Genomic DNA, 72,089 nt, shown 5'->3' with positions numbered 1-72,089 from the left:
TGCATTTCCATGCACACATTTGCTCCAGTATATGCATTTATTTTGGTACACTTGGCTACAGAACTACATTAAGAACTTGAGGAACATACATATTTTGAATTATTGCTGTGTTTCAGTTGGTGTATTGCTTCCAAAAGTGAAATTTAAGTAGGTTTGCCTCCAAACACGAGTTGAACCGGATTTCTCTCTACCCCTAGTTGGCAGTGCTTATTTTAACTTCAAAAGCCAGAATGGTGTGTGGGTGTCTAAGATTTCCAGTGAAATAAGGCTTCAGGGGAAGGGAGACTCGTTGCCCTACTTGACTCATTACCCTTCCCCACTGTAAGCAAAACCAGAATGGATGACGGAAAATAAGAGATTTTATGCATTGTGCACCATTTGTATAATTTGTACAGGCTACTGAATTCAATTTTTCTTAGCACAGAATTTAGATTGCTTGTGTGCAAATTTGTTTATTTATATTTGGAGTGGATCCCATGCAGCTAGGCAGAGAATCTTCACAGTTCCCCATTCAAGTGAGCTGAGGTGTGCAAGAGATGTCAAGTATGAAGGCATATCATAGGGTTGCCATAAGTCCAGAATTTCCCGGACATAGCTGACAATTGGCCGTCAGACGCTGTGTCAGGGCAGAAATCACGGAAACATCTGGATGTATGGTGACCCATGTGAGCAGTGTCATTTTTGGTGAATTCCCCCCAAAATAGCTGGAAAATATCATTTATTTATTTTTTGAGATTTTGCAAAAAAAGAGCTCAACAACTTTTCTGTCCGGATTTCCACTTTTTGAAATATGGCAACCCTAGCATGCCAAGGGTTAAATGAACCAAGCCAGTGGATGGGGTGTGCATGCAGTAGTTTCTTCACAATCCCTAGATTCATGAGAACCCTCCTTGTTCCCAGCCCCTTGTAGCAAAATTGCCTTTGTGGTTCAATAGATGGTTAGCATTGCAATATTCAGAGAATAAATTTCCAAGGGTGGCTGTGTGGCTTGGTTCACCTGCTATTTCAAAAAGTGCCTTTAAATGCGGAGTGAATCAAATTTCTCACCCACCTCTGGCTACAACAGCAGGGGTTTATTTTTCTTCATCACCTTTGGAAAGGGAGGGCTTAACCACCTGGCCCAACCTTACCCCTCTCTAGCCCCCTTTCAGAGTCACCAGTGGCCAGTCAAAGTCGATAATACTGGGTTAGAAAGACAAATAGTTCAGACTGTGCTCCTAAGGGCCCCTTAAAACATCTGAAGGCTGTTCCCTGTTGAGGGAAGTTTGTATTGTCTGATGTTTTATTGCATTACAGTGGTGCCTCGCAAGACGAAAAGAATCCGTTCCGCGAGTCTCTTCGTCTAGCGGTTTTTTCGTCTTGCGAAGCAAGCCCATTAGCGGCTTAGCGGATTAGCACTATTAGCGCTATTAGCGGCTTAGCGGCTTTTAGCGGCTTAGCGGCTTAGCGGCTTAGCGGCTTAGAAAAAGGGGGGGAGGGAAAAAAAGTCGGAAAAACTCGCAAGACATTTTCGTCTTGCGAAGCAAGCCCATAGGGAAATTCATCTTGCGAAGCACCTCCAAAACGGAAAACCCTTTCGTCTAGCGGGTTTTCCGTCTTGCGAGGCATTCGTCTTGCAGGGCACCACTGTATCTTCATCATCAATTCTGCTGGGAGCTGCCCAGAGTGGCTGGGGAAACCCAGCCAAATGGCGGGGTATAAATAATAAATTACCGTACTTTTCCATGTATAAGACTTGGTTTTTTCCTTTGAAAATTATGCTAAAGGGGGGGGGTCGTCTTATACATGGATAGTGCATAGGGTGGACGTTTGATTGGTTGCTGCCACGCCAGTCGTTGGCTGTTGGGCATGTTATTGGTTGCTGCGTCAAGGGCTGGTGTTGATTGGCTGACACTGCGGCAATTGGGCGGGCGATATGCAGCTTCTTCCGGTGAGGGGACACATGAGAGGTGGATTTTGCGACATGTGTGGGTGAAAAGCTCCACACCAAGAAAAGCTCAAGAGCCATCTCACCCGATTTTTTAAAATGTGAGTCCCTAAGAACGGGGGCGTCTTATACATGGGGGCATGTTATAGACAGAAAAATACAGTATTATCATTATTATTAGTATGATTAGTATTAGTATTATCCTTTCTATTGTGCATTCACAGTGATTTCTGGTCATTGTGGTGTTCCGGGGAGTTATGTGCAATCCCACAATGCACATCTGCAAAATTTTCAGGCTGGACCTACTGATTCCTTTCCAATCACGGCATGCCCTATAACCTCCTGCTCAAATCCAGTAACGTTTATGCAACAAATGTTCTGGCGGGGCAGGGGGGAGATTGTCCCACTTTTGTTGCACTGTGGTGAGAGAGTGCCCCCCTCCCAAACAGCAAGTATGTGATAACACTGGGATAGCTTTACAGAGCAACCAAGAAAGCAGAACAATGTGTGAATGGTCCGGTATAAATCCACTAAGGCATCAATGACATCTTGCCAAGTACACCAAAAAGAAACCACCTCAACTACGCACCAGTATATGGAGGGGCTCAGAGCTGGATAAAAACCCCACTTAGTTTTGCTTTCTCCTTAATCTTATCTAGGGCTAGCATCATCACTAGAACAAACACAACATTATTCCCGCTTATATCTTGATATCAGTTACACTGGCGGAAATATTATGCCAAATATGTTGGCAATTTGGCAGATTGAAAAGATTGTGTGCTCTATTTCTATTTCTTTTTCGATCAATACCAGTCATCCTGAAAGATGAATGCTTTTAAAAATGGCAGAAAGAGATTTTAAGATTTATCGGGGGGGGGGGCAAAAGGCCAAGGATAAAACATAAAATACTTACAGATGTAAAAGATAGAGGCGGGTTTGCCCTCCCAGACCTTAAATTGTATTACGAATCTGCTTGTTTGGATGGATCAGGGACTGGATGAGATTGGACAAGCAAGAGGCACTAGAACTAGAAGGTCATGACAACAGATTTGGTTGGCATGCATATTTATGGTACTGGAAAGGGAAGATTCATAGAAGCTTTTACAACCATATAATCAGGAAATCATTAATGAGAGTATGGGAGAGATATAAAGACTTATTGGAACAAAAGACTCCGTGGTGGCTTTCACCACATGAAGCATTACTGCTCAAACCACTTGGAAAGAAAGGAAAATGGCTCACATATGCTGATTTATTAAAGGAACATGATGGAAAATGGAAATTAAGAGATTATGATGAGATCAAAGACCACTTTCAGAGTTGGTTGCATTATCGACAACTACATGAAACATATAAAGAAGACTGTAAGAAAGGATTTAGTTATACTAGATCTAGGTTTCAAACAGAAGTGATTGAAGGGAAAATGAAACTACTGAAGGCCGCATATAGCATACTATTAGAATGGGAGACGAAAGATGAAGAGGTAAAATCAGTTATGATTAAATGAGCACAAGATGTAGGTCACAACATCATGATGGAGGATTGGGTTAAATTATGGAAAACTGACTTAAAATTTACAGACTGTTCCCTATTGAAGGAGAATTACATGAAGATGATGTACAGATGGTACACAACACCAGTGCAGTTAGGGAAAATGTACAAAACTAGTTCAAACATATGTTGGAAGTGTAAGGAAAGGAGGGAACATTTTATCATATGTGGTGGGATTGTAATGTAATTAAAAAATTTTGGGAAATGATATACAATGAACTGAAGAAAATGTTCCATCTAACATTTGTTTAAAAACCCAAGGCATTTTTGTTGGGGATCATAGGGAAAGACCTGCCAAAAAAGTTGAAAAACATCTTCATGTATGCGACAACGGCCGCGAGAGTTCTGATAGCACAAGGATGGAAGACTGAAGAAATCCCAACTAAAGAATTATGGCAAGAAAAATTGATGGATTATGCAGAACTGGCAAAATTAACTCATAAGCTACGGGACAAGGATAACTGTGACTTTAAGGATGAATGGGAACCCTTTACAAAGTATTTGAAGACGCAACAAAGCGAACTGGACTTCTTGGCAGGTTTTGAATAAGCATCCACAATTTTTTTTTAATTAGCTAAACAGTTGGAGGATCTATACAACTCTGTAACATGCAGAAAATAGCATTACTGGAGAAACCAAAGACTGGAACTGAGGGAAGTCGGGGGGTGGGGTGGGGGATGGGTTTTGTGGGGGGAGGGGGAGGAAAAATGGGGAGGGAATAAGGATATGTTTTTGGAAAATATGTTTTGTTATAACTTTGAATAAAAAAAATTAAAAAAAAGAAAAGCTTGTGTGCTCAATCCGGCCCTCTGGGTCTTGATTTATTTTCAGTGTGACCCTCCATCCTGAACCAGTTTCTCCTGTTCTAGAGCAAAACTGTTGAGCAGAATGGTTCTAAATCAAAGGAAGATTCATACCTCAGGCACTAGGATATTTTGTGTTATTTTCTTTAAGAGCCTTTATGATCATCAGTCTTTCTGACATAAGTCGGAATGGGATGATTTTGACATCAGCAGCCTCACTGAAAAAAGCTGGCACAGGTTGTGTGTGTGTGTGTGTGTGTGTGTGTGTGTGTGTGTGTGTTGGGAAAGGGGAGAATTGGAGACTTTAGCAAGATTTTCTTGCAACTTGCAACTTCAGGCATCTCAAGATTCTTTGTATTTTCCTTAAATATCTTGAACAACTGAAAAAGCAGGAGGGGCAGCGAAAATCAAAACATATCTTACAGCTCTGAAGGCTGGCACTTTTTAAGAAAAAAAGAAAAGAACTATATTACCAGGAGATGGTTACTGATTTCCTTTTATTTAAAGCTGCTTCGTATGAAGGTTCGTCGTTTTAGCCCAAATGCACATTCTCACATTCCTCTTGGGAAACCTGGAAATTGTGCATTTAGAGATTGAGCCGAAGCAAATTTAGGTGAGGGAAGAAGGTGCAATGGTGCAGATTGTCATTAAACATGGAGAAAATGGAAAGTGTTTTCTCTTTTGTAGACAGCAAAGCTGAGTTCTCTAAGCACTATGCAATAATTTCAATTTTGTTGCCATATTTGTTTCATGGTTCATTTGGAAAAAGCTTGCTCATTCTTTATTTTTCCGAAAAGGAAAGAAATGATTAAATTATTGTTAAACCAACTTTGTTATTGCAAAGCTGTCTTTACACTATAGATGCTTGAGTACTTCAGTCAGTCCACGTTTTAAATTGAACTGACTTTATTCAGACTTCCCAGACTGGACCACGCCTATCTTCCAGTATTTACAATTTTCAAATAACAGTTCTCGGTTCAAAGACATGCAAAAGCATTATATATATATATATTTTTATAAGATATTTATTAAGTTTTCCAATATTACATAAAAAGAGAACACATCAAGAAAAAAACACAAAACAAACAACAAACAAACAAGTATAATTTCAATCTCTTACTTTCATATACCTAACTTCCCCGACCTCCTCATACCTCCCCTTTCTGTATTCGAATTTCTGTATTATCAATTCAACAAATCCTCTCCCCTATTTTCAAAATAATTTTCACTTTTCCTTTCTTTTTTCTTAATCAATACCGCTGAAAACCACTTAATTTTTGGACCCACGTCATTCTAGCACTCATTAATTTTACAATGTTTCCAAAGATAGTCCTTAAATTTCTTCCATTCTTCTTCCGCCGTCTCTTTTCCCTGGTCCCGAATTCTGCCAGTCATCTCTGCTAGTCCCATGTAGTCTATCATCTTCAACTGCCACTCTTCCAAGGTGGGTAGATCTTGTGTCTTCCAATACTTTGCAATGAATATTCTTGCTGCTGTTGTTGCATACATAAAAAAAGTTCTATCCTTCTTTAACACCAATTGGCCGACCATACCCAAGAGGAAAGCTTCTGGTTTCTTCAAGAAGGTATATTTAAATACCTTTTTCAATTCATTATATATCATCTCCCAGAAAGCCTTAATCTTTGGGCACATCCACCAAAGGTGAAAAAATGACATGCAAAAGCATTATAAAAATGCATATTGTAGGTGGAATTACATACAAAAATCAGTACAAAAGGTGCATTTTGTGAAAGCATACAAAAAGAATGCTAATTCTCATGGCTGGTGATTAAGAAATTTTCAGATCAATGCACCTAGTGCACTGTCACTGCTGGTTGGGGAAAGAGTGAAAACACAACACTAGCCACAATGCATTTGATCTAGCCTGTCAATTCTTAATGCATCTTGATACATTTCCCCACAAAACCAGTTTTGATCTGAGCTGAGAAAAAGAACAGCCTAGCTTTGTTTTAAGGCAGTAATCTGTAGACAGATTATCCCTCCTTTCTTTGAACTGCAAATTTAGTTTAAGGCTATGCCCATTTTAACCCCCCCCCCCAAAAAAATACAGTGGTACTTTGGGTTAAGAACTTAATTCGTTCTGGAGGTCCGTTCTTAACCTGAAACTGTTCTTAACCTGAGGTACCACTTTAGCTAATGGGGCCTCCTGCTGCCGCTGCGCTGCCGGAGCACGATTTCTGTTCTCATCCTGAAGCAAAGTTCTTAACCCGAGGTAGTATTTCTGGGTTAGTGGAGTCTGTAACCTGAAGTGTATGTAACCCGAGGTACCACTGTACTGGGAATTTTAATTTGACACGGGTGAAATTTTACCTATAACATATCTTCACTCACCCTTAGATAACTACAGTTCCCAGGCAGTCTGGGCAGAGGGGACGACCATTAAATCATCTTAAAGTCAGGTCCTGTTAAGAAGGGGCATCCTACATGTAGCCTCCCACCCCATGGGTTGTGCTCAGCTAACTTTTTATCCAGAGAAGACCCATAAGAATTATTGGGCCTGGTGGGTTCTACTCTGAGTAAAAGTGTGTTGAATACAGCCCCATGTTGTGATGGCCCCATCAGACAACTGAAAGAAGAAGGCTGTGTGGAAGCAGCTGTTCACGTGTAAACAGCTGGGGTTCCTGCCGGTAAGGTAAAGGTAAAGGACCCCTGGACGGTTAAGTCCCGTCAAAGGAGACTATGGGCTTGCGGCGCTTATCTCGCTTTCAGGCCGAGGGAGCCAGCGTTTCTCCACCGACAGCTTTCCGGGTCATGTGCCCAACAGGACTAAACTGCTTCTGGCACAACGGGACGTCATGCTAGAAGCCACAGCGCACGGAAATGCCGTTTACCTTCCCGCCGCAGTGGTACCTATTTATCTACTTGCACTGGTGTGCTTTCAAACAGCTAGGTTGGCAGGAGCTGGGACAGAGCAACGGGAACTCACCCCGTCGCAGGAATTTGAACTGCCGATCTTCTGATCAGCAAGCCCAAGAGACTCAGTGGTTTAGACCACAGTGCCACCCTGCATAATCAGCAGGTGGGTAGGCTACCACTTTTGAATGTCCCGTTTGCAATTAATGCACAACGTTTGGGGCCGGCAGGGCTGGTGTCGCATTTCATAAGAGATGAGCAATGCTGCTACTGCCCTGAGCATATTTAGTGGCTACGTCTGAATAGGTTTTCTCTGGTGTGTACAAATACTGCCCAAATCGATTGCCTTCATATTGCATTTGTAACTGGGCTGTTTTAATTGTTACCATTTTTAAGGGATCGTTTTTGGGGTTTTTACATGCATGACGTAGTGTGTGTGTGTGCGCGCGCACATGCGCACGTGTGTGCACATTTATTATTTGTTACTTTATTATTTATTACTTATTTGTTTCTAATGTGATATTCCCTTGTTTTGTATGCAGCACTTAATTATATACATTTTAAATCTCAGGAACAAAAAAGGCCTTCTTGCTGAAATCTACATTTGTGTCTGCTCTTGTGTGACAGATTCCAGAGCATGTGTATCCAGAGGCAAGTTGGGTCATCATTTTCTCTCTGTGACCCTTCCTAACCTGTACCAACCAGAAGGCTAGCACTAATGTCAGTCTTGTTTACTTGGATAAGACTGATAGCATCCAGGTGGAATTTCCAGACCTTTTCGTGCCTTCTTTTTCTGCAAAGCGGTGGAATTCATAAACCCTGCCCAGAAACCTCCTGCAGCCAAGTAGATGGGCTTTGTATATTGTCATTCTTTGGATTTCAGCTCTTTACTCCAGGCCTTAAGAAGTTAAATCGCTGCACGGAAATGTGTGTGTCTGTGTACCTGTGCATCTGTGTACCTGTGTATGAACATAAACAGTAAGGTAGCACATTATTATTATTATTATTATTATTATTATTATTACTGATTTCATTTCTATACCGCTTTATATTTTTAAGAAAAATCTCAAAGCGGTTTACAGCATATTAAAGCATCAATCAAACAATCCAGACTCAAACATTTCTGAAGAAAGTCAAATATAGAGTATATAGTCAAAGCAACATAATTAACAGAAAACTAAACTATTATCTTAAAAGATTTCAAAATAAAACATTACAAAGGAGGTCAACTACAGAATACATATTTAAAACAAAGTTAACCAAAAAAACCCCAAAACATTTCAAAAAGGGGAAAAATGAAGCTAAATGAAGTCAAATATAAAATACACATTTAAAACAGCATAGTTAACAAAAGAATAAAATTTTATCATAAGCATGGCACGGCTGTTTGGCAGCACAAAAAGATGGGGCAAAAGAATCTAATAGTTAGGGTTTGTTGTCAGGCATAGCGATGTCCCTCTGGTCTCAACCAGGATTCTCTTTAGTAGAGATAGTAAGTGTGGGCCCCTCCCCCTAGGCCAGGTGGAAAGGGCCTTGCAGGGAGCGGCCTTCAAGACTCACAGCCGGGACATGAGCAGATTGCATGCCATTTAAGACTGCAAAAAAGAGTCGTGTTGGATGAGACCAAAGTCCATTTGGACCACCATTTTGTTCTCTGCATAGCCAGCCAGTTGCCTGTAGGAAACCTGCAGGCGGGAAATGAGCACAATCGCCTCCCTGGCTCATAATCTCAAACAACTGGTGTTGAGAATGAGTTGCTTAGCACTGCATTAGATACAGTGGTACCTCGGGTTAAGAACTTAATTCGTTCTGGAGGGCCGTTCTTAACCTGAAACTGTTCTTAACCTGAGATACCACTTTAGCTAATGGGGCCTCCCGCTGCCATTGTGCCAGCGCCGCGCGATTTCTGTTCTCATCCTGAAGCAAAGTTCTTAACCTGAGGTACTATTTCTGGGTTAGCGGAGTCTGTAACCTGAAGCGTATGTAACCTGAAGCGTCTGTAACCCGAGATACCACTGTACAAGCTTGGGTGCTGTGTGGAGGGGGTGACCTTTCTGGAGATTTGAAGTGGGGAGGGAAGGTTTGCCAAAAACACCTTTGTCAAACATAATTGCTGGCGGGGGAAGGAGTGAGGTGTTTATGTGGCTGCAGGAGCATGGGGGGGGTGCCAGGGGGCCGTGGCCCCAGATGCACCATTTTTGAGGTGGCACGAACCAGGCGACTCCATGCAGGCAACCACAGTCTGGTGCAGCCCGGTGCTCCTTTCCGCCCTCCAAGGGCCACATTGACTGGCTGGGCTCCCCCCTCCCCCCGGTGGGGCAAGCAGGTGGCTCAGCACAGCCCTACTTTGCTCTGGTGTGGGTGGCGTCACTCCAGTGTCAGCGGCAAGGGTTGGCGCTGCCCCACCCCACCCGGCACAAATGCCCGCTTGCCCTGTGCGCCAGCAACTCACACCACAGCACTGTGGGGCTGTGATGCATCCTTGGTGCTCATAACAGTTTCTCCAGTTTGTAAATGTTTCCATGACCCCACCAAAAGTTTACTGCCTCCTGCTTTCTTCAGGCACCAGATGAATATGACTTTATTTTCTCCTCAGGCTTTTAAACCTCTTTGAATGATCTATACACTGTTGTATCTCGGTTCCTGAACACCTTGCGAGTCGAATGTTTTGGCTCCTGAAAGCCGCAAACCCAGAAGTGAGTGTTCCGGTTTGCAAACGTTCTTTGGAACCCAAATGTCCAATGCAGGAGCTTCCTGCAGCCAATCAGAAGCTGTGCCTTGGTTTCCGAACATTTTTCTGGAACGGATTCCGTTCAACTTCCGAGGTGCTGCTGTACATCTGTTGACATTATTGGAGTTTAGTAAACTTTTAATACTGCTATGAGTTTGTTAGATTGGTCTTCTCTTTGCTGCCGATTTGTTTTTTGTTGGGTTTTTTGTTTGATGTTGGGCTTTTTCTTACCAGATGGCATACAGTTCTCATCACTAGAGAAACTGTGAATTCGACAAGCTCCAAATGGCTGCACCTCCAAATGATTTGCTCACATAGCTTCCAATACAGTGGTACCTCGTGTTAAGTACTTAATTCGTTCTGGAGGTCCATTCTTAACCTGAAACTGTTCTTAACCTGAAGCACCACTTTAGCTAATGGGGTCTCCTGCTGCCACCGAGCTGCCGGAGCACGATTTCTGTTCTCATCCTGAAGCAAAGTTCTTAACCTGAGGTAATATTTCTGGGTTAGCGGAGTCTGTAACCTGAAGCGTATGTAACCTGAAGCGTAGGTAACCCAAGGTACCACTGTACTCTGGTTCCTGTTGCCTATTTAGGAAGCATAAAAGTTTTCAAAACTACATTTTGTAGTTGCCGGGCTTTAACGATTTCACTTTGATAAGCATCTTCTGTCCCCTCTATATTTGCTGATGGCTACGGAAAGTGGACCTTGCTTGTGTTCCTTATGCCCTCTCTCTCAGCACATACTTGTCCAGACAGGACTAGCCACAGTCTGGTCCTAAATTATTGAGTGCCATGCCTTGAAAGAGTTCTGTCATTCAGTAAAAATATGTTGCACTAGCAGAGAAGCCTCTTTCTATGACTTAAAAGTTGTGTTTTGCAACACTGCAGTTAAAGTACATATCTCCTCCTTTGCTTTTTTAATGGTAGTTTTATGCAATTTCACCTGCTCTTTTTTTGATGATCGTTTAACGGCAGTAAGAAAGCAGCAGCAATGTGCCATACTGATTTTGGGGAAGGGGGAAGGATTCTGTAGATTTGGCTCTGGTCTATTTCTTCCTTTCCAAACAGATCCCTTCTTACACCAAAGTGTCAACTGGGTCCCAAGCAATTCACACATCAGAAATGCATGGATGTTCAGCCAGGCCATGCAATCTGTAGAATGTATTGGGTGTAAATCATGGTGTAAAAGACACACAGGCATACCAGGATTAACTGCAAGGCTGGATTGAACTGTTGCAAAAAAAAGGGGGGTGGTTTTTCACATTTGGGAAATGCAAGTGTTTCTCAGCCTAGACCACAAAGCTAGTCATTCGAATTTCAGGATAAAATAATAGAATCATAGAACTGGAGGATTGGAAGGGACCCTGAGGGTCATCTAATCCAACCCCCTGCAGTGTAGGAATATTGTTGTTCCATATGGGGATCAAACCTGCAACCTTGGTGTAATCAGCACTACGCTCTACCCAACTGAGCTGTCCAAGTCTAAAAAAAACTAAAGTTAGGCCTTTTTCTGTTTTAGTGGAATGAAGTTAATAGCATTGCATGCTACCTCAATCTCTGAGGGGTGTGAGATTCAAGAGCTTCCAGGGTTAGATTCCTTGGAACGAAGAACAGCAGAGACTGTGTGTCTTTATGATATATAGTTTATTTACACATATGTACATCCTGAGCTCATGATGGAGGGGCTCACAGCATTAACACCCCAGAACATCTTGCTTCTTCCATAGCACAGTCTTGGGCTCCAACGCATCAAATCAAGCATGGCTCTCACTCTCTGGCTGTCTTTCTTACTACCAGCCAGGTGAGGAAGGGGTCCCACCCATTTGCACTTACTTTGTTATACAGTGGTACCTTGGGTTAAGAACTTAATTCGTTCTGGAGGTCTGTTCTTAACCTGAAACTATTCTTAACCTGAAGCACCACTTTAGCTAATGGGGCCTCCTGCTGCCACTGTGCCGCTGCCGCGCAATTTCTGTTCTCATCCTGAAGCAAAGTTCTTAACCCGAGGTAATATTTCTGGCTTAGCGGAGTCTATAACCTGAAGCGTATGTAACCCGAGGTACCACTGTACTAAGGACCACACTTAGGCCCATTAACTCACCAAAAGGTTGGCATGGCTACTTCAACAACTGAGTCCTCTGTTAGATTTTAACCCTTGCTGGATCCAGGACTCCAGGAATTAGAAGGGACTCAGGCATCATGCAGATTAACCTCCCACCCCAAACTCACAACAATATACAGTGGTGCCCCACAAGACGAACGCCTCGCAAGACGGAAAACCCGCTAGACGAAAGGGTTTTCCGTTTTGGAGGCGCTTCGCTAAACGAATTTCTCTATGGGGTTGCTTCGCAAGACGAAAAAATCTTGCGAGTTCCCGCGGGTTTTTTTCCGCTTTCCCCCCCCTTTCCTAAGCCGCTAAGCCGCTTATCAGCTGTTCCGCTGATAAGCCGCCTCTCAGCTGATCGCTAAAAGCCGCTAGACCGCTAATAGCGCTAATCCGCTAAGCCGTCAATGGGCTTGCTTCGCAAGAGGAAAAAACCGCTAGACGAAGAGAATCACGGAACGGATTAATTTCGTCTTGCGAGGCACCACTGTAAATATTTGCTAAGTTATTGTATGAGTCCTGTTCCATTTTGATTGCTGTCATGTGTCAGCTGCCTAATATTGACAGCAAAAAGGCAAAGGGTGCTACCTAGTACTGCTGCTCTCAGAGTTTGGGACAGGGGCTTGTGAGTGGGCCCAGCAGTGGATTTAGGGTGGTTGCCCTGCACAGAATGCTGAGCCAAGGAGGCACAAACCACAACAGCAACAACAACAACAACAGCAACAACAACAACAACAACAGGAGAAGACAGCTCTGTGTGAAGTTTCTCACTTCTTCCAGTGGAATTACATACCTTGTTATGAACAGCTCAAGCCCTCATCAGAAGTTCTATATTTTCACTCCTCCTGGCTGAGGTGAGGGTTAATTTCAGAAAACAGGGGCTTTTTGGCTGGTCTTAAAGTGTGTGCTGGCCTGGCTTAAAGTGAGCGGATTTCGCAGGTGACCACCAGAGGTTTTAAATGCCTTTGCCAGCTCCCTTGAATTGCTTTAGGAAGCTGAACAAAAATCTATCACACAGGTATGAGGCCAGGTGTTTACCTGCTCTCGCTCTGACTGCCCTAAGGAAAGCAGATGTTTTCTGCACCTGGTCTCCTGCTTCCAGCCTGACCAGGATGGATGTTTTGTTGTGCAGAGGAGTGTGGATTCAGGATAAGTCTTTCTCAAGGACTGGGTTGGAAAGCTACCACATGAAGATTAAGCTGTTATCCTGACGTTTACTCCCACTCTTGGCCTCTGGCCTCTGGGCTTCTATACTCTTGGTGCCTGGAACAGCCTCTATGTCTCTATCCTTCAAGGCCATTCCTTCCCCACTAATTGAATATTCACTTTTTCTGCAAAGCTGTTCCTGGGCCATTCAACTCTTGGTTCATTCTCCTGTTGTTTGTACCATTGGCTAAGCCTGAGAAGGTAGCAACAGGTCGAAGGAACCAGGGATAGGTAGTGCCTGTTCGTTGGTGATGTTGTGCGGATGCCTGATTATCGTCTCCCAAAGCAACTACTCTATTCCAAACGTAAAAATGGGAAGCGTAATGCTGGTGAAAAGAGGTTCAAGGCAAATCTTTAAAAAATGTAGTATGAACACTGACAACTGGGAAACACTAGCCTGCAAGTGCTCCAATTGGAGAACAGCCTTTACCAAAGATTTCATGGGCTTTGAAGATGCTCAAACTCAGGACGAAAGGGAGAAACATGCTAAGAGGAAGGCACGCTTGGCAAACCCTCACCTTGATCAACTCCCGCCCGGAAACCTATGTCCCCACTGTGGAAGGATGTGTGGATCCAGAATTGTCCTCCACAGCCACTTACGGACTCACTGTTAAAACCGTGTTTATGAAAGACAATCTTACTCGGCTACGAGTGATAGAATAATAATAATAATAATAATAATAATAATAATAATAATAAATTTTATTTATATCCCGCCCTCCCCAGCTGAAGCTGGGCTCAGGACGGCTAACAACAATAAAATAATACAAAATTCTAAGATCATTTCATTATAAAATTAATTCAAATCAAATTGATGGCAACCATTGGGCTAGAAATTCTGTGAAGATTGCCAAAGGAGGGAGTCAGGCTGTGCCCTGACCAAAGGCCTGGTGGAACAGCTCTGTCTTGCAGGCCCTGCGGAAAGATGTCAAGTCCCACAGGGCCCTAGTCTCTTGTGACAGAGCGTTCCACCAGATCGGAGCCACAGCCGAAAAAGCCCTGGCTCTAGTTGAGGCCAGCCTAACCTCTCTGTGGCCTGGGACCTTCAAGATGTTTTTATTTGAAGAAGAAGACGAAGACGTACCACCTTGTACAAGTTGCTTATGAGTAGCTATTGCTAGACTCCCATCAACATAGAAATACAAGGAGAGCCCTGGTGGACCAGTCCAGCATCCTGTGGCCAACCAGATACCCCGATGTGAAGCCCTCAAACTGCACCTGAGCTCAGCTCAGCTCAACAACAAGCATTCAGAGGCAGAAGTGCCTGAAACAGTGGAGGTAGAAAACCACCATTTGGGCCAGCAGACATTGATTGTCTTATCCGCCATGAGGAAAGGCACTTCTCGTGTACAAATTATAACAGCATCATTAACTGGAAATAAAAAATACAGTGGTGCCTCGGTTGTCGAATGTAATCCGTTCCAGAAAACCGTTCAACTTCCGAATTGTTTGACAACTGAGGCACAAAAGGCGGTCTGCAAAATCAGTGGAGATTTTGGGGGGGGGGGGACCACAGCGGAAGCCATTCGACTTCCAAGGCACATTCGAAAACAGAAGCATTTACTTCTGAGTTTTCGGCATTTGAAAACTGAAATGTCTGGCTTCTGAAACGCTCGAAATCTGAGATACCACAGTACAGTGGTACCTCGGGTTACATACGCTTCAGGTTACATACGCTTCAGGTTACAGACTCCACTAACCCAGAAATAGTGCTTCAGGTTAAGAATTTTGCTTCAGGATAAGTACAGAAATCAGGCTTTGGCGGTGCGGCAGCAGCAGGAGGCCCCATTAGCTAAAGTGGTGCTTCAGGTTAAGAACAGTTTCAGGTTAAGAATGGACCTCCAGAACAAATTAAGTACTTAACCCGAGGTACCACTGTATAAGGCGAATAATGCTACACATGCAATCCTATGCTTCATTTAAAAATCAGTAGGGTTTACTTCAGAAAAGGCTAAATAGTATGTTTAGGGTGGGCGTGTTCTTGTGAAATGTGCTCTGGGACAGTGGTCACCCCTACCTCAGAGATTTACCTCGCCCCTTTTGCGCTTCCTCTCCACTTGTTTCTGGTGCCCCATGAAATGGCAGGATGTGAGACTTGGAAATAAAGGTTGTAAGAAGAAATGCTCCAGAGGACCTTGTGCAACCCTGAGAGAGTTGCATATCTATTGACTTTTTTGGGGGGGAATAGCCAACCCGCTTTAGGAAGCTGCCTTATGCTGAGTCAGACTATTGGCCCATTCTGGTATTGCCTACACTGGCTGGCAGAGGCTCTCCAGGGATTCAGAAAGGGGATGCTGGAGGGTTGAACCTGCTACCTCCTGTGTGCAAAACAGATGCTCTGCCCCTGAGTTATGGGCCCTTCCCTGCAGACCTTTAATCCTGTACGGTGAAAAAACTTTGCTCACCACATTTGCTCTGTTTGAGAATACAAGCTGCCTGATGAAAGGGCCATGTAGGTCATGGGTAGGCAAACTAAGGCCCGGGGGCCAGATCCGGCCCAACAACCTTCTAAATCCGACCCACGGATGGTCCAGGAATCAGCGTGTTTTTACATGAGAAGAATGTGTCCTTTTATTTAAAATGCATCTCTGGGTTATTTGTGGGGCACAGGAATTCATTCATTATTTTTTTCAAAATATAGTCCGGCCCCCCACAAGGTCTGAGGGACAGTGGTCTGCTGAAAAAGTTTGCTGACCCCTGATGTAGGTACTGTGCACTCTGTACAGCACCTAGCACAGCACTGGAGCAAAGGGGGAGCAGCCTCCTCAGTCTGCCCAACGTACCTTTAAAGAGCAAATTGGGAATAGCAGTTGTAGAAAAGCAAGACCCTTGCGCAAGATAGCTCTTCAGCTCCTAACATCCATCTCATTCAGAGATAGCCAGCGTGGTGCCCTGCAGATGTTGCTGGACTCCAGCTCCCATCAGCCCCAGCCAGCATGGCCAGTAGTCAGGGATGATGGGAGTTGTAGTCCAACAACATCTGCAGGGCACCACGTTGGCTACCCCTGATCTAATTCCTTCCATTGGTGTGTTTAAATGACTGTTTTAAAATGAAACAAAACTCATTCTCGGCCTTTCCCACCTCTCCCTTTGCCCTTCCCTTGGTGTATCTAAGCTCCTTGTAACCCTGGGGCAGCAGGTCTGTGCCTTTCTTACTTTGTTTTCAGTCTGCCTCCCTCTCTCTCTCTCTCTCTCTCTCTCTCTTTTCCTGTGGGTTGCTTCAGAAGTAATAGTAGTCATCATCTAGCAGAACAGTCACAGTAGCAGAATAATTATTTAATTAACCACCACAATTAGCCACTTGTAACCACCTCAAAAGACCTGCCCAGGTGTTATTAAATCCTACCTGTGGACCTTCTGTGTTGCATGGGAAGGTCTGAAGGGAGAGTGTAAGCGCATTTTGCTGAACAGTGTTAAAATGCTCCCTGGCATCAGGAAACCGGGTTGCATGGAGCTAATGTTTCATTCTCCCGAAGGGGAAGTACAGTGGTACCTCGGGTTACAGACACTTCAGGTTACATACGCTTCAGGTTACAGACTCTGTTAACCCAGAAATAGTACCTTGGGTTAAGAACTTTGTTTCAGGATGAGAACAGAAATCGTGCTCTGGCGGTACGGCAGCAGCAGGAGACCCCATTAGCTAAAGTGGCGCTTCAGGTTAAGAACAGTTTCAGGTTAAGAACGGACCTCCGGGACGAATTAAGTACTTAACCTCAGGTACCACTGTACTGGTAACCTCACTCCACTTCTCTTGAGCAGTGAGAAGTTACAGGAGTGCCACACCACTTCATAATATTTGTGTCTCTTTGCAAATATACAGGCTGAGCACAGGCAGACACACAGCTTAGATCTGGGGTGAGGAACGTCATCCATATTCTGCCAGGTCATTACCAAAATTTCAAAAGCCTTCCTGGCCTTTGATTTGTCCTGGGGATGAGCCAGCACTTGGCAGTGATGCACCAAAAGAGATGCGCTCTGATTTTCATTGGGGGAATGTTGGCAGGTACGAAACCTCAGGCCTGGAGACTGAATGTTGCCCTCCAAGCCTCTCTCTCTAGCCCTCTGAAGGAGCCGGTTCATAGCTTGGGTGTCCTCCTGGATCCTTTGCTGTTGCTCGAGCCAGGTGGCCTCAGTGGCCTGGAGTGCCTTCCATCACCTTCGGCTGGTGGCCCTATCTGGACAGGGATAACCTAACTACTGTTGTCTATGCTCTGGTAACCTCCAGGTTGCTCCCCGGAGCAAGACGGTCTGAGCATATTACAGTGGTGCCTCGCAAGACGAAAAGAATCCATTCCGCGATTCTCTTCGTCTAGCGGTTTTTTCGTCTTGTGAAGCAAGCCCATTGACAGCTTAGCGGATTAGCGCTATTAGCGGTCTAGCGGTTTTAGCGATCAGCTGTTAAGCGGCTTATCAGCGGAACAGCTGATAAGCGGCTTAGCGGCTTAGGAAGGGGGGGGAGCGGGAAAAAACCCACGGGAACTCGCAAGATTTTTTCGTCTTGCGAAGCAACCCCATAGAGAAATTCGTTTAGCGAAGCACCTCCAAAACGGAAAACCCTTTCGTCTAGCGGGTTTTCCGTCTTGCGAGGCGTTCGTCTTGCGGGGCACCACTGTACACTGATCCTGGTCCGACTGCACTGGTTACCGATTAGTTTCTGGGCCCACTTTAAAATTCTGGTTTTGGCCTATAAAGCCTTAAACAGCTCAGGACCGCAATACCTCAAGGACCGCCTCTTTCATATGAACCTACACAGATCCTGAGATCATCTTCTGAGGCCCTCCCCCTTGAGATGTCGGAAGGGTGGCAACACGAAAACGGGCCTTCTCTGCAGTGGCCCCCCATCTGTGGAATGCTTTCAATAGTGCCATAGTTCACACAGCGCCTTCATTATACACCTTTAGGTGCCAGGCAAAAACGTTCCTTTTTAACCAGGCCTTTGGTTGACCTGATCAACATCCCAGACCCTTTTAAAATGTGGCTCTTTGGGGGGGGTATTATTGGGTTATTGCTTTTATTTTTATTTTATATACTGTGATCTTTTTATGTGAACCGCCCTGGGACCTCCAGGTATAGGGCGGTATATAAATTCAATTACCATAACAACAACAACAACTTTTTAAAAATAATTTTAATTTATTTTTCCATGTATACATCTTCGAACAACATATCTTTAACAATTTTTCATATTTTGACCCTCCTCCCCTGGACTTCCCCCATACTCCCGTTTTGTTTTATTTCCTTATTTTTCACCCTGTGTATTGTTTCCCCAAAATTTTCTCAATACATATAGTCTTATTTTTTGTTGTATACAGTTGTGATTGTTTACTCAAACCCTGCCAATGAGTCCATTTCTTTATGTTGCCTCTTCACATATGTTGCAAATGGTTCCCATTCTCTTTTAAAGTCTTTATTGTTAGTTTTGCCAGTGCTGCATATTCCATAAGTTTCCCTTGCCATTGTTTTTTCGTTGGTATTTCTTCTGTCTTCCAAGTTTGTGCTAATATAATTCTTGCCGCTGTTGTTGCATACATAAGTAATTTCCAATTCTCTTTTTTTACAACTTGGTCTAAAATTCCTAGGAGGAATGCTTCTGGTTTCTTAACAAAGGTCTTTTAAAAAATTTTTTTCAATAATAATAATAATAATAATAATAATAATAATAATAATAATAATAATTATCATCCACAGTGCACCCCTTTCTCGGGCCTTGTTCCCCATCCTCCCTGAGTGCTTTTGCCTGACTGAAATTTCTCCTTGAACTCTCTTTTTATTAGGGTGGAAAGCAGAGAGGGGGGTGCCAGAACCAGCCTACTGTACAGAGGCAAAATCTACATTTGTTACAATGGTGCCCCGCAAGACGAACGCCTCGCAAGACGGAAAACCCGCTAGACGAAAGGGTTTTCCGTTTTGGAGGCGCTTCGCAAAACGAATTTCCCTATGGGCTTGCTTCGCAAGACGAAAATGTCTTACGAGTTCCTGCGGGTTTTTTCCCCTTCCCCCCCTTTTTCTAAGCCGCCAAGCCGCTTATCAGCTGATCCGCTAAGCCGATAAGCCGCTAAAAGCCGCTAAAAGCCGCTAAAAGCCGCTAAGCCGCTAATAGCGCTAATCCGATAAGCCGTCAATGGGCTTGCTTCGCAAGACGAAAAAACCGCTAGACGAAGAGAATCGCGGAACTGATTAATTTCGTCTTGCGAGGCACCACTGTACTCCAATTATCCACAGCACACCCGTTTCTCTGGTCTTGTTCCCCATCCTCCCTGAGTGCTTTTGCCTGACTGAAATTTCTCCTTGAACTCTCTTTTTATTAGGGTGGAAAGCAGAGAGGGGGGTGCCAGAACCAGCCTACTGTACAGAGGCAAAGTCTACATTTGTTACTCCCTTCCCACACTTCTGCCTCTGTCCCTGCCCATTCCCAGCATGCCCCCCCACACACCTGGAAGGTTGCCTAGAAAGGATGTCCACTGTAGCATCAATTAGGTGTCTTCTATTGACCACCTAGGCTTGGCCTTCTTTGTTTATCTATCTATCATGTATGCTGTAGAATGCAGGAGTAAAGAACTCTCACCCGGGGGGCGTAGGTGGACCAGAGGTCCGCACAGCCTCCCATCGTCATCCCAGCATCCCCACTTTTTGCATTGGCCCTGCCTGCCACTGGCCTGCATTCCCCGGACGGTTAGTCATGATTAAATGCAGCCCTCCACTCTGGAAAAAAAAGGTTTTCTAGCCTTGAAACCAGGCAGAGGGCCTTCTCGGTAGTGATGCCCGCCCTGTGGAACGCCCTCCCACCATATGTCAAGGAAATAAACAACTATCTGACTTTTAGAAGACATCTGAAGGCAGCCCTGCTTAGGGAAGTTTTTAATGTTTGATGTTTTATCGTGTTTTTAATACTCTGTTGGAAGTCGCCAAGAGTGGTTGGGGAGGCCCGGCCAGATGGGCGGGGTATAAGTAATAAATGATGGTGATGATGCAATGGATCTATGTCTGCGAATCAGCATAAAAACATTTCTAAGGCACCTTGATGATACCATGTTAAAAACAACCATGAAATTATCAGATACAAAGGGGGGCCCTCCAGAACAGTGGCGTAGCGTGGGTTGTCAGCACCCGGGGCAAGGCAAGTAATTTGCCCCCCGTAACCCGTGGATTTGCGCCCACTAACCCATGGATTGGCGCCCCCTAACCCTAACACCCAGATGTTGCGCCCGGTGGGGCCGGCCCCCCCTGCACCCCCCCATGCTACGCCACTGCTCCAGAAATCCTTTTTATTGCCCCAAGCACAACTATGAATGAGCTAGGGCAGGAGGTGGACTCTCCTTCCTGGGAAGTTTTTAAGCAGAGGTTGGACGGTCATCTGCCAGGGATTCTTTACCTGTGATTCCTGCATGCAAGGGGTTGGACCAGAAAAGTCCTTTCCAACTCTACAGTTCTATGAATTTATAATTCTAAGCTGATCAAAGTTTCCCTGTCATGGAAGCCAGATTGCACATCCAGTAGCTAAAACAATTCCATTGCTGATTATGCAAAATAAAATAAAATTGAAACCTGGGACATTTTAATTTATGTCCTACCCTCTTGCCCACACCAGGCCCATGAGAAAGCTCACCAAATTAAATAATGACTACTTTCAAATGAGATACAAATGTTAAAGATTAAGAACCTTTCAGCTATTAAAGCAATTGGGGTCAAATCAAGATAAGGCAAGCACTTCAAACAGGTGGGCATCCAACAATCAAAGCAGCAAACCAGCGGTAATGTAACCTAACTTGAAACCTCAACTTACCTCAGAAGAAAAAAAAGCCTTTTGGAATTAAAAATATATCGTTGACCAGCCTTCTGAAGGCCACTAATGAACACTCTGTACCTGCAGTTTAACAATCTCTGCATACGATCGTTAAGCGCTGTGGTTTCAAGAGATGTGGGGCATTTTTATGAGGTATTGCTTTTTTGGAGAACGGGGAGGGGGACAGAATCGTTTATTACCTGTCTTTGCCTTTGCCTGAGATTACTGTTATTTTATCACCTCACTGAATTTTTCGAGCCCGTTTCAAAGCCAACTTAGCGTTCTGCAGGCTGTAATAGATGGCAGGAGTGGCACTTGTTCATCTGAAAGTTCTGTGTGCAATTGTCAGAAACCCTGGGAGGAGTGCAGAATTCCAGTATAAACACCCGCTAGCCTGTGTTTATTTGCTACTGATGTCATCCAGCAGCTCAAGTCTGCTGAATCCATTTTCCTAATTGTGCCTGGCTAGTCATGATGTAACTTCTTAATTGATACGTAAAGCGACCTGCATATTCCGCTGCAAGCAGGACCACTGTGGTGTGCTACTTGCTAATTAGGTTATAAAGAAGGACCAAATGATAACTTTTCCCCCTCTCCGGCTGGCTGCGCAGTTGCTTATTTAAATCAAACACACCAAAAAAATGAGATTGCGAAAACATTTTCCACTTGTCCCAATAGACACAGAAGCAGGCGTTCAGTGGTGATGGGGTTTATGTAAACAAGCGTCGGCCGGCTAGTTTGCAAAGAAGATTGCTTATATCTAGAATATTATTATTATTATTTAATGCAATTATGTGCACTCTGCACATTTTTTTTTAAAAAAGAATGGGATTCATTTGTGGAAGCCAGATAGGCAGGCGTATTTCAAGGGAACGGCTTGCCTTGTTACAATGGAATTGTAGACAAAATCAAGAGTTTTTGCCTTTGAAAATGCTGTTGCAACTCAATTCTATCCAGCAACAAAGACAAGAATAAGCTTTCATGGTAAGGCGACCACTTACACAGCGCTGCCACAGAAGGTGCTGATTTGCATATGCTAATTTATATGGTAGGTATTCAGCTAAATAGTCCCACCATTGCAACTATTGCTATTGGCACAATGGGACTTCGCTCTCCCCTCATGTGCTCCCCTCCCACATCAAATCTGCTCCAGAGGGCTGAGGCAGTGGCGGAGCTTCATGCTCCAGCACTGCGGGGCAGAGAGCAGGCAGGAACAGGACTGGCATGCATCTTGGGGGTGTGCCTACCCATGATCTAGCCCATAATATGAAAACATCAAAATCCGATATCAAACATAAATAATGTTAAATCTGAAAGGTGTGGCCATATCAAACATTAGGCAAGGCCAATCAGGGTCTGTTGCCAAGTCAGCCAGGCTTGGATCCCTGATTGAGTATACCCTTTACATTGTTAGGTGCATACTTCAAATACCATAGGGGCACACCTGACATATGTGAAGAAGCCTTAAGTGGAAGCCAGCATTGTGCTGTTGTGTCATGGAATTTCAACTTTGCGCATAACTAGGCATGGTGAAGGAAGGTGTGAGCTGAGGAGTGTTTCCATTTATCAAGATACAAGTCGTAAGAATCATATATCAATCGCATCGGGGTCTTTGTGTCCTTGCCACTGGCTCAGCAGGAGTCTCTGGTGCTGATACCACTTTGTAAAAGAATGCTCTTCTCTTTAGCAGGAGCTCGGGAATGTCTGGAATGCAGTGTGGACAGGGTTGCTAGGCCAAATCTTTTTTTAAAAAAACCACAAATGTTTATCTCTTCATTTTCACGGTATTTGGAATCAATCAGAACCCAGGTGCAGTGGGTCAGATACAGTGAACCAGGAAGGCCGATAGTCACATCAGATGAACCCCATGCCAGGGCAAAGACACATCACCCTGGCACTTCCCTGGCAGAGATCGCCAGAGCATCTTCCTGGAACCCCCTAGGTCTCACAGGAATTCCTCAGATTCCACTATGTGGACCATTCTAATCAGGACTTTTTCCCAGCTGGAACTGGCCAGAACTTAGTTCCAGCACCTCTCAGGTGGGCGCCATTGCCATCCTAAGAGAAGGAGGGAGATGTTCATGGCGAGCTCCAGCACCACTTTTTTCTAGAAAAATAGCACTTATTCTAATACGTCTCCCATGCCTGAAAAGGGGCAAAGCTACCATAAGCCTAAACTTATAGGACTGGAACAGAATAAGCTGACTAATAATAACAATGGTGACAACAACAACAACAGAGTCAGACCAATGAGTTCATCCAGCTTGGTATTATCTATGGAGTAATACTGAGTATTGTCTACTAGTATTGATGATGCAATATTATTTTAAAACACTACTTTTATCACACATACACACAATGGAATATATATATATATTGGGGGGGTGTATAATAGCTGTCAACATTTTCCTTTTTTTAAGGGAAATTCCCTTATTCCGAATAGGATTCCTTGCAAGAAAAGGGAAAAGTTGACAGCTGTTATACACACACACACACACACACACACACACACACACACACACCTCTAATATAGGATATAAGCATATGTAGTTTAAAACCACTAATCTTACAAAGAGAAAATAATACATAAATATTGTTTCCCCAAATTCCCAATTTCTTCACTGGGCAAAAATGGCGGGGCAGCATTCTCCAACCTTTCCCCCATGCCTCTTATTGTTTCCTTTCCCCCCTGAGATTTCACATTTCTGCCTCTTTCCCTTTATCCCTGGGCTTTCCCCACATTCCTGGGCCTTGCCTAAGGATCAGGGTGTGTGGTGAGGGGGGGTGTTGCTTTTCAAAGTCCCACCCCATGACATCACTGTGCCCCACCCTAAGCGTCTCAGGACTATTTACTTAGTGACATTGGAATGAAGGGGGTTGACTTTGAAGGAAATGTGCTTAGGGCAGAAGAAATGAGATTCATTGTTTAATTACTCTACCTCATGAATTCTGTGTCATCGGGGAAAGCCGCCATTGTCTTGGTGTATTGTGGTTAGTTTTGGCAACTAGCAGTAAAAGACTAAACAAGGTTTTATGATATGGAAGAGTTTTTAAAGCAAGTGAATAATCTTCTGTTTCGTTTGTATCAGTCTGCCACAGACACACTTAGTCACTGGTGCAATGGTCTTGAACACTCCCATGGAAACAATGGAGAAATTGTCACCTCACATTGACGAGGTGTTACTCATTCAGATGCCACGTGGGAGAAATCACTTTTGAGCAGTGGAGTTTAAGCTTGAAAATCCCAGGAAAACACCAGGAGATCTGAAGATGAATATAAAAGTTTGCTTCTGTTGCTAATCCAATATTGTGACCATCTTCCTTCCTTCCTTCCTTCCTTTTTCATATTCCTTATCATTCATCATGGTCTTTGGCTAGAACAACAAACTTACGAATTGAACTATTAAACTGATCACTGGAATCTTGCAACTGATTCACACAACCATCGGACCAACGGCAGCCAATTTTGCAAGCAGAGGCTAGTTTTGCAGTTGCAGCTGGTAAAACTGTGTCTGGCCAAGTAACCATTCTAGGAGGCTGAAAGCTAGTGTAGTCCATATTCTTTCAGCTCCGAGGCCCTTTTTTCTAAATAAAAAATTAGTAACCCAAATGTATTTGTCTGAAATGCCTGCGCATGGCATCTCTTTGCCTGTGTACAGGCTGTCAGATGCAGCTGCTATGTTTAGGATTAAGCTTTCTGCTTGCTACCACAAAAATAATTAAGAACCTTTAACGGTGTATACAAAAACAGGCTGCACGCATATGGCTAACCCAGAGAGGTAGTTACCGGTAACTTTTGCAAGAATTCAAGCAGCTAATATAGTCAAAGCTATAGTTTTCCCAGTAGTGATGTATGGAAGTGAGAGCTGGACCATAAAGAAGGCTGATTGCTGAAGAATTGATGCTTTTGAATTATGGTGCTGGAAGAGACTCTTGAGAGTCCCATAGACTGCAAGAAGATAAAACCTCTCCATTCTTAAGGAGATCAGCCCTGAGTGTTCACTGGAAGGACAGATCCTGAAGCTGAGGCTCTAATACTCTGGCCACCTCATGAGAAGAGAAGACTCCCTGGAAAAGACCCTGATGTTGGGAAAGATGGAGGGCACAAGGAGAAGGGGACGACAGAGGACGAGATGGTTGGACAGTGTTCTCGAAGCTACCAACATGAGTTTGACCAAACTGCAGGAAGCAGTGGAAGACAGGAGTGCCTGGCGTGCTCTGGTCCATGGGGTCACGAGGCGTCGGACACAATCTTAATTCCGGCTAGGGGTTCATCCAGCCCAGCCTTTCTCATGATGAATTCTGCATATAAGTTAAATAAGCAGGGAGACAATATACAGCCTTGTCGTACTCCTTTCCCAATTTTGAACCAATCAGTTGTTCCATATCCAGTTATAACTGTAGCTTCTTGTCCCACATAGAGATTTCTCAGGAGACAGACCCACCATCATTTTTCCAGTGAAAATAGGGATTTCCTAAGGAAAAGCAGGACACTGTGGGATCAAATCAGAAACTGATGGCTTCTGTAAATCAGGGGTGTCCCTGGAAAATAGGGACACTTGGAGGATCTGGGTCCAATCACAGTGCGCAACGTCATGATGTCACTTGTGCAATGCCGCGTAGCACCTTGATGTCACAGATGTGATGTCGTAAGGAGCCAGAGGGCAGAGCCAAATACCCTCTGAATAGCAGAGTTAAGAAAAGTCGCTCTTTACTCTAGCATCCTGCCTGTAAACTTTAAATCAGTTTGTGGTAGCCAATGAGATAGAGAGGGGATTGCTCCATAGCAGTCTTGGGTTTTGGGGAATGGGATGCACATTTCCAGGATATTTTCCAATGAAGACTTTCATCAGGGCACCTTGGTGGGAGTTTTGTGGGTTTTTTTGTTTCGTTTTGTTTTAAAAACACGAATGCACCTGAAAGCCAGCATCTCAAGGAGCTGAACCTGAAAGAACCTTGTAATCCAACATGACGTGAGGTAGTGGCTGGGCCGTGAAGCTGAGCAAATTCAGATTAACTGTAATGAATGCACAGCTCAATATCCAGCCAGCAGGCGGCTTTGTAAACTCCTGGGCACAGGAAAAGGACATCCCAGCAAAGGTCTTGCTTGACGGCTTATCAGTTTGGGGCATAAGGAGGACCCTGCTGGATCAGACATAAGTACCTAACATCCTGCTTCACAAAGCAGCTGGTTAGATGTCTTCAGAAGGAGCTCACGTCAGGATCCACTATTCTTGCTCACCACGACTGGTACTCAGAAGCAGTGGTTTTTTTCTAGGAAGAGGGGTGCTGGAGCTGCCCCCTCATCATCCTCTCCACCCGCCTCCCTTCCCCTCACCCCCACTCCCCAGTGCCCTGCGATCCCTTCTGTGATGTTCTGTTGCTGCACTCGCAGTGATCCATTTCTGGTCATGGTGGAGATCCCTGATGCAATGGGCCAAAAGGGTGGTTCAGCACTCCTCCAGACCCTCTTGCCCCTTGCACCGTTATAGAATTGGACACTCCAGATGTGCTTTCTATTGTGCATTCAGAATGATCTGTGCCTTGGAGTTATTGGTCTGTTTTTGTTTTATTATGTATTTTGTGTTCTCATTTTAGATTTTTAGGTTGTGATCCGACCCATGATCTTTGGCCGAAATGTTGTACAGCATACACATTTAATAAATGGCTGTTGATTTACTTGATCCCACTTTGTGCTAGACGTTATTGAACTACAGCTCACCACAGCCCTGATCATTGACCACGTGATAAGAGCTGGTGGACCATTCAACCTTATTATTGGTGTAGAAAAAGCCCTTAATGATCCGAGTCCCAAGAACCTGATGGAATGCCTTCTCCTCTTCTGCCCCACTCCTTCAAGTCATCTGGAGATGCCCTTGTTGTTCCATTAATTGCAGGGGCTGGCCAGGCACACCCCAAATTATGGAACTCCATCCCCAGTTATGTTTGGTTTTGAGTCCCAGATTGATTATACTGAGGTGCAATGTTGTTGTTGTTTTCTTTTAAAAAATCGCCAACCCTTTGGGACATAAATGATACTTTCACAAATTCTGCCGCTTGTTTTTGTGTTATTGATTGCCTGTTTTCATAATATTCATAATATTAAATATTCATAATATTTAATTCCCTGTTTAGGGAAGCTTATTATTATTATTATTATTATTATTATTATTATTATTATTAGCCCACCAGGATATAAGCATATGGAGATAAATAAATAAATGCACACTGATAGTGTCATCATCATTCTTGCAGTTGCAGTTGTCATCATTTTGTAGCGAAACTCTTCTTTGTGCATATGGCAAATAACGATTAACAGTACTGGATCATGATATATAAAACACGGCATTTCCAGCATTTCCATCTGTGAGATTTCCAGGTGTCATCATCTTCAAAGACCTCCTTCCGTTCTCTTCATTTCGCATTACAGCGATCTTTATTGACCAGTCTTGCCCTTAGGTGCTCATATAAAATTCTCGTTGAGTGCGGTAGAAGCTCTCCATCTGTATCTTAGGGCAAATTTTGGCCCCAAGATAAAATGCTACGTGATTTATAGAAAATGAAAAAGTTGGGGCACAGGGCAGGGGGAGGGAATGTTGAGAATGGCTGAGCATCATTTCACCAATACCCCTACCCTGGTATGTTTAGGTTCACCTTTTACTATTTGTTTCTTTGCTATCTCATCGTAGAGTTGGAAGGGATCCCCAAGGGTCATCTAGTCCAACCCCTGCAATGCAAGAATCACAGCTCAAGAATCCCTGACAGATGGCCACCCAACCTCTGCTTTAAAAAATTCCCATGAAGCAGAGTCCCGCCACCTTCCAAAGTAGACAGTTCCACCGTCAAACAACCTTTACCACCAGAAAGTTCTTCCCAGTGATTGGTCCATCTCCTTTCTTGCAATTTGAACCCTTCAGACCCTACTTTTTGGAAACAGCAGAAAACAAGCCTGCTGCATCCTCTGTGTAACGGATGCGACAGCAGTTCCGATACTTGAATATGGCCTCTGAGTCTCACCTCTCATCTCACATCTGAGTCTTCTCTTTTCCAAGCGAAACATACTCAACTCTTTCAACTGCTCCACGTAAAACTCTTGAGACCCTTTATCAGCTCGGTCACCTGAATCCTGCAACATCAGGAGGGCCAAAGATCTAAACATTGATGATCTAAACATTCTTTGAAAGAAAATGATGGTCACACTTGGGGTTGGCAGACCCCCAGGACCAACCTGAAGTCTCCAGGTTCGCCTGCCCTCTCCCTGCAGGTGACAAGGTTAGGGTTTGTATCTCCAGTTGTGTAAGAGCACCTTCCCTTCCCAGGCTCCCTAAGCAGGTTACAGACTCTGCTAACCCAGAAATAGTACCTTGGGTTAAGAACTTTGCTTCAGGATGAGAACAGAAATCGTGCGGCAGCAGCGGGAGGCCCCGTTAGCTAAAGTGGTACCTCAGGTTAAGAACAGTTTCAGGTTAAGAACAGACCTCCAGAACAAATTAAGTTCTTAACCCGAGGTACCACTGTACCCCTTCATTTCAGCTGGACCAGGGACTGCCCCTCCCCCACCTCACCCTGCCTTTTTAAGCTGAGGTCAATTTCCGGCCATATTTGCTCATTTGTTACACTTTGTGTGTGTGCTTTTTTTAATTGCATGCTCTCAGCAACTGTGGTTCATGCTTAATGTGTTATGCTTGATGACATCACCAGTGGCTGCTCCTATGTCTCAGGAGATGATAGATTAGATAGATATAGATATAGATATAGATATAGATATAGATATAGATATAGATATAGATATAGATATAGATATAGATATAGATATAGATATAGATATAGAGATAGAGATAGAGATAGATATAGAGATAGATAGATAGATAGGAAATGGTGGGGGAGAGCTGGAAGGTCCTCATGGCTCGTGAGGAGCCCCTTCCTGGTGCCCTATGAGGACGTCAGTGAGGCAGGAGGAAGCCCCTAAGATACTGGGGACGTGTGGGGCTTCCTTAAGGCTGCTCAGCCTCCCTGCCTAGCCAGTGGCATAGTGTTGTGAGGAAGGTCCACAGGGTCAGTTGCCCCAGATGCAGAATTGTTCAGGGGCACAAAATTTCAACCCCCGGTGCTGGGTTCCGTTGAAATTTACTAGACATGAGGAACTCAGGTTCATTAATTTCAATGGGTCTACTCTGAGTGCAGCTTAGTTGGATACTATACTTGGTTCTCAAACTTAAACCATTCCGGAAGTCCATTCCAAAACCAAAGCATTCCAAAACCAAGGTCCGCTTTCCCATAGAAAGTAATGCAAAATGGATTCATCCGTTCCAGACTTTTAAAAACAACCCTGAAACAGCAATTTAACATGATTTTTACTATCTAACGAGACCATTGACCCATAAAATGAAAGCAATAAACAATGTACTGCAGTCACACAATCAATCAATCAGTAGCTGAACTGGGTTCCCCACAGTCACAAAAAAAGAGCCGTAAAAACAAAAACGCAAAATAAATATAAAAAACAGACAGACCTCAGTGTAACACTCAAAACAGAAGTGTGGCACTCAAATCGGAAGCATAACCCTTAAAATGGAGCACGTTCGGGTTCCAAAAAAAGTTTGCAAACCAGAACACTTACTTCCGGGTTTGCAGTGTTTGGGTTCCAAGTTATTTGACTACCAAGGCGTTTGAGAACCAAGGTACCACTGTACCTGATTGTTGAACTAGGTGTGCTTTAAACTAACCAGAGTTTGTCTTAAACCACTACTCATAGTTTGGATGACACAACAAGCCATCGTCCAGAAACCAAACCCTGGGGATATATTTATTCTGGGCATACTGGAGGAGAAGGGGGTGATCCTCAGTCTTGCTGAAACTCATCCTTGCTTAGATCTGTTTCTCCAAACCACGGTTTAGCATTTCATGTGAGCACGGCCATTGTGAAAGGTAGCAAAATTGTGCTCAAGCGCATATGAATAAATGGCAGCAAGCAGCGAGTTTCCTCCCTAACCAACTTGCTGATTGCAGCCTGTTGTTTTTTGCCTAATAATAATAATAATAATAATAATAATAATTTATTATTTATACCCTGCCCATCTGGCTGGGCCTCCCCAGCCACTCTGGGCGGCTTCCATAGAAACCAAAAATACAGTAAAATCACACGTTAAAAACTTCCCTGAACAGGGCTGCCTTAAGATGTCTTCTGAATGTCAGGTAGTTGTTTATCGCTTTGACATCTGTTGGAAGGGTGTTCCACAGGGCGGGCGCCACTACCGAGAAGGCCCTCTGCCTGGTTCCCTGTAGCTTTGCTTCTCGCAATGAGGGAACCGCCAGAAGGCCCTCGGCGCTGGACCTCAGTTTATTGGGAAATGCCAATAAACAAACCTGCCCCAATCTGCATAGCTCCACCCCTTCATTTGCATGACCTTACCCCCAGGTTCCAGGTTCTAGGTCATGTTAGAGTGCAATATAACACACAATAAAGCGTGTTAGGAGAGGGAGAGAGAGAGAGAGAGAGAGAGAGAGAGAGAGAGAATATGAATATTGGTAAGAGAGGTGCCTGCCACTGGGATGAGTTATTTACTTCCTGAGCTGAGCTGCCTTCTAGAGGGAGACAAGAAAAAGGAACTGCAGCTTTCCACTCATTCTGCCTTAAATGCAGAGGGTCCCTGGTCATTTGTAGGCATCTACAGGTAGGACTGGGAATGTCCTCTGTCTGAAACCCTAGAGAGCTGCTGCCAGCCTGTGTAGGCAATACTGAGCTAGCTGGACCGATGGTTTAACTCAGCAAGCATAAGCTATAGTGTTCCACTATGTTAGTAAAGGTAAAGGGACCCCTGACCATTAGGTCCAGTCGCGGACGACTCTGGGGTTGCGGCGCTCCTCTCGCTTTACTGGCCAAGGGAGCCGGCATACAGCTTCCGGGTCATGTGGCCAGCATGACTAAGCCGCTTCTGATGAACCAGAGCAGCGCACGGAAACGCCGTTTACCTTCCCGCCGGAGCGGTACCTATGTATCTACTTGCACTTTGACGTGCTTTCGAACTGCTAGGTTGGCAGGAGCAGGGACCGAGCAACGGGAGCTCACCCTGTCGCGGGGATTCGAACCGCCAACCTTCTGATCGGCAAGTCCTAGGCTCTGTGGTTTAACCCACAGCGCCACCTGCTCTTATATGTGGGCTTCCAAGTTTAATTGGCAGGGTTCCAGCTTTGCAACCGAATGCTGGCTCTGCATACTAGGAAGTGATAATTGCCCTCTACATACGATATGTTGGTTTTCACAGCACGCATCGATTAGTATATCTGATCAAAGTCTTGTTTTGATGTGCCCCTCTTACTTGCTTTCCCCCTCCTCATTTTATTAAAAAAACTTTTCCTTTTTTTATAAAAAAATCTTTCTCGCTTTATTTAACCATTTTTAAAGCATTGTGATGCAACTCAAGAAATCACCTTTTGCATGTACAGTGGTACCTCAGGTTACATACGCTTCAGGTTACAGACTCCGCTAACCCAGAAATAGTGCTTCAGGTTAAGAACTTTGCTTCAGGATGAGAACAGAAATCGGGCTCCGGTGGCGCAGCGGCAGCAGCAGGAGGCCCCATTAGCTAAAGTGGTGCTTCAGGTTAAGAACAGTTTCAGGTTAAGAACGGACCTCCAGAACGAATTAAGTACAGTGGTACCTCGGGTTAAGTACTTAATTCGTTCCGGAGGTCTGTTCTTAACCTGAACAATTTCTGTCCTCATCCTGAAGCAAAGTTCTTAACCTGAAGCACTATTTCTGGGTTAGCAGAGTCTGTAACCTGAACTGTATGTAACCTGAAGTACCACTGTACTAAAAAATAAAAAAGGTGGGAAGTGTTTCCCCCCGCATTAAAAAAAAAGCAAAAACAAAGAACACCACACTAAGCTTTACTTGCAGAAAGTTGTTCACATTCTTGGGCAGGAGCAAAAAATAATAATATAGGCCTTAGGTTAGCTGCATTGATTTAATGCCTTAGTTAGGCGGTAAGAGCAGAGGTAGAGAGACTCTCCCCGCGCTGCATTAGGAGAGCCTGGGGTCGCCCTGACTCCTTTTGATCAAGTCTCTGTGAAGGATGAGTGTCATGCCCTCTCCCAGCCAGCTGTGAGGGGTCTGCCCTGTGACTGGAGGGGCATGCCGAAACACTCCCCTCCGGAGCGCTGAGGTGGGAGCATCCTGGAGAGGTGAGAGAGAGAGGCAGTCACAACTTAGGAGTGGAGGTTTCTGGAGGAGGGATCTGATTTCACTCCCCTGTGCTCACTGTAAGCGCACATCAGGCGTGGAGGTGCTCTCTGCTTCAGACAAGGGTAAAAAAGACCAAGGCGTGTGATGATTCTGCCTCCCTTACTTGTACAGACAGGAATGTTTCCTGGTTCTTCTTTGTACAACTCACAGCAGAGGGGATGGGAAACTGTTTTATAGCGCTCAAAACACATGCTCCGTAAGAATGTCGGAGGTAAGGAAAGTTCTTTTGTAGTTTGTGCATGGATTTGGGTTGTCTTCCCTCCCAACTCCCCCTTCCCCGCTTGCAAGCTCTTGTGCTATAGAAATAATGCTATTGGCTGTAATTGCTTCATTATCCTGGGATAGCAAACAATAAGATTTCAAGGTGCTACACACTACTCGATTTCTTATTTGACTGATACCTTGTGTTTTGGAATTATCTGTTTGCTTAACAGACTGAGCCTAAGCAGGTTTGCACAGAAATAACCCCATTGATTTATTTCATCTTTTTTTCCCCCTTTTCTTTTTAAACTGATTCAAAGTAAGTGTGCTTTGCACAGCAAACCTTACTTACGAAACGCTGGCCTTCTGGACAAAATGTATCCTAAACGATGAGATTGCCTTCCTTTGCCTATAAGTTATTGGAAAATCATTGTGATAAAGCAGAATCGGACCGCCAATTAATCTTTCCCCCGTTGAAGCATCAGGAGCTGTAAATCATGACGACCTGACAATGTTTAATCGTACAGGTCCTAGTTGTACATTAATAGCTATAAAAGTCATGATTTGTGACTTCAGTGTGTTCTGAGTCAAGTGCTCTAAGCAAATACATTATCATTATTGTGATGTTAAAAAAAAAAAAATGCACAGGAGACCAGACACTGCAATTTTGCAAAGAAAGTTTCTTTGGGAATCAGACCAGCAATGGTGTGTACCTTTTGTATATATAGTTCATTGCTGACCATAACGTGTCTTGCAAAATAGGCATTGGGGGGGGGGGAGTCCCCTGTCACAAAGTTGTTGTTTGTTGTTTGTGCTTTTAAAATACAAGAAGAACTAGAAGACTAAATCATTACATCCATCCCAGACTGGCAAACACCGACGTATCTTTTGGGGTTTTCTGTCCTTTGTCATTTCATTCCGTAAAAAAGCACCATGACAAAACTGTCAAAACAGACTCTTGTGCTGTCTTGCTGGCATAGCGAGAGAAATATTTAATTTTACTTTCCTGCTCAGTGAACACACCAAGCCTCTTGCCACCATCCCATTCCTTACCTTTTAAAAAAACATTTGCTTTAAAATAAAAACAATTACCCACCAATTGAAAATGTTTGTGAGAAAGAAAGGGGGGGAGCAATTTTATACAGATGTGTTCCACACGCGATAACTTTGGATTCTTGGGAAAACAATTGTTTTCTAGTTATGGAGACAGAGAAAATACGTTTCTGCTTAACAGCACCCAAGTTAGGTATGGAAGGCTGGTAAAATATGAACATTAATTGTTATTTTTGAAAAGTGGAAGTGGGGAGCAGGATTTATAAATTGTACCACTGTTTTTTTAGGTTGAGCTTGCTGCTAAAGTGTGTTAGCAATCTCTCTCTCTCTCTCTCTCTTTTTGATCATGCAGTTCTTTGGCTCCTTGAACCTTGGGAGGTGATTGTTTGTCTTATCTTCTGGTGAGCTAACTCTGCGCTGTGTTGCAAAACCTTGAGGCATGTTGTGCTCCTTTTTACTGTTCCGGGAGCCTGCAACTGAAGTCAGGTTCATTAGTTTCACTGATGGCACATCAGTGCGCGGCTGGTGTTGCCGCTTCCTTCCAGCTAGACCCCAAGCATGACTGGGGCTGCCTTGGTTTGGATAAGCTTGTAAGGATTTGTCAGCCAGATGTGACAAGATTGTCAAGAGGCGAGTAAAGGAGGAGATCTGATATTAATCAGTGCATAGCTCGGAGCCAAACTTTCTCAAATGCAATGTAGCAACATGTTCTTCTCATTTACTGTGCCTCTTTTGTGGCTACAGATCTGCCACTGTGCGCCTCTGACGGTTAAAGGGAATGCCAGCTAATCGTATTTAATTGTAAAGATGAAAATTGTGGGTGGGGTGCGGAAAATGAATGTATCTTGCTATCCATTAACTTGCTTTTTTTAAAAAAAAGGAAAAAATTATAGTGCAGGTTGCAGCTGTTTACACACAGACACTCAAACAGAGCGAAAGTCCTGGGATCTCTCTTTTTGCAAAGTAGGCGGCTGTGGCTACCCATTGTAACGCTGGGATCACAGCACAAATTGCCAGAGATGCATCCCGTCTTCAGTCACTGGATGTTGATTTTTAGGGATAGCGACAGGCCGTGTGGGCTGCTCTCCCTCTTTGACTCTTGAGGAGTAGAGTTAATCCGTTTAATTAGTTTGGGAAGGGACATGCCTCGCCATCGCTGCGTTGCCTCGGTGGACTCTTCCGAGACTGTGCACATTTAACCTCAAATCCATTATGTACAGTGGTACCTCGGGTTAAGTACTTAATTCGTTCTGGAGGTCCGTACTTAACCTGAAACTGTTCTTAACCTGAAGCACCACTTTAGCTAATGGGGCCTCCCGCTGTTGCTGCGCCGCCGGAGCACGATTTCTGTTCTCATCCTGAAGCAAAGTTCTTAACCCAAGGTACTATTTCTGGGTTAGGGGAGTCTGTAACCTGAAGCGTATGTAACCTGAAGTGTATGTAACCCGAGGTACCACTGTACTAGGTAGCGCCGCTTCTCCCAAATTCAGCTTCCTTTCTCATTTATAGTTCGCTGGTGCGATTTATTTCTTAACTGATGCTGTATATTTTAGGATGGAGTGAGCTGGCAGATTAAAAAAAAAACCCGTAGGAACTTGTGAATCTGCCTTATCGTCTTTAATCGTAAAGAAGAAAGTTGTGGGTAGGGTGGGGGAAATGAATGGATCTTGCCTTTGTCCATCTAACTCTGTATTGTCTGCACTGATTGGCAGCTACTCTCCAGGATTTCAGGCAGGGAGACCCTCCCAGCCCTACTCGAAGTTGCCGGGAGTTGAACCCGGACCGCCTGCATTCCAAACAGATATTCTACCATTAAGCTATGGCCCATTCGCAAAATATTGTGATTACTACTACTACTACTGGGACGCGGGTGGCGCTGTGGGTTAAACCACAGAGCCTAGGGCTTGCTGATAAGAAGGTCGGCGGTTCGAATCTCCACGACGGGGTGAGCTCCCGTTGCTCGGTCCCTGCTCCTGCCAACCTAGCAGTTCGAAAGCACACCAGAGCAAGTAGATAAATAGGTACCGCTCCGGCGGGATGGTAAATGGCATTTCCGTGCACTGCTCTGGTTCGCCAGAAGCGGCTTAGTCATGCTGGTCACATGACCTGACCCGGAAGCTGTACGCTGTACGCTTTATTGGCTCCCTTGGCCAATAAAGCGAGATGAGCGCCGCAACCCCAGAGTCAGCCACGACTGGACCTAATGGTCTGGGGTCCCTTTACCTTTACCTTACTACTACTACTACATCCTTCCCCAAGGTTCCCAATATGAAATTCTAAGGAACCATGTGATGTTCCATAGTGGGCACATCAAGCGATAATGGGAGGATTGGTCTATCAATGCTGGGTAGCAACAACATATCCTCCAACATTTCTCTGATGGAAATAGAGACGTCCTATTCCATCATCTTTGTCATACTCCGCCCATCCGATTGGGTTGCCCCAGCCACTCTGGACAGCTTGCAACATAAAAAAACCATAATAAAACATTTTTTTAAAAAACTTCCCTATACAGGGCTGCCTTCAGATGTCTTCTAATGGTTGCATAGTTACTTATCTCCTTGGCTCTGGGGGGTCGCATAACTCCTTCCCCTCCAACATTTCTGCGATGAAAATAGGGGTGTCCAAAAGAAAAGCGGGACATTCCGCAATCAAATCAGAAGCTGGGACGGTTTCTGTAAATCCAGGACTGTCCCTGGAAAACAGAAACACTTGGAGGGCCTGTCCTCTAAATCTTTTGAGTATTATTACTATTATTATTAATGGGACGCGGGTGGCGCTGTGGGTTAAACCACAGAGCCTAGGACTTGCCGATCAGAAGGTCGGCAGTTCGAATCCCCGCGATGGGGTGAGCTCCCGTTGCTCGGTCCCTGCTCCTGCCAACCTAGCAGTTTGAAAGCACGTCAAAGTGCAAGTAGATAAATGTACCGCTCCGGTGGGAAGGTAAACAGCGTTTCTGTGTACGGCTCTGGTTTGCCAGAAGCGGCTTAGTCATGCTGGCCACATGACCCGGAAGCTGTACGCGGGCCCCCTCAGCCAATAAAGCGAGATGAGCGCCACAACCCCAGTTGGTCATGACTGGACCTAATGGTCAGGGGTCCCTTTACCTTTACATCATTATTATTATTATTATTATTATTATTATTATTATTATTATTATTATTATTTTACTGCTGCTGCTGCTGCTGCTACATTCTTCCCCAAGGTGTCCAGTATGAAATTCCAAGGAACCTTATGAAGTTCCATATTGGGCACATCTAGCCATAATGGGTGGATTGGTCTGTCAATGCTGGGTAGCTACAATGGATGGGGCCACAGTGAATGTAGCTTCTGTATTCAGAGGTAGTATGTAACCTGGACTACCAGATACTGTGGACAACCAACAGGGACTGAATCACCCCCTTCATGCCTTCCTTTTTAACTTGCAGAGTAATTTCGCTTGCCACCATTAGAAGCAGAATGCCTGCCTAAAGGAATGAGTCTCAGGGTTGTGGGTTCAAGTCCCATCCCACATTGGGCAAAAGATGCCTGCATTGCAGGGGTGAGACCAGATGACACTCGTGGTCCCTTCCAACTCTGAACAATAGCAGTGGCACCATTAGTGTAGGCCAGGCATAGGCAAACTCCGGCCCTCCAGATGTTTGGGACTACAATTCCCATCATCCCTAGCTAACAGGACCAGTGGTCAGGGACCACTGCCCAGCAAAGGCAAATTGTGTGACTGCCTTGGGACAGCTGAGCAAGAACGAGCAGCTGTGTTCCTCCTTTCAGTTCGTTATAAGAAATGTTCCTTTCCAGGGGGGCATCTCAACCTTTTGGTACCTGGGGGCCTGTTTGGAGATCTTGGAAACGGTCACAGGCACCACAAAATACCCAGTGCACAGAAGTAAAGCTGGTGGTGCTCAGAACCCCCTAAAAATAAACCAAAACATATATACCACCCACCCCCCTAAAAAAAAATAAAACACAGGCCAAAAATAAATAAATCATATAGTGCACCCTTCAGACAATAGGTGACCCCTGCTAAACAACACAAAAAGCCCCCAAAGCCAACAACCCTCATGAAAATAAAATTACAGTAGTAGTCTAAGGTTGCCTTGGCAGGGACCAAGGGACTGTGTCTAAGATGCCCGGGCGCCAATGGGTGTCATACTCCAGTTGTACACTCTGGCGAGTCATTCCAGCTTTCCACAGCCAAAGGAAACTCTCCAGAAACTTCAGCCTGCCCAATGTGGTTGTCATCTGTACATCTTGTTGTTGTTGTTGTTTAGTCGTTTAGTCATGTCCGACTCTTTGTGACCCCATGGACCAGAGCATGTCAGGCATTCCTGTCTTCCACTGCCTCCCGCAGTTTGGTCAAACTCATGCTGGTAGCTTCGAAAACACTGTCCAACCATCTCGTCCTCTGGCGTCCCCTTCTCCTTGTGCCCTCCATCTTTCCCAACATCAGGGTCTTTTCCAGGGAGTCTTCTCTTCTCATGAGGTGGCCAAAATATTGGACCCTCAGCTTCAGGATCTGTCCTTCCAGTGAGCACTCAGGGCTGATTTCCTGAAGAATGGATAGGTTTGATCTTCTTGCAGTCCATGGGACTCTCAAGAGTCTCCTCCAGCACCATAATTCAAAAGCATCAATTCTTCAGCGATCAGCCTTCTTTGTGGTCCAGCTCTCACTTCCATACATCACTACTGGGAAAACCATAGCTTTAACTATACGGACCTTTGTGGGCAAGGTGATGTCTCTGCTTTTTAAGATGCTGTCTAGGTTGGTGGCCATTAGTCAGCAAAAGCATTCCCTTCCTGCTTTTTTTCTCCTGGGTAGACCCAAAAGTTTGTGACTTTGGATAGTCAGTTTGCATGTCTCCAATACTATGCTATAAAAAGTATTTCAATTAGTCATCAGATTAGCAATGGCTCATTTCCTGTGGTACCATCCAGATGTGGAACTCCAACTCCCATCATCCCCGGCCTGCATCAGGGATGATGGGAGCTGTAGTCCAGCAATATCGGCTCCCTTTGGTTCGCATTGACTGACAGCGACTGCCCAGGGTTTTAGACAGGGGACATTGCCAACCCACCTGGAGATGTGAGAGATCAATCCTGGGACCTTCTGCATGCAAAACAGTTATTCTACCGCTGAGCAACTCTCACTCCCCTAAAGCAGGTATAGGGAACCTTTGGTCCTCCAGGTGTTGCTGAACTGTAGGCCATTGGACCTAATGGGAGTTATAGTCCAACAGCACCTGGAAGGACAAAGGCTCCTCACACTTGCCCTAAATCATGGTCCAATATTCATGTGTATATGGTTGCATTCATATGGCATTTTTTTCCATTTCCTGGCATTCCCTCGATTGTTACCGTATTTTTCCGTGTATAAGATGGTCCCTATTTTGGGGGATTCAAAATTAAGAAAACACACTATGCACTATCCGTGTATAAGACGACCCCTTTTTTAAAATTTCAAAAATTTAGGAAACAATATAGTCTTATACACAGAAAAATACAGTAATTTCTGCCTTCTATTTGAGCTTTCACATGGCATAAAAGCCAGTTCCAGAAAGACAGCAGAATGCAGCTCAAGTTTAGCACTCATTGCCGCGTTATTAGCAAACAGATTTTTTTCTAGAAGCAAATAACATGAAAATTAGTGTTACACTTGGGCTGTATTTCTGGGGCTAGCATTCAATGTCATGTGAAAGCTCAAACAGAATGCAGAAATTAAGAGTGGGGAAGCGTCAGGAAAATGGAATAAACTGCCATTTGAATGCAGCCTATGTCCAAAAAGTGTGGGAATAATGATCTGTTTTTGAGCGCTTGTGAATTTGATCTCGGATTTCCAAAAGGTGAGCGTCAACACTGACTAAAATTTGGACTTCCTATGTAATGTATACACTGATATATAATGCAAAGAAAACCATGCATGCTATAGCCCTTAGAGATTTAGGATTTGATTGTTAGTGGCGCATCATCCCTAAGGCTTATAGTGCTTTTGTACATGACGCTTAAATTGCTTTCGAGCCTCATGGACAGAAAGAGATGTTGGAAGTACAACAGAGATCATTCCATGTGTAGCTTAAGGGTTAATTAGTGAGTCAGTCAATGAAGAGCAGCAATGGTGGTGGAAATAGCCTTTAGTAACCAAACACAGTGGTGTGATCATCACTAAGGAAGCACATGCTCCAATTGGCTGCATAGTTCTGAGGGTGTTTAACTCTGTATGTTTAGGTCAATGTCTTCCTGCTATGTGCAAGTAACAAAGACAAAACCTCTCTGTTGTTTTCTCCACAGACTTTACACAGTTTTTGTTCAGTTTACTTAGTAAAGTGTTATGAATGTTTATTTTCCCTCTGGACTCTATTTGCTCTATTTAAATGAAGAGAGAGAGAGAAATTTGTAGTGCAATTGAGCATTCTAGCCAATGTGTACATATTGCATTAGCATCAGAAACCTCATCTTAAAACGCAGCTTCAGATCTTGCAGGAGGACAAGATCTTCTGTGGTTTCAGCTGATTTAGGTCACATCCATAGTTTACCTGTCAAGCATTCTTATACAACTTTAAACAGATATGGCTCCCCCCTCCAAAGAATCCAGGGGACTGTACTTTGCTAAGGGTGCTGAGAGTTGTTAGGAGACCCCTCCCAGAGCTATAATTCCCAGCACCTTTAGCAAACTACATTTCCCTGAGAGAGCCACGACTGTTAAAGAGGTATAGGAGTGCAGATGTGACCTTAGCTCTCGGGCAAAAAGAAAACCTACATCTGAACTGGATCGTGCAACTGTATCTTATGCAACTCCATACATTTTAAACTCAACCGCACAGAGTATATGCACAAGATATCATCAACAACATTAGAGACTTACGCAATATATCTTTTGCAGTTTACATTACACAATGTAAAACAGAAAAAAACCCCACATATTCTCCTGAGGATGAGCACAACAGATTTTTAATAATTGCCTCTAATGATGCAATGCCATCATGTTAATTTTCAAGCAGGCAGCATTCCTTTCCAATGAGTAGAAACTTTGGGAAGGGGAATAGCTTTTAACCTTGGCCTTAAGGAGTTGACCATTCAAATAAAATCTCCATCTTGGGAGAGGAGTTTTTTTAAAAAAAAAAATTGGGAAGTGGAGAAAACTTTTAAATTAGCTATTCTGAGCTAGTTGTGGTAGGGAAGAAATCTCTATTTACTTTTTTACATGCTAGGCTAAATAGGTCCATGCTGAAGTAAGTGATCATAGAATCATAGAATCATTGAGTTGGAAGAGACCACAAGGGCCATCGAGTCCAACCCCCTGCCAAGCAGGAAACACCATCAGAGCACTCCTGACATATGGTTGTCAAGCCTCTGCTTAAAGACCTCCAAAGAAGGAGACTCCACCACACTCCTTGGCAGCAAATTCCACTGTCGAACAGCTCTTACTGTCAGGAAGTTCTTCCTAATGTTTAGGTGGAATCTTTTTTCTTGAAGTTTGGAACCATTGCTCCGTGTCCGCTTCTCTGGAGCAGCAGAAAACAACCTTTCTCCCTCCTCTATGTGACATCCTTTTATATATTTGAACATGGCTATCATATCACCCCTTAACCTCCTCTTCTCCAGGCTAAACATGCCCAGCTCCCTTAGCCGTTCCTCATAAGGCATCGTTTCCAGGCCTTTGACCATTTTGGTTGCCCTCCTCTGGACACGTTCCAGTTTGTCAGTGTCCTTCTTGAACTGTGGTGCCCAGAACTGGACACAGTACTCCAGGTGAGGTCTGACCAGAGCAGAATACAGTAGCACTATTACTCACTATTACTAAGTGATGGCAACCGAGATGTTTTTCTGCTGGAAAAGGTTTGAGGTTGAATACATTCTAGAGTCAAGCAAGCTGATTTTGAACTAGTTAAAGGAAGAACTGAAAATACGGAACCAGTAAAAGTGTGTGATAGAGTTGTATCAGGCAAGAATGAGCTACAGGATGACTACTTGCAGATCACAAAAAAGAGGACTAAAGAGGCCACTGATTTGCATACAACTTGCACTTGCTAATTTTTAAGTATAGGTGCACCTTTAGTAACAGTTACTATGATTTACACAGAAATACGAAACATCTCACCATAATGGAGAACACAGTGACCAAGGGATGATGTGCAGTCTGACTGCTGCTGGCTTTTGATGAGTAACTTTCCATTCTCCTTCAACGTCACTCTCTTTTCTTAAGGTTCTTTACTTTTGAAATCAACTTGCACCATATAGCCCTTCAGAAAGAGGAGCGAAGGTGAGTCTGTGATTCTTCAGAAGTTGTTGGGCTCCAACTTCCATCAACCCCAGCCAGCATGGTCAATGGACAGGGAGGGTGGGAGTTGTAGTTCAGCAACATCTGGAGGCACAAAGGTTCCAGGGAAGCCCAGAGAAGGGTCATCGCTCAGGGGCAGAACATCTGCATTGCATGCAGAAAGTCCCAGGTTCGATTCTAGCATCTCCAGGCATGGCTAGGAAAGACATTCTGTCCGAAACCAGCCACAGCCAATCAGGGTAGACCAGATAGCCAGTGTGGTGCCCTCCAGATGTTCCTGAACTACAAGTCCCATCATCCCTGATCGTTTGCCAAACTGGCTGTGACTAATGGGAATTGGAGTTCAACAGCATCTGGAGGGCATCACAGTGCTTCCCCCCTGGAGTAGACAATACTGGATGGAGCAATGGTCTGCCAAAATGGCAGCTTCCTGCATCCACTTGACATAATGTGCATGAGAGTGGCCCGCTTGATTTAAACAGAGACAGCTCTCTTTTTCTCTCTTTTTTAATTTTGGGGAAGGACTGAAGTTCAGTGGGAGAGCACTGACTTTGTTTCTGCTGAATCCTTTCTGTTGCCCCTGACATCTCCAAGAAGGAGACACTGTGGGGCTGGGAATGGGCTGGGAATGACTTCTGAAACCCCTAAGACCAGCTGTTGGTCAGACTAGGCCAGCCTTCATCAACCTGCTGATGGCTGGGGCTGAGCCCCAAACTTCTGGGGCACCTGGCCAGGTTAGCAAAGGCTGAACTAGAATGTACTGAGCTAGATGGACCAATGAGGTGACTGCATGAGGCAGCTTCCTATAGCCCTAAATAGTAGCAATAAATAGACTTAAGCCTAATTCAATATAATTGAACTCAATGGGTCTTACTTGGGAGCTGACATGTACAAAGTATGTGCAAAGTATTGGCAAACCAAATGTAAACTTTAATATATATTTCTAAAGTTTATCTTTAGAAACACAGTAGCCCCAAAGAAATTTGTATGCTTCTTTTCTTCTACTCCACCTTTTGAAGGTGTAACTTTCACTAACCTGTAAGTTAACAACACATGGATCTTCCATGTTCAACAGGACTTCTCCATTCATTTCAATGGTGGTGAATATCTGCCTTCCTTTCATTTTAAAACAGAGAAATCCTGGCATACAGAAAAACGTACACACAGCTTTGGATCAGGGCATTATATCCTACATTTTGCAAATGTATACTGGCTTCATCTTCTAATCTAGACCTTGAGTTTAAAAGCATATTTCAGAGTACATCATGTGTAGAGTGTTAGGAAATTACCACCATATGACATTATGCCACATCTTACCCACCCTTCACCATAAGTTCCCAAGGCAGGTTGCAACAATACAATAATCCAGTTATCATGCCCCTCAACATTTCTCTGATGAAAATACAGCTGCCCTATTTAATATTATTATCATTGCTTTTTTTCTAAAAATATACATATAAATTTTTAGGGGTACTCTCATTTTGACTCAAGAAAATCACCTGGAAAGGAAATGAAGCTGTCATCGGATTCACAAAATGTTTAGGGGTATGCGTACCCCTGCGTACCCCCCCTAAAAAAACCACTGATGATGATGATGATGATTACCCCACACATCTGACTAGGTTGCTCCAACCATTCTGGGTGACTTCCAACATATATGAAAACATAATAAAACATTAAACATTTTTTTAAAAATCCCTAAACAGGGCTGCCTTCAGATATCTTCTATAGGTTGTATAGTTACTTATCTCCTTGGCTCGGGGGTCAGAAAACTCCATACCCTCCAACATTTCTCTAATGAAAATAGGGATGTCCTAAGGAAAAGCAGGACATTCCGAGATCAAATCAGAAACTAGAATGGCTTCTGTAAATCCATGGAAAGTAGGTACACTTGGAGGATCTGAGTTATAAAAGCAGGCTCCCGGGTTGCCTTTTAATGGGCAGTTATGCTTCACTTCAAATCCTGCCCTCTCCTTCCCTGGCAATCATCACTGTGTCCTAAATCTTTCCGTGGAACTGAAATTCTGCTGCACGTCATCTATCTACCTTTTGAATCTTGCAAGTTCTTGTAAATTGCTTCAGGACTCCTTCTGGATGTGTTGTAAACAACAGGGAAATGCACGAGATGTGCTAAGAGAGGCCAACTGCCTAATAAACAGACCCATTTAATTTTATACCGCCATTCTTGACATTTTGCAGGCAGTTCCCAAGGTTAATCTCAGGGGACCAGGGGCACAACTGAGCTCAGATCTGATCCAGACCCAGTTCAGTACGGATCTCACTGTGGGGAGGAGATGAAGAAAAATGGGGAAATTTGTCATCGTAAAAGGGTGTCAAGTGAGGTGGTACATTTTTCTAAAACAGAGGGTGTGAGAAGAAAAAGGATTTCGGGGAGGGAAGAAGATTTTAGAGCAGCCAGAGGAAATATTTTGAATGGATAATGGCACCCAAGAAATTAGATTCCTGGAAGGAAAGGAAAAACACCCTCTCTTGTTTACAGGCCGGCTGGTACCAAGCTCGCCAGTCTATTAGCAGAAGCTATAAATCACTCTCTCGTTCCCATCATGTACACAGAGTAGAGAATTTGGCATTTAGATGTTCTAATGACCTAAACTGCACTTGGGAAAGAATTTCTACCTTAATCCAGAGACAGATGAGTTCTGATAGCGGTCTGCTTTCCATTGCGAGACTCACAAATCTGCCAGCTGTCCTGTTGGTCGAGTTTTGCTCTGGGACTGATCTACCTCTTTATCGCCACCCTAAATGCCGACTACAAAGCTGTCTCTGTTTAAATTAAGCGGGCCAGAACAAAACTTACAGTGACGTTTGCCTGTATAGAAGTATCTGCTTTCATTTGTACTGTCATCCCAATGGTAGAGGTGTGAACCAAGAAGCCTTTGATTCAAACCTTAGCTTTGGTAGAAACTTTTCCGATGGCATTATAACTTAATAATTTTCTAATTTATATAGCACCACCAGTGAGCATGGTGGCACTTTAAAGATTACAAAAGGACAGGTCCATGCCCTAATTTGCTTACAATCTAAAGACATACGCAGGGGAAACAAACAGGGAAAGCAAAAGGGAAGGAGGACTGAACAATGAAATAATATGCAGTTGCTTCAATTGCGCATGCTTTGTCCCTCAAGCCTCCCATCTCTAATGTGCTATTTTTCTGGAAAAAGAGGTGCCGGGACTCACCATGAACGCCTCCCTCGTTCTCTTAGAATGACAATGGCGCTCACCTGAGAGGTGCCAGGACTTAGTTCTGGTGAATTTTGGCCAAAAAAAAGCCCCCAATGTGGGGGTAGTACAGTCGTGCCTCATGTTACGGACACTTCAGGTTACGTGTTTTCGGGTTGCGGACCGTGCCACTTGTGCATGCGCAGATGCGCACTTCAGGATGCGAATGCTGTGAGTTGCGGACGTGCCTCCATCACAAATTATGTCCACAACACAAGGTTCCACTGTACTCATTCTTGACTACCTCACAGGGCTGTTGTAAGGGTTACTGAGTTAGTATATCCAGTGGTATTTGAGCATTTGGAAGAAGCATCCATAAAAGGCCATAAGTTAATATTAGCAACAAAGAAAATAATCAATTGTTGTGGCAAGTTATGTCAGTTCCCAGAATTCCCTAGGAAGAAGGATTGATATTAAACCACTCTTGGAAATGTCACTCTTTGAAGGGAGTAGGGGTCTTTTAACTATCCTCAGCATCTTTGACAAACCACAGAACCCAGGATTATGAGGGGAAGCCATGACTGTTTAAAGTGGAATGATACTGCTTTAAATGTGTGGTGCAGATGGAGCTACTCCTGTTGGTGGGCAGTTTCAGTGCCCTCACTCTCCCTCCTTAGGGTTATTTATGTTTAAATTGGACAGACGGGACAGTCCTTCAAATGGAGGAATGCTTTCTATGAGGTGGGACACGCAGCCATTATGTCTTTAAATTGCATCGTATATACTGATGGTCGACTCCGCAGTAAAGTTATGCAGCAAAATGCCCCCATTAAGGAAACGAAATGGAAATATCGACCTGCTGGAGGGATTCCCAATATATGCGGAAGTAGGGGAAGGAAATGGGAGCCCCCTCCCCTTAAAGTGGGGGGGAGAGGCCAATGAGAACTGAGCGTGCTCAGTGGCAAGATACTGAGGGTTTGGGGTGGGAGGGTCAAGAAAAGAGGGGGAAAGGAGTGGAATACAGACATCTCCCCACTTGCCATGTGTTCAACTCATGCACGACTGTGTAAATGCGAGGTGAGGAATTAAATACATCAGTTTTGTCTGCAAAAAGGCATAAAGAGGGCAAAACAAGCCCCCCAAAAAGAGAGCGGGGAAACTGAAAAAATGGCTGAAAATGAGTGGGGGAAATGGCTAGCAGTTCTGGGTACTGGTGTACCTCTGAATCACAGCCAAGCACTTTGGAGTACCAGTCTGCCTGCCTTGTCATTGTGATGCCTTGTCCAGTGATGAGGAAGACTGACAGCTGCCATTGCCACCATTCATACCAGTCTGGTAAGTGCTGCTGCTTTTTTAAAGGGGGTTTTGAAGGTTTCCAGAGGCAGACTCCCAAAAGAATTTATTGCTGTTGCTGTTGTAGCGTGCGTATGCCACTCAGTGGTCGTCAAACGGGCTTCCAGTCAAAAGTAGGGTGGATAAAAATCTATGATTTTTTTAAAAAATAATTATAATTCGGGGGGGGGGGTTAATTTAAATCAGATTTTTTTTTATTTAAATTGGATTTCTTAAATAAAATGCTTTTGGAGGAAAAATCTTTCTAAAGATAGTTTTCTGTTTAAGTTACATTATCGTCCAAAGGCTATTCATTGGGAAATAAGGATTTGTTTTAAGTTTTTCATGTGTGCTAAAACTCAGTCTAAGTTGTGAGGTGTGTTTTTTTTTAAAAAAAATAACCACATCGGTTAACAAACATGGATACATATGCTATAATGCTATTGTTTTAGGTAAATAAATTGTTCAAATTGTTATTAAGGAAATGGTTATTTTTCTCCTTCCGATAAAGTACAGCAGAAAAGTTGTCCAAATATAAACAGTTAACTTCTTAAATACTCACAATAATTTCATAATTATCTCTCTATGTATTTCTAATAGTATAACCAAATCAGTAATTTTTTATAGAATTGTAAAAACTACTCTGAAAATTTATTACTCCAAAAATGAAACCTTCATCTGGTTGTCAATATTAAGATTATACCAGCAAGAATGAGTCTTTTTGTAAAATAAAACCTATTTTATTTTTTATCTTTACCTATTTTATTTTATCTTTTTGTAAAATAAAACCTATTTAAATCGAGTCTTACTGACTAGTGATTTAAATCGTGATTTAAATCAAATCCACCCTGGTCAAAAGTGAATATAATATGACAGCAAATAAGAGATGTATCAACAAATGCACAGGATCCAGACACTATAAAAAGCAAGGAGGGAATGGTTAGTAAACAGGGGTTTCTTACTTAGGCACTGAAGTCTTTAGCCACACAACTATCCTACAACATCAGCTGAATATTCAGTAATCTGGCCCAGGATCTAGCAAATGGATACCTTGTTGTATTTAGCATTCTTGCAATCTTATATAGAGGTTCGTGCCTGTAAGCAGACAGGGATACAGCCTAACCCAAGCCTAACAAATCAAACAAAAAGTGCGAGGAAGTGATGAAATTTGATGAATGAAGAAAGAAAGTAAAAGCCCATGAAATAAGTGAAGGTTATCTGAAAGAATATTAGATTGCATCTTGATGTATCTGTTTGGACAACTGCCTTTGAAAACCATCCCCCTTACAATTTTGCTGGGACGCCTCTTTGCGGACTCTCTTTATTTATGGAATGCTGATCTAACTCTGATCTTCTGGGGCTGATGAACACACCGCTGTCTATGGAAAGTACAGCATCTTGAAGGAGTGCAGTGAGGTAATATAATTGAACTCCAGTTATAGTTGACATCTCGTGAAGTCAACGAGGCCTTGGCTCAACACAACATACTTTCTCCCCACCCCCCATCCCACTTAGATGAACCTTATAAAGAAAATTTATGACTTTCTGCGGCTCTATCAGAAGTATGCCAACTGCTGGGCTAACCGGCTATCTAAAGCAAAGTGACTCTCAGAGCTCAGTTCTCAGTGTGTGTTGTGATGCATGTGTTGTAAATTCACAGGAAAGTGATTGCTTTTTCTCAGGTACATTTCTTAGTTTTTGCAAAGTTCGCTTACTGATTTACTTAACGTTTTTTAAACGAACCACTCCTACAAAGTGTTCCTCCATCCATAGCCTTTAAACTTTTTTGAGATTCCCCTTTAATACCATTGCTGTAACCTGGACTCTATTTTTATTTTTTATATGAACCAACCCAGATCTTACACTCATAACCTGAGAACCTTCTTCATGTGTCTCTGGCAGCTGGCAGCATAAGAATGGGCCTTTTCTGCAGTGGCTCCCGATTTGTGAAATACTCCCCTCAGGGAGGCTGGTCTAGCACCTTTCTTATATATCTTTAGGCACCAGACAAAAATGTTTCTCTATAACCAGGCCTATGGCTTTTCAAATGTGTTTGTGGGAAGAGGGTTATTGGTTTGTTTTTGTTTTATTTTGTATTCTCATTCCCTATTTTTCTGTTGCAAACCGCCTTGGGATCTTCGGATAAATGGCAAAATAATAATAATAATAATAATAATAATAATAATAATAATATACTTTTATATATACTGTCCAATGCTCTCGTTTCTCTAGAGTAACCAAAGGTTGTCGTTGATGATGTTGAAGATGGAAGCTCCTGCTTCCTTAAAGGACCGGTACTTGTATCAATAGGAAAACTATCAATTAATTAATTATCAATTAATTTAATTTCTAAGAGGGTTACATTTCCTTCGATAGTGTACCCCATTATGTGGAAGTGAGGGAAAGTGAGGGAAACCAGGCAGAGGGCCTTCTTGGTGGTGGTGCCCGCTCTGTGGAACACCCTCCCATCAGATGTCAAGGAAATAAACAACTATCTGACTTTTAGAAGACATCTGAAAGCAGGCCTATTTAGGGAAGTTTTTAATGTTTGATCTTTTATCATGCTTTTGGTATTCTGTTGGGAGCTGCCCAGAATGGCTGGGGAGGCCCAGCCAGATGGGCGGGATATAAATAATAAATTATTATTATTATTATTATTATTATTATTATTATTATTATTATTACTACTACTACTACTACTACTACGCTTGCTTGAATTCCTTTTTCTGTGCAACTGTACACAAGGTACAGGGGGCTGCCATAAACAGGCAGTGGAGGTATCAGTCACGGAGATTGCTTTTAAACACAAAGGAATTTAGTTGCTTTCTGCAAATGATCATTCCTCCCCTGTCCCAATATCCCCCCCCCCCCCATTTTCTCTCTGTTTTACTATTAATTACCACACTGGGTGCCTTTTTACTACTCGGGATGGGGGATGGGAAGGGCTTTTTTTTTCCTCGTCAGAACTCGCCAGAACCCAGTTCTGGCGCCTCTCATGTGAGCACCATTGCCATTCTAAGACAAAAACAGGAACTGTTGATGGTGAATTCTGGCCCTTTTTTCTTTTGAAAAATAGCACTGGGAAGAAAAAATGTGCATGAAGGCCTCTTTCAGGGGTGGGGTCAAATATGGCCCTTTCTCTGGCCCTCAGGAAACACTTTTCCCCCTAACCAGCATGGGCTGTATGTATTTGTCTGTGTGAGAATGAGTGAGATTGGGAATGTAACTTATTCGGAATCATAACATTCCTATCAGCGATTGCTCACTGTAAATGCCAAGCTCACCTGCGACTTACTATCATCATCATTTATAATTTGTATACCGTCTTTCTATCTTACAATACTTAAGGTGGTTTACAAGCTGAAGAAACAAAAAATGTACACCTTATAACAATCTAATGCAATACAGTGGTGCCTCGCAAGACGAAAAGAATCCGTTCCGCGAGTCTCTTTGTCTAGCGTTTTTTTCGTCTTGCGAAGCAAGCCCATTGACGGCTTAGTGGATTAGCGCTATTAGCGGTTTAGCGGCTTTTAGCGGCTTATTGGCTTAGCGGATAAGCGGATAAGCGGCTTAGCGGCTTAGAAAAGGGGGGGGGAGGAAAAAAACCCCGCAGGAACTCGCAAGACATTTTCGTCTTGTGAAGCAAGCCCATAGGAAATTCGTTTTGCGAAGCACCTCCAAAACAGAAAACTCTTTCGGCTAGTGAGTTTTCCGTCTTGCGAGGCATTCGTCTTGTGGGACACCACTGTACAAAAATGTGGTAATAAAGCAAAACTTTAAAATAAGCAACCTACACCAAAAAAGTAACATTCAACAATCATTAGAACAGTATAAAATAATAATGCCAACATATAAAAGTTAAAAAGAAATCCACTCAACAGTTACAATAAATAATTTCTAAACTATAGTCAATAAAACAACGGCAAGCCACAGTACATAAAATAATACAATATAAATTAAGAAGCAGAGACTAGAGGGTGGGGCAAGGCAGGTGGAAGGAGGCCTTGCCTGACCAAGTTTCTATGAAATATGACACAGTGCACTACTTGCAGAATGATGCCTGTAGTGACATCATCTAAAGATTTCCCCTCCCCCCTTTGCAGATACTCTTTTTTTACCCATGCAAACTTACGCAGTTAAAACTCATATGTCCGGTTGACTTAAATTTCTTTGCTTAAGTTTCAGTCCTTGCAAAATGAGCTAGCGCAGTAGGGCGTGATGAGTTCTTCAGCTTTCAAATTCCCCAAATGAGGGTTGTTAAAAAGTTGTAGCATGACCTGGGAATTCCAAAGATATTCTAGCTAAAATAATATCGTTTTGCTTGGTAAATGTGTGTACAGTTGCATGTAAATATATAAAAATGATTGCCAAGTACTTGCAGATTATTTAATCATCATCAACGTCATCATTACCCAACATTTTCAGAAGGTAACATTAAAATTCTTTGGTTTTCTGAAAGCTGTTTATGTGCTTCTTCACCAAACATAGACTTACCAAGCTTAATAATAATAATAATAATAATAATAATTTTATATGTTATCTGATGACAATAATAATAGCAGATTTTAATTCCTCACACCCATAACTGGGGGGAAAGCAAAAATTAAGTTTCACCCCCTAAAATGACATGCCCTACCAGGGTTGGGGAACTCACAGTCTTTCAGATATTTCTGGAGTTCCATCAGCCCCAGTCAGCATCCCAGGTCAGAGATGATGGCAGCTGGAATCTAGCAACATCTATCTGGAGGGCCACAGATTCCCATCCCTGGAACTACAGGAAGAAGAACTAGATTTTAAAACAAACCCTACGCCAAAGGATAAATGGACATAAATCTGACATCAGGAATCACAAGACAGAGAAACCAGTAGAACACTTCAATCTCCCAGGACATTCTATACAAGATCTCAAAGTAGCTGTCTTATTACAAAAGAATTTCAGAAATAGACTGGAACAAGAAGTTGCTGAATTGCAACATATTACCAAACTTAAAACCATGGAGAGACCTGGTCTGAATAGAGACATTGGATTCTGATCTCATTATACATGATAAAGCTACTTTTAGCCATCTCACCCCTTGCTTTTTCCTGTAAGACCAACTGCAGTTGTTAACAGACGTCAACAGGTTTACCACACCTATCAGCCAATCACCCATTCCCACCACCCTTCTGAGTAAGACCCCTCCCCACCCTCTCACTATATATAAGGGTCTGGTGACTTCTGTTTCAGTGTATCTGAAGAAGTGTGCGTGCACACGAAAGCTCATAACAAACTTAGTTGGTCTCTAAGGTGCTACTAGAAGGATTTTTTGTTTCGTTTTTTGTTTAGATTTTAAAAGATAGCCCTACATAACACATCTTTTAAATGACCTGGGTTGCAATTGGTACCTATAGTTTCATAGTTAGAAGCATTTAAATACATGGTTTGGGGGGGGAAATCTTGCCCTTTGCTTTCTTATTGTTGGGTACAATCTAAGGTGAAGCATTTTTTAAGTCCCATTTATTTGTTGGCATGTAGCAAATGTGGGTCAAACTACATGTGATGCTAAACATATCTTTGAATTTTGTGACTGGGGTTCTCCTCCCCCCCCCCTCTCTCTTTTAAAAAAACAGCAACCTAACAGCAGCTGCAAGGAGGAACAGATTCAGATCAAAGACGCTAGCACAGGGTGTTTCTCTTTTGAAAATGCTCCCCCAAAGCTGGGGGTGAAATGGCAGCTTTATGGGATCTTTCAGCAGGAAGCGGATGCATAGGGAAACCCGCCCCCACCCCTTGTGCTGCTGTGCTGATCTAGGTCACCCTCCCCATCCCTGTGGCTGCTTTTAGTTAAAGAGAGAGAGGTGGAAAGAAACACATTTAGCATAATTTGTCATTTGACCCTAAATATTAGACAGAGAAGGCTGAGCTAGGAGAATGGTTCTCTCTGATGTGCTAGCTTTCTGTGGGAAAAGATTTTTTTATATATATGAAAACATGGAATAACCTGCAGGGGAGAAATTTAGTTCAGTTCACATTTAAAAGCAACCCCACCAAATTCATGCTTTCCGGAACAATATTCCAACCGAAACACAGCAATCTGTTGAAATTTGCACATTTCTGAATTTTGCAACCATTTGTTGTGTACAGAAATGCATGTGGTGGGGGAAAAGTGTGCATGAAAATCCATATATTGTTTTAAAAAATAGCACAGAGAAATGCAAAAAGGTGTGTACCTGGCAAAATTACACACAAACATGTGTATATTAGGAAAATTCACACTAAAATGCTGGTACATTTTCATGAGAACTTTAAAAAAAGAAAAAGAGGCACCCTCAAACTAATGGGAAAATGTGAAGCACTGAACCTGACACTGGAAAAATGACAAACTTTGAGAAACCATCCCTAGTCTGAAGTAGTATAGTCCATAAACAGGTTGACCCACATTGTGACTATTGCATTCTATTAAAGGTAAAGGTAGAGGGACCCCTGACCATTAGGTGCAGTCATGGACGACTCTGGGGTTGCGGCGCTCATCTCACTTTATTGGCCGAGGGAGCCGGCGTACAGCTTCTGGGTCATGTGACCAGCATGACTAAGCCACTTCTGGCAAACCAGAGCAGCGCACGGAAATGCCGTTTACCTTCCCGCCAGAGTGGTACCTATTTATCTACTTGCACTTTGACGTGCTTTCGAACTGCTAGGTTGGCAGGAGCAGGGACCGAACAACGGGAGCTCACCCCGTCACGGGGATTCGAACCGTCGACCTTCTGATCGGCAAGTCCTAGTCTCTGTGGTTTAACCCACAGCGCCACCCGCCTCCCTTATTGCGTTCTCTTAGGCTTGCTGTATTTCAACAAGTGAAAATCCAGACACAAAAGTTGTTAAGCTTTTTGGGGGTTGTTCAGCTTCCCCCCCCCCCAAAAAAAAATCTCCCTCTCCCCCCCAATGATGTTTTGGAACTCTTTTTTAGGAATTTTGGCCAAAAAAACCCCCACTTCACAGAAATTTAAATCAGCTTTTGAAAATTCTACCCAGACACTATTTTTCACGCACGAATCCCAGCTATGTCCAGGAAATTATTGACTTATGGCAGCCTGATCTATGCATATTCATAATTCTTCATTTTTTGCATATTTGCCTATGCTTGTTCCATTCCCCTTCCCCTTTCCTCTCTCCAGCGTGTTGCACATGTTACTCACCCCTTAACTTTTTAATCTGCTTCTGCTCTTTCAGGCCATCCGTTGCACTCTGGTAAGCTGCAGCTGCCAGTGCTTCAAACCTGGGAAAATAAACCAGCGACAATGTGACCAGTGTCGGCATGGATGGGTAGCACATGGTAATAAACCTCAAAGAATTTTAAAATAAAATAAAAAATGCATGTCTTGCCAAGTAGCCACCAGCTGTCTTAAGTACAGTTTTCAGTTTATTAACGGAGACATTGCAAAGTCACTAATAACAAAACTCAGAAATTGCTTATAATAATTGTCTACAGAGTCATTCAGCTCAGCTTTGGGCAGTGGCATAGCGTGGGGGGTGCAGGGGGGCCCGGCTGCACCGGGCGCAACATCTGGGGGTTAGGATTAGGGGGCGCAATCCACGGGTTAGGAGGCGCAAATCCATGGGTTAGGGGGCGCAAATTACTTGCCTTGCCCCGGGTGCTGACAACCCACGCTACGCCACTGGCTTTGGGATAGCAAAGCACTTCTTTGGTGCAATTCATAACTAGTATGAATTGCTACGTAACTAATAGCAATTTGCTTTACAAGAGGATCACATAATTCTGAATGTTCAGAACACAATTTAGGCTAAACTGGGGACAGTTTACAGGGAACCAGGCAGAGGGCCTTCTTGGTATTGGCACCCACCCTTTGGAATGCCCTCCCATCATATGTCAAGGAGATAAGCAACCTTTAGAAGACACCTGAAGGCAGCTCTGAATAGGGCAGTTTTTGATGTTTAATATTTTAGTATGTTTTTTTGTATGTGCTGCCCCAGAGTGGCTGGGGCAACCCAGTCGAATGGGCAGGGTAAAAATATGGTGATGATTATTACAGTCAACATGGTGCCTTCCAGGTGGAAAAACGGGGCGATCCCTAGCCTAGCCAACCTAGCAAAGGGATCATGTGCCAAACCAGAAATTTGCACCCAACCCCTCCCCAAGCTTAAATAATTGGAAAATACTGTTCTGGCAGATGATGCTGTGAAACCAGAACTAGAGCTGTATTCCCGTCTCTCTCACACATTGAATGTAGCTGGGAGGGGAGGGTGGTGGTAAGGGTTCCCGCTTTGCATTACATAGGTTCCAAGTTCAAACCCCTAGTACAGTGGTACCGCGGGTTACATGCGCTTCAGGTTACATACGCTTCAGGTTACAGACTCCGCTAACCCAGAAATAGTGCTTCAGGTTAAGAACTTTGCTTCAGGATGAGAACAGAAATCGTGCTCCGGCGGCGTGGTGGCGCGGCAGCAGCAGGAGGCCCCATTAGCTAAAGTGGTGCTTCAGGTTAAGAGCAGTTTCAGGTTAAGAACGGACCTCCGGAATGAATTAAGTACTTAACCCGAGGTACCATTGTACCCCAATGGTGTTCTTTTTGTCTAATTGTTTCATACCCATTTATGCATAAGTAGTCACTCGCCTTTTGTTTTCCTTTTCTTTTCAGCCTTAAGTAAGCTAAGGATCCCTAACCTATACCCAACAAGCCAAGTGGAAATAGTCCAGTCTAATGTGGTATTTGATATAAGCAGCCTCATGCTGTATGGAACTCAGGCAGTTCCTGTCCGACTCAAAATTCTCTTAGATCGGCTTTTCAGTGTCCTGAAGCAAGAAGAAGTCATTCATATCCTCCATGCTCTGGACTGGACACTTCAAGACTACATACGTGGATATGTCTTACAGGTACATCTCTAGGTCCTCGCTCCCGCTAGGAGGGTGACAAGAGAATCGGGACCGAAATGAGGCCGAGAAACCAGTGGTCTGCGTGTTTGTGGGCACCCCAACATCTGGAGAAGTACAAATAAATTTTAAGAAAAGCTTTCTGCAAGCTTTGTTTCCTGAGAAGTTTGAATGTTTGTGAACGTTCCGTTGGCATCCCAGCAGCTCGCCCAGTTGCATCAGAACTTGAAGCTGCACTAGCACCCTTATAACGCAGATATTCAGCATCAATTTATCCATTTCAGTTGTGCCATTTTGAACTTTTCCAGCATCATCAGTACCGTTACACCGGGGCAGAAGTTTACACAAATGCTGCTCCTCTGTTGGCATTCTTGTTTCAGTGTAAAGTAGCATTATGATTTATGTTATGGCACGAATAAATATTTCATGGCACTTGATAATTTTGCTTTTTAGTGTTAGGATTAAAAAATATGGGCTCAATTACCTTGAACCTTTTTTGCATGAAAAATTGATGATGATACATTCTTCATCATCTTAGAGAAGTCTTGTGTGCCCAGTGAAAACCCTCAGTAGGCTATCAAATACATGTTCTGTGATAAAATATTTATTACAGATATTGGGAAAAGTTAGGTATGGCTGGAGTTTGAAAGAACTTGCAACACTCTAGTGTAATTACAGCTGTGCTCTGTAAACACTGGCGAAGGATCGATGCAGGTTCATTTGTTCTCTGATCTTAGTAGCTTGGAAGATTATTAAACTTGCAGTGGAAGAATACTTGACTTAAATGTGGAGCTAAATCTTCTTCTGATTTCTCCATCTCTCTCTCTCCATTCGTACATGTTGTTTCGCCGGTACACGTCTTAATTTTTTTCTGGGGAGATTGCAAAATACTTTCTAATCATCGGTGCTGTGTTAGAAAGAACAAATGTTGGGGTGATTGAAATCCAAGAATAATATATATCACAGAATTGCCCAAACAAGCTGGCCTCAGCCTTAGCCAATTGTGTGGATTTGGCTAGACAAAGAAGACTAACCTCTCAGAAAACTGCCTGGAATAGTGATGGGCAGCTGTAGATTCCTGAGCAGGATCCTGACCTGCTCACCCTCCCCACCCTGCACTTCCAACTCTGGCCATCACTTGGTCACTTTATAGGAAAGTGTTAGAGCATCTACTTTGCACACAGGTGGTCTCGGATTCAGGTTCATTTGCGGGTATCTCCATGTAGGAGTGGGATAGACCCCTGCCTGAAACCCTGTAGGGTCGTTGTCAGTCACTGTGGACAATACTAAGCTAGATGAGCCTAATGCTAACCCTAAGACACAACCCTCACCTTGTGTCTATTTAGTCTGAGCTGCCCCCTACCAAAAAAAAGGACAGTATAAATAAGCAATGCCACCGAGGCTACCTATGAAGGTGACCTGAAAACTACAACTAACCCAGAATGCAGCAGCTAGACTGGTGACTGGAAGCAGCCGCCAAGACCATATAACAGCAGTCCTGAAAGACCTACATTGGCTCCCAGTACATTTCCGAGCACAATTCAAGGTGTTGGTGCTGACCTTTAAAGCCCTAAATGGCCTCGGCCCAGGATACCTGAAGGAGTGTATCCACCCCCATCATTCGGCCCGGACACTGAGGTCCAGTGCCAAGGGCCTTCTGGTGGTTCCCTCCCTACGAGAAGTGACGTTACAGGGAACCAGGCAGAGGGCCTTCTCGGTAGTGGCGCGTGCCCTCTGGAATGCCCTCCCATCAGATGTCAAGGAAATAAACAACTATCTGACTTTTAGAAGACATCTGAAGGCAGCCCTGTTTAGGCACTTTTTAATGTTTAATGTTTTATTTATACCCAGCCAGATGGGCGGGGTATAAATAAATAAATAAATAAATAAATAAATAAATAAATAAATAATTACTACAGTGGTACCTCTGGATGCGAACGGGATCCATTCCGGAGCCCCGTTTGCATCCTGAAGTGAACGCAACCCGCGTCTGCGCGTGCACGGGTCACAATTTGCCGCTTCCGCGCATGCACATGACGTCATTTTTAGCGTCTGCGCATGCGCGAGTGGCAAAACCTGGAAGTAACATGTTCTGTTACTTCCGGGTCGCTGCGGAGCGCAACCCGAAAATGCTTAACCTGAAGCTACTTCAACTCGAGGTATGACTGTATTATTATTATTGCCATCCTTACCCCAAATATAGCCCTTCCAAACTCCCACTGAAGCAAGGGACAAGGCAAACACAGTTCCCCATGCCTGCTCCCTCTGTGGTTATCATGGTGCATGGAGCATCTTTCACCTGTTCTGGCAAGCAGGATCCCAGGTGTGTTGCACTGCAAGTGAGTGCGTGGGACGAGTGACAGGACATCAGAAGGAGTGGGTGAGTGGAGCATGTCTGTCTTGTCACCTTTTTTTACTGGGAGGTGGAGAAGGCCATGCAGAGTAGCAGCTTTAGCACACAGGAACATAGGGAGCTGATTCAGAACATTGGTCTGTCTAGTTCAATATTGTCTACACTGACTGGCAGCAGCTCTTGAGGGTTTCAGGCATGGGTCTTTTCTGGCCACACTTGGGGACACCGGGGATTGAACCTGGGACTTGAATCTGAATGCAAAGCAGATTATCTGCCACTGAGCTATGGCCCTTCCGCTTTGCAAGTTAAGCATAAGCATCTCAAGAAGAGGTAGGCAATGTTGTGCTTTCAAATACTGTTGGGTTACAACCTTCATCAGCTCCAGCCAGTATGACCAATGGTCAAGGATTATGAGAGTTACAGTCCAACAATATCTATGTTAGCTGCCCCTGCACTGAAGCGTCCATATGAATTTGATGTTGGCGTGTTCCTCTTTTACATACAGTGTTGTCTGTTGTCTTTTTAAGGATGCTGCAGGAAAGGTCCTGGACCACTGGAGTATCATGACCAGTGAAGAAGAACTGGCTACTTTGCAGCAATTTCTGCGCTTTGGCGAGACCAAGTCCATTGTGGAGTTAATGGCGATTCAGGAGAAAGAAGGGCAGTCCATCGTCATCCCCACAACCGCAGCCAATATGGATATTAGGGCATTCATTGAAAGCTGTAGTCAGAGGAGTGCAAGCCTCCCGGCTTCCTTGGATAAAATGAACCCTGTCAACATCCACCACTTTGAGAACGTTGTCAACAACATGGCCTTCATGTTGCCCTTTCAGTTTTTCAGTCCTGTTCCTCCGCCCCTCATAGGTTCACCCCCTGAGAGGCTTTTGATGGAGCCAAGTCAGGACTGGAGCAATGAACTCAAGCAAGATGTTCCTATGCAGTTTGCGGAAAACAGCTTCCTAACTTCCGATTCTTCATTTCAAGGTGAAAAGGAGGTGGCCTCGACCAGCCCAGATATCGCTTTGAAGGATGACACTTCTCCAAGCGATTTAAGTTCGCCCGGCAGCATCACAAAGCCTGAAATGAGCCAGCTCACTCCAGAAAGTAAAATAAAATCTGTCGATAAAAACGGCTTCGCCACGAGGAGAGGGCGTGTTTTTTGTACAGCGTGCGAAAAGACCTTTTACGACAAAGGGACTCTGAAGATCCACTACAACGCTGTCCACCTGAAGATCAAACATAAATGTACCATTGAAGGATGCAACATGGTCTTTAGCTCCCTCCGGAGCCGAAATCGACATAGTGCCAACCCCAACCCTAGACTTCACATGCCAATGAACAGGAACAACCGGGATAAAGATCTGAGAAACGGGTTGGCCATCACCGGACTGGAAGAGAACAAACGGACGGACTTTAATATTTTGCCTCCCGACAGTAGATCCGTTTCCAGCTACGGAAGCTCTTGCAGCGATTCAAAGACACAGCCAGGTTTTCACAGCACTGGCCAAAATGGCATTCTCTTTCCAAACTTGAGGACCGTGCAGCCAGTTCTGCCATTCTATCGCAGTCCGGTCACACCGGCTGAACTTGCAAATACTCCCGGCACCCTTCCTTCCCTACCTCTGGTTTCCTCGTCAATCCCTGAGCCGCTGGTTTCTAACGAATCGCCCTTTGACGCGCTGCCCAAGAAAAAATCCCGCAAGTCTAGCATGCCCATCAAGATAGAGACAGAAGCCGTTGATACCCCTAGCGCAACTCACGAAGTTGCCAGCTCGGAAGACGACATGCCTCCTCGGCCGGTAAGTGATGGGCCTGTTGAGATGGGCAGTTCTAGGATAGAAAAAAACCCAAACCACCCAATGGAAAAGAAGTCCCATTCAGGTACATCACAGAAATCCATTTCTGAAGATGGAGGGCCGACATATTTTAAATCTATTGAGCCAAATAGCACATGCGCCAACGCAGACGAGTTGCATCGGCCTGAGAAAACAGCTAAGCCCGAACAAGGCAAATTGTTAAAGGTAGTTTCTTGTGAAAATGCCTGCAAAGATTCAAACCAGCAGCGTGATGTGATCAAAGTAGTGACAGAACCCCATGGCTATCTTAAAGAGCAACTGAATTACAGGATCCCAATGAACGACTGCGATGAATTGCAACACCATTTGCTGACTAGGGGGGCGTTCGGCACACTGTCTGGTAGGAGTGTAGCCGTTCCTGGTTTCGAAGCTTTTAAAGATATAGATCATGTGAGTCAACATGCGCCGCTAGGGCTTCAGAGGGAAGACAGCCGTTTCCATTGTGACATCTGTAAGAAGACCTTTAAAAACCCCTACAGTGTGAAAATGCATTTTAAAAACGTACACCTAAAAGAAATGCATATTTGCACCGTGGAGGGTTGCAATGCTGCCTTTCCTTCTCGTAGAAGTCGAGACAGGTAAGAAAACAGTGCACATAATCCTTCTATTATTATTTTTAAAAAATAAAAATAAAATAATAGTCCTACAATGGAGCCTAGTCTGAAATGCAAATAAGTTTTGAAGCATGTTTTTGTTGTGTGCCCCCTCACCCCATGTATCTTCCTCATGCATGTTCCATACGTCATGCATGTTCCATACGTCATGCATGTTCCATACCTTGTCCCCCGGGACAAGAAGGCATGGAATCAGTGGTTCCCAACCTTTTTTTGGCTATGCCCCACCTAAGCATCTCTAAAATCCTGATGCCCCACCCTGTGACATTTAATTCTTTTTATTCAAAAAGTGAACTCCTATTCACGTGGAGGAAGCCTAAAAGGCCATTCACTGTTAATAAGTCATTCTCGAATTGCCCCCCCCCTAAAAATCAAATTGCCCCCCTGTGGGGCATGTGCCTCACATTGGGAACCATGGCATTAAATGAAACCCTGGAAATCTAATTGCTAGTAGATAACAGTGGTTGAAAATAATTTTATCTGTGGGTTGTTGTTTTTAGAGATGCAATTTCTTGCACATGCAGGGTAACAAGGTCTTGCATTTAACTTGCCTTTTCAGCCATCTCCCTAAATTTTTAAAGCAAAATCTACAGTGGTATCTATCTATCTATCTATCTATCTATCTATCTATCTATCATCTATCTATCTATCTATCTATCTATCTATCTATCTATCATCTAGCTAGCTAGCTAGCTATCTACCTGTCATCTATCTATCATCTATATCATCTATCTATCTATCATCTATCTACAGTGGTATCTATCTATCTATCATCTATATATCAATCTCTATCTATCATCTATCGATCTATCTATCTATCTATCTATCTATCTATCTATCTATCTATCTATCATCTATCTATCATCTATCTATCTATCTGTCTGTCTATCTATCTGTCTATCTGTCTATCATATATCTATATCTATATCTATATCTATATCTATATCTATATCTATATCTATATCTATATCTATATCTATATCTATATCTACATCTACATCTACATCTACATCTATATCTATCTACCTATCATCTATCTATCTATCATCTGTCTAGCTAGCTAGCTAGCTAGCTATCTGTCATCTCTCTATCATCTATCTATCTATCTATCTATCTATCTATCATCTATCTATCTATCTATCTATCTATCTATCTATCTATCTATCTATCTATCTATCATCTATCTATCTATCTATCATCTATCTATCATCTATCTATCTATCTATCTATCTATCTATCTATCTATCTATCATCTATCATCTATCATCTATCATCTATCTATTTATCTTCTTCTGAACTGATGGCAGAGGACTTAGTTTCCTCTTCTCCATCAATCACACCATCTGTTCAGCCTACTCCCTGCCTGCTCCCCTCTGCTTTCCCCTCTTACTTTCCTTTTTGCCCTCTGGGCAGATAAGAACATAAGAAGAGCCTGCTGGATCAGGCCCAGGGCTTGTCTGGTCCAGCATGCTGTTCTCAAAGCAGCCAGGCAGGTGCCTATGGAAAGCCCACAAACAGGATCTGAGTGCATTGGCACCCTCCCCTACTGCCATTTCCAGCAATTGGTGTTCAGAAGCACACCACTTCCAACTGAATTCCAGACATTTGTTTTGTCCCTCTGGCTGGGAATGATGGGCGCTAAGAGTCATACAGGATCTGGAGAGCCACACGTTCCCCATCTTGCTCTTCCCGGTGCCAAAACCTGTCCTTTCCAGGAGCAGGTTCCAATTTGATCCCATTGCCAGCTGGGAAGTAGCTAACAAACAGGAAGAATTGTTGTGGACTATTTAAGGTCTGAGATTGCAGTCAAATAAGACTGTTCCTGTTCAGAAGCTGCAGGCCCCAAATCTTGCTGCCTCCTGCTTCCACTCCCCCCCTTCTCCACTAGCAGTATGGGACACGGGTGGCGCTGTGGTCTAAACCACTGAGCCTCTTGGGCTTGCTGATCAGAAGGTTGGCAGTTCGAATCCACACGACGGGGTGAGCTCCCATTGCTCTGTCCCAGCTCCTGCCAATCTAGCAGTTCAAATGCAAACCAGTGCAAGTAAATATATAGGCACCACTGTGGCGGGAAGGTAAATGGCGTTTCCGTATGCTCTGGCTTCCGTCATGGTGTTCTGTTGCACCAGAAGCAGTTTAGCCATCCTGGCCACATAACCCAGAAAGCTGTCTGTGGACAAATGCCAGCTCCCTCGGCCTGAAGCGAGAGGAGCGCCTCAACCCCATAGTCGCCTTTGACTGGACTTAACCATCCAGGGGTCCTTTACTTTTACCATTTACTAGCAGTATGTAGTGGGCACATTTGCCTTCCTGTGTCGGGCTGTGCAGACAGAACTAAGGAGAAGATGCGACAGGGCTGCTCTGCCTGGCTCACTGCCCTCGCCAGACCTCAGAACTAGCTTCATCTTGCTGTTCATCTTGAAAAACGCGACTAGCTATTCTGTCCTGGGAGAAAATGTGTTGTCTTACTTAAGGCTATGGCACCATTTGTTCATGGATATTAGGTATGGGGAACCTTTGTTTCTCCAAATGTCACGGAACTGCAACTCCCATTATCCCTGCCCATTGGCTATGCTTGCTAGGGCTGATGGGAGTTGTAGTCAGTGACATCTAGAAGACCAAAGATTCCCCCCCCCCACCTGATGTATCTTGTCCTTTTTAAATTTTTCCTGCTGTGGCTGTCTTGATCACCCTTAGCTGTTTATGGTACAGAGATCATACAAACTGGACTGAATTTAAGTTTTTTTTAAAAAAAATAATTTTTTATATTTCCTGTATTCTGCTCTTCATCTGAAGGTCTCAGGTCGGAAATGCATAAAATTAAAACCAATCATATTAAGAGAGGCCAACATAAATTCCATGCAAATGAAACAGCAGCAACAGAAAAAATCCAATCCTCACCTCACCTTTCCCACAAGCCTGAACAAATGACTGCAGTGCCATGATGAGACACTCAGGTCATCCTAATAATAATAATAAATTTTATTTATATCCTGTCCTCCCCAGCCGAAGCCGGGCTCAGGGCGGCTAACAACAATAAAATAGTACAACATTCTAAAATCATTTCATTATAAAAGTAATTCAAATCAAATTGATGGCAACCATTGGGCCAAAGTTCTGTGAAGATTGCCAAAGGAGGGCATCAGGCTGTGCCCTGATCAAAGGCCTGGTGGAACAGCTCTGTCTTGCAGGCCCTGCGGAAAGATGTCAAGTCCCGCAGGGCCCTAGTCTCTTGTGACAGAGCGTTCCACTAGATTGGAGCCACAGCCAAAAAAGCCCTGGCTCTAGTTGAGGCCAGCCTAACCTCTCTGTGGCCTGGGACCTTCAGGATGTTTTTGTTTGAAGACCGTAAGTTCCTCTGTGGGACATACCAATATATTACATGCTCTTGGATGCCCATTTAGTACCCTTATCCCAGTTGCCCCCAAGGAAGGTGCCTCTATCTCCACACCATTGTTACATTACTGTTACAGCATTCATCACTTGGGTGAGGGGTGGTATCCACGCTGGGACAATGCTCACATTCAGAGTTTGTGCTCAAGTGTTGACTGTTGAGTTGCTTCTCCTCCTTGATTCTAACAGCATCCCTGATCTTCTTTCTCCAGACATAGCTCCAATCTAAACCTTCACCATAAGCTTTTGACCAAAGATCCCTTGGAAATCAAGAACCACCATTTCAATGCAACGTACCTCTTGAAGGATATGGCGAAAGAGATTTGTCCAGACGACTCTTTGATAGGACACGTTGGGCAGCAAACTTCGGTCATCTTCAAAGGGATGAACAGGACTGGCAGCCTGGTTTTCCCAATGAGCAAGATGGGAGAGGCCTGCCCCGAGAGCTACCAGTATGACCTGGTAAACGATGGGGCCGTTCTGGATTTAAGCACAACATCCAGCATCAAGTCGGAGGGCAGTGCTCATTCCTCTTGGGATTCTGATGGAGAAAATGAAGAAGGTCCTGGGGTTTTGGAGGACAGTGACGAAAGCTGTGAAAGTCCACCTTTGATCCCGAATGAAGACCTCTACCAAGACTGTTCTCTGATGGAGAAGACTAACGAGAGTTTCTCAAGCATACCTTCCAGTTTGCCAATAACCTGCCACATATGCCAAAAAAGCTACAGTAATAAAGGAACTTTCAGGGCCCATTACAAAACAGTCCATCTCCGCCAGCTCCACCAATGCAAAGTCCCAGGTTGCAATACAATGTTTTCTTCCGTGCGCAGCAGAAACCGGCACAGTCAAAACCCCAATTTACACAAGAGCTTGGTCAGGTCAACAGGTAGCCCCCAGTAACATCTCGCTGTTGGGCAGCAGCTTCTGTTTGGTTAAGAGTCATCATTTCAACTTTAAAAAGAAAAGTGTAAGAGTGAGGTTTCGCTTTGTTTTGTTTTCTTCCAGGGTGCTTTCTTCCACAGTGCACACTGAAAACACAGGGCCACGTTTTGCTTCCGTTTACACAGTATGTGTTTTCACCGAGCAAAATAGGGCACACCGACAACACTAACCTGAGTTTTTCACTTAAATGTAGATACACATTTTTAAAAAAGAGAGGATCAGGAGTCATAATAAAGGTACTCTTGATGGTTTGCAATATGAGACACAGTGAAGACACTATTCCAATGTTTCGTTTACATGATCAATGTGGAGGGATGGGTGGGAACTGCTGGGTGAGCCCAATGGTTGAACTGGAGGGTTTTTAACGCTGTCGTTCCTATCCTGAGATCAAGGATCGGGAACCTGTGGCCCTCCAGATGCTGTTAAACTCCAACTCCCATAATTCCCTGAGGCTGATGGGAGTTTGGAGTGCCACAACATCTTGAGAGACATACAGGTTCCCCACTTAGCCCATGCCATAATGCCATGATGGCGCTTTTTCCACACCTCTGTCTAACATCATAGTGTGAAGGCTGGGCTGCATATTACAAAAGAAAACACAAAGCTGTTTTTGAAAATGGGAGCGCCATGTCCAGTTTTCCCTTTCTCTCCCCAAGGAGTAATTAAAAAAATTATCCCAGGGATGATGAACCTTTGACGCTCAAGATGTGGTTAGACTGCAACTTGCATCATACCTGGCTATTGGCCATGCTGGTAGGACTGATGGGAGATGGAGTCCACAACATCTGGAAGTCCACATGTTCCTCTCTTTATCCATGTCATAATGTCATTCTGCTGCATTTTCAACACCTCTTCCCAGTGGCAACCAAGGGGATATGGAGGGGAAACTAAATGCACGGACGTCATTTTCAGCAACAGCGCCATGCTTGTTTAACACGCACCTCTGCTCCGAGGCTGACTTTGCAGTATTAAATAAATGTGGTGTTTCCCATGTAATTTATTATTGAATGCTAGAAACTAAAATAGAGGTTTTAGGAAAATGTAGCATATGATTCTGGAGTTCTTGATTTCAGGAGCTATTTTACTTGAAGACGTATTGTAGGGTTTTCTTCCACTGTGGGTTGTCCATTATTTTTACAACATTTGAAGAAAGGAAAAGAACAAAAGGTCCCAGTTCTAGAAAAGACATGTAAAATTCTTGTCTAAATGAATAATGAGGCTGGCTCCAAGATGGATCTGTAAACTTCCAGACGCCAGAAGCCACTCAGCAGTTCATGGGTCTGTCTTGGAACCTGCTTCTGAGCTACTCCATGTCTGGGGATCACACACACACACACACACACACACACACACACACACACACGAGGACCAGCCTTGAGAAAAGAACAGAATATTCCCTCTTTGATTATTATTATTTTTTAAAAAGACTCTTGGTTAACTTTGGGAGCCTCTGAAATGCATCAGTTTGTACAGCCTAATGTGTCATAACATGCTTCCAAAGATTTTTGAACCACATACAGGACATTTTATAAATGCAGTGTGTATTTTTATTGCACTTTTTGATGGCTACATTGGGTATTCGGGAGGGGGGTGTTACTCAGCACTGTCCAGCATTTTACAGGAAACAGCATGAGATTGGGGAAACTAAGTCATTATGTTTTGTTGATGTAGTTGTTTGCCACCAAGGGGAGAATGCTGGTCTTTGTTGCAACATAAAGAAGAGTAATCCATTTAGCTTTGTTGACACTCTCTTTTATATTAAAGCATTGCTTAGTATAAATATAATAACTTTGTTCAATATCCTTGTCACTGTACGTACCAGTATTCTGCATTATGCTCTGTGCACTTAATTTGATTGGTCTTACACTGTATTTAAAAAAAAACCACTTTTAAAATATTTAATTTGTAATCATGTCATAGCATTGCTGTGTTTGTGTACATGGTGTGCTAATGTCTTTGATGAAATCATTTTGAATAGCTTAGGGGGGTAATACTTATTTTTATTGACTAAGCCTTTCAAATTATTTTTCCCCATTCATTCTAATTTTGATCTGTTGTGGTACCCAGGCATGACACTGACTGCACATTTTGTACATACGATGCCAAAGTGTTTTAAGAGTGTTTTGTGGTTTCTACGATGTTCCTCTCCCCCTGGAGTTTGCAGTTTAGCTAAATTTTAGTCTTGATGCTTTATTGGCTAGCTGGTGACTGAAAACTTTAGATTGAAATCTTGGGCTTAGTATGTAGGGTGAATAGGAAAAACTGTCCATGGGTCTCAATGTTTAATTTATTCTACACAAAAAAGTTTGTAGCACAATTTCATTTCACAGAGGAGATTGGTGATATGTGTTGCTCTGATGTGCCACATTTGATGGACACAGTTTGATGTGCTGGAATTCAGGCTGAGATCACTCCAGGTTCAGTTTTTATACACAGTAAACTAGTTTTCGGATTTACAGCTGATGCGGATCTTCAACTGATTTAAAACGGAGGATTCTAGCTATGCATAGCCATCAGAATTCTGAATTTCCCATGTCAAAGTGCTGGCTGGTGGTTTCAGATATATATGGGACCATTCAGATAACCAGCTGCCGCTTCTTCAAGAGAACTTGGGTTGATTCTTATCTGGATTCCAACTTTGCAAAATGGGTTTGTGCACTGATTTCTCAAGAGCAAAATAGAGAGAGAAGGAGAGAGGGAGAGGAGGGTTGTTTGTGCAGCTGGCACAATACCCTTGGATGTGGGTATGGGTGTGTTGGGTGTGTTAGCAGTGCAGTTTTTGCAGCAACATGAATACTTACGTAAGGGAGAGCAGGGAATAAACCACGACATGGTGGCAAAGCAGAGGGAAATAGAAGGTTGTGAAAGTGGCTTACCATTAGATTTACTAAGGTTGAGACTTCCCAAATAAACGCAACTCTATTAAACTCTATTAAACAAAACAGAAAACGGAGTTAATGCTGTGTGTTTAGACCCCCTACAAGAATTCCAAACCCACTGTGTGAAGTTAGAAAGATGGGGAAACAACCATTTTTAAGCTTTTCAGCATGGTCCAATCTGATGTGGTGGTGCAGCTAGAGTAGACAATTGATCAGCCTGACACTGGAGCTGTTTCCAAATGCTCTGGGACATACCCAGATGATTGATCAGCCACAACAGGCTAAAAGCTCACCCACGGAGCGTTTTATTGTGTTTCTGGTTTGGCTTCACGGTGCAGCATTTGGGTACAAAGGAAGCATCTCGAGGGACAGCAGGTACCAGTAGATCAAGATACATTACTATGAATGAGCCCTGGATGGAGTGGCCACTTTGAGGGTCCTGCAAACAGTATTCCCATGTGTTAGTTTCAAAGCAGGCCTGTTTGGCAGCCTACCAGAGACTCTGTAAACCTATCTTGCTGTTTTAGACTCTGTAAACCTATCTTGCTGTCTTTAAGCACTGAACCAGCTTAAGAGCTCCCCATCCTTTGGAGGACCTACATTTTTTTGGTCCCCAGATGTGAACTTGCTGGGCTGAGTCTGGGAAGGCACAGTTTTGATTTCCCACAAAGCCTGAGAGTGACACGACTGGTGCCAGGTGAGCAGGTGGGTCAAGCTCCCACAGCATGGGCCCTGCTGACATTTGGTCACTGGCAGCTGCCTGATGATCCCAGGTGTTAATGCCAATCCTGGCCTATAAACACCTGGCAAAGCTGGTGAACTGCATTCAGCTTAGTGGGTGACGCAGGAAGCTGAATGTGCCCAGTTTTTGCTAGATCTTTTAGCCTAGGAGGTTCAGGATTAGCACCTGGTGTGTGTGTGTGTGTGTGTGTGTGTGAGAGAGAGAGAGAGAGAGAGAGAGAGAGAGAGAGAGTGTGCTTTAGCATATACTCCATATACTCAGCACTGCCACATCCACAGCTATAAACATCTCATGAGCAGTTTGACGGAAAGGTAGAGATAGCAAATGGAAATGAGTGCATTTTTTTTAGTACTATGCCATGTTTTCTGCTAGATGGATGCAATAATGAAACTATTGCCCAGAAAACATTTGTGTCCGATGCTATTTTGCAGCAGAAATAAGACTACTTTTTTTCGTTTTTGCAACTGAACTGTGTCATTTACTTTTCATGTTGGAATACTTGTTTCGATAGAAAGCGGACTGCGGGGAGCCTGGGGTGGTATGCAATGCTAGTCCTACTCAGTGTAGACCCATTGGGGTTAATAGGCATGACTAATGTAGGTTTGGTAATGGATCTGTTCTGAATAGGACATAGTTGAACACCACCCTTGGTCACTACGAGGTGGTCAAAACCAACAGGCTTCAGCCTTGATGCGGCTAGGTTGTGTCACCCTACTGAAGTCAGTATAACCGGGCTCAGGGTTGACACCCATTAACAATATTTCCATTTATTTCAAGCTCTATTTTGTTGTCATTGCTGTATAAATGTGCTTGCTTAATCTGAATAAGATTTGGGGTTTTGTTTTTGTTTTTATATAAAAAATGAAAGAAGCCTTTGTTGTAAATGAAAGTTGTAGCGCCCAATTCTTTAGGTTTGTTTTTTCACTGTTCCCCTGAAAGTAATACCATTTTGTATTTTCTTCAGAATTTTCTATGTGTTAATAAAAAATATACAATAATTTTCTTCTGAGTGCATCCAGGCAAAACTCCCCTGAGGAATCGGTTTCTAGATTTAGCACTCTGGATATGTGATGCTGTTAGCTTTCAAGCCTAAGAGGTTGCATGGCACCAGCTGGAGAAGGTCAAAGGTCACCCTAATCACAATATTTGGCTGCCAACATCAGCCAGCCAGATGTTCCCCAAAGCTCACAACTGGGGCAATGTTTGCTACATAAAGGCATAGTGCCTCTTGACATGAAAGGTCTATTGAACTACACTGGCCAATAAGCCATTGATGGGTATCACCACCAAAATGTTGCCATATATATATCACACGTGTAACCTTAGTGGGCATCACCAACTTTTGAGATCAGGAATTCTAGAAGTTGCCTAGATTACAGTGTGGTAGAATCATGATCCCAGAATAGAGCAGTAACTCAGAGACTTGAAGGCCAGTGGTGACAACAGAGATGTTTCTGGGCCTGAGCATCACTATTGATCCCCGCAGGGTTTCCCAAACTTGGGTCTCCATCTGTTTTTGGACTACAGCTCCCATCATCCCTGACCACTGGTCCTGCAAGCAAGGGATGATGGTCATTGTAGTTCAAAAACAGTTGGAGACCCAAGTTTGGGACGTCGTGATCCACAGATTCCCTGAGCCCAAGATACCAAGGCTGGACTGCAGTGTTTGGTTTGGATATGGGAATCTTAGATTTATGTCTTCTCTCAGGCTCCATCTGCACCTGTTGTACCACTTCAACAGTCATGGCTTCCCCAAAAGAATCCTGGGAGCTATAGTTCATTAAAGCTGCTAAGAGTTGTTAGGAGATCTTGGATTTTCCTCCTGAAGCTGCAGTTCCTAGTGATGAGGGACACAGGTGGCGCTGTGGTCTAAACCACTGAGCCTCTTGGGCTTGCCGATCGGAAGGTTGGCCGTTTGAATCCCCACAACGGAGTGAGCTCCCATTGCTCTGTCCCAGCTCCTGCCAACCTAGCAGTTCGAAAGCACACCAGTGCGAGTAGATAAATAGGTACCGCTGTGGCGGGAAGGTAAATGGTGTTTCTGTGTGCTCTGACTTCCATCATGGTGTCACGTTTTGCCAGAAGCGGTTTATTCCTCCTGGCCACATGACCTGGAAAGCTTTCTGCGGACAAACGCCGGCTTCCTTGGCCTGAAGCGGGATGAGTGCCGCACCCCATAGTCACCTTTGACTGGACTCAACCGTCCGGGGGTCATTTACCTTTACCTTACCCTAGAGTGGTTTTGACAGTCAACCCCTCTTGCCAGGGAACTCTGGGAACTGTAGTTCTGTGAGGGGAATAGGGGCCTCTTAGCCACTCTCAACACACTTGTGGAAAGAGTTTAATAAAATTATTCAAGCTTTCGTTGCTTCTGTTGCAGCAGACTATTGCACCTCTAACCTCTGTAATTTAATAGCTGCTTCTCCTTCCAATCTCCCAAGCAGTCGTCTGTTTGCTTATTTCTTTTACATAACCCCACACTCCCTAGCAATCATAATAGCTAACCCACAGGTATTTCACACATGGAAGTGAGAGGCTTAACTGATGCACAAAGAGAAGGGCCGCCCTGGTTTCTGCCTCCACATCAAAGGAAGAATCCCAAGGCAGACAGATAAAAGAGTTTAGCTCAAGATATGAAATGTCTCTGCAAGTGAAGCTTTGCCAAAAAGAGAGAAACTTTCCCATTTTTATTTTAAGACTGCCATTCTCTCAGGTGCTGGAATATGGAGCCTGGAGGGACCCAATAGAATCTGGAGGATCATCCATGCTGTTTTCCTTTCTTTGTCCAATCTTATGGCATCTGATTATGAGGGAAGCTTCTTGTATTCAGCCTACTCACAGGTAGGGTTAGGAGAATCTGTCAATTTAAGGTTCTCTTTGTTTCTGATTTGTCCAATCTTAAATTCAGTTCTCCCCATTTCTGCCTCAGTCTGAGAATTTTTAAGGGGGGGAAATCCCAATGAAAATCAGCATTTCAGAGCTAATTTCTCCAAATATACAGACGTTTGTATGCAATTTTGCCTCGTATACACATTTTTTTTGCAACACAATTTCCCCTTAATGAAATGCATTTTAAATGCTATTTTCACCCATGCATGCATTTTTACTCACATTTTACACCAGTACGTGTATTTTTGGACACATTGCTTTTCTGGAGAACTGCACTGCAAAATTCTGAGAAGTGAATTTCAAAGGATGGCTTTGTTTCATTTTGCGTATGGTTTCGAAAAGGGCAGGTTTGGTAAGTTTGCCTTTGAATGCAAACTGAATCAACTTGCTCCTTTGATCCTAATTATAAGAAAAGATTACTTTGTTGCAAAAGATAAACAAATATGGGCAGTTAATCAAGTTAAGCCAGGGGTTGCCAATCCATGAATGCTTTCAGTGGTGTCCCCGGGCAGGTGCTCCATACTCGAGTTTTCATTTCATTTCATTTCATTTTTAAATGTAAGTCTCTAGCCCTCCAAGAAAAATGGTTATGGGCCAACATGTATAAGTGCCTTCTAAGTGATTTATGTGAAATGGAGAGTGAGTATGGGTTTTCCCTAATACAGTCAAACCTGGGTTCACAAACGTCTCTGTTTTGGAATGTTTTGGCTCCCGAATGCTGAAAACCCAGACGTGTTCCGGTTTTTGAACGTTTTTTGGAAGCCAAACATCTGACACGGCTTCTGCTTGAGTGCAGGAAGCTCCTGCAGCCAATCAGAAGCCACCCCATGATTGTCGAACATTTTGGAAGCCAAACAGGCTTCCAGAACGGATTACATTCGACAACCAAGGTTTGTACTGAGGAATGCTCTCTGTTGCTATTAGACAGCAACAGTGTGTATGTGTGTGTGAGAGAGAGAGAGAGAGAGCGCAATATTGTGCCATCTCCACAGTCAGAGTCAGCAGGACATAGCTGACTTCCCATGGCAAGTATAATGTAGTTTGGGTGGCTGTCTCTTTAATTTTGTGTTATGCCACACCGCCCACCCATAGCTGCTATTTTATAACTCCCAAAATTCAAAATGTGCTCACTGTTCCAAAAAGCTTGGCAACCTTTGAGTTAACCAATAGATTAAACAACCGAACCTCAAATTGCTAAAGTGCTGAAGAGGGCATACTTCAATTGGGGTGTGTGTGTGTGTGTGTGTGTAGGTCCAAGCCCCTCAGAGGCAGCTGTAGCTTGG

At 43.7% G+C, this 72,089-nt stretch overlaps 1 protein-coding gene across 2 annotated transcripts; it reads left to right on the top strand.

The window, feature by feature from the left end:
- The first annotated feature begins 32,006 nt into the window (after nucleotides 1–32,006).
- BNC1 (basonuclin zinc finger protein 1) lies at nucleotides 32,007–68,915 on the top strand. Of its 2 annotated transcripts, none has more exons than XM_081838833.1 (5): nucleotides 32,007–32,165; nucleotides 53,479–53,581; nucleotides 54,906–55,141; nucleotides 58,019–59,925; nucleotides 63,567–68,915. In XM_081838833.1, exons 3-5 carry the CDS (start codon nucleotides 54,995–54,997, stop codon nucleotides 64,252–64,254), a joined length of 2,742 nt encoding a protein of 913 aa, XP_081694959.1. In that variant the 5' UTR covers nucleotides 32,007–32,165; nucleotides 53,479–53,581; nucleotides 54,906–54,994; the 3' UTR covers nucleotides 64,255–68,915. The 2 variants fall into 2 exon arrangements, with proteins under 2 accessions (XP_081694959.1, XP_081694958.1); XM_081838832.1 differs by lacking the exon at nucleotides 32,007–32,165 and adding an exon at nucleotides 32,193–32,437.
- The last annotated feature ends 3,174 nt before the right edge of the window (nucleotides 68,916–72,089 follow it).

Source organism: Podarcis erhardii (genome assembly GCF_964252035.2).
Source record: "Podarcis erhardii genome assembly, chromosome: 14".
In the NCBI taxonomy this organism is placed as follows: Eukaryota; Metazoa; Chordata; class Lepidosauria; order Squamata; family Lacertidae; genus Podarcis; species Podarcis erhardii.
This window is presented reverse-complemented; position numbering and strand designations above follow the sequence as displayed.

Coding starts and splice junctions, on each gene's coding strand:
- BNC1 (XM_081838832.1), top strand. Junction 55,142..58,018: donor TACGTGGATATGTCTTACAG/GTACATCTCTAG, acceptor TGTCTTTTTAAG/GATGCTGCAGGAAAGGTCCT. Junction 59,926..63,566: donor TCTCGTAGAAGTCGAGACAG/GTAAGAAAACAG, acceptor TTCTTTCTCCAG/ACATAGCTCCAATCTAAACC.